The following is a 72,089-nucleotide window of genomic DNA, read 5'->3' as shown; positions in this document are numbered from 1 at the left end:
ACTATGTCAGCAAAAGGTTACTGGGGGCAGAATCGAGATACCCCTTAATGGATAAGTTGGCTCTCAGCCTAATCCACTCATCTCGAAAGCTCCGACCTTACTTCTAGGCGCACCCCATCCATGTACTGACCGATCAACCACTAAGGCAAGTCTTATCCAAGCCAGAAGCCTCAGGTCAATTACTAAAATGGACCATTGAACTCGAAAAATTCGAGATCACCTACCATCTGAGGACAACCATAAGAGGACAGGCCCTGGCAGACTTCATAGTGGAATGCACTGGAGTGACTAATGATGAAGTTATAACCCCAGCCCGCGAGCTGTGGAAACTTTATGTTGATGGGTCGTCCAATGAAAATGGGTCGGGGGCAGAAATAATACTGATCACCCCAGCAAGAAGTCGATTTCACTCCGCTTTGAGACTTAACTTCAAAGCATCGAATAACGAGGTTGAATACGAAGCTTTACTGGCAAGACTTCGAATAGCCAAGGAACTCAAGGCTAAGGTGATACATTGCTACAGTGACTCCTAGTTGGTGGTCAACCAAATCTTAGGGGAATACCAGGCTCGTGGGACGAGAATGGCTACATATTTAGAAAAAGCAACGGCAACACTCAAGCATTTCGAATTTTACACGATAGAACAAGTTCCCCGAGAGAAAAATTCGAATGCAGACGCCTTAGCCAAGCTCGCCACATCCACCGAGGTCAACGAGCTGAACGTCGTGCCAATCAAACATCTATCGACACCTAGTATAAGCGAGCCTGAACAGGAAGATGTCTGCATGATTAACTCCGAGCCAACCTGGATGACCCCCGATAATTGAGTACCTTGAAACTGGCATTCTCCCAGCAGAACGGACCAAAGCTCGAAAACTGATGTATCAGATTCCCAGGTACACCATTGTGGATGGAAGGCTATATCGAAGAGGATACTCCATGCCATTACTCCGATGTGTGACTCCACCCGAGACTAAGAAGATCATGGAAGAAATTCATGAAGGATTTTGTGGAGACCATACTAGGGGGCATAGCCTATCCAAGAAAATCATATGCCAAGGGTACTTTTGGCCTACCATCAAAGCAGATTCGTTTGATTTCGTCAAGAAATGCGATAAGTGTCAACGGTTCGCCACAATCCCTCGAGCTCCACCTTTCGAGCTAACTATGATGACCTCCCTATGGCCATTTGCAGTTTGGGGAATCTACCTCATAGGCTCGTTACCAACTGGCAAAGGCGGAGTCAAGTACGCAGTAGTCGTAGTAGACTACTTTACGAAGTGGACCGAGGCTGAGCCTCTGGCGACAATTACCTCGAAAAAATTCTTGGACTTCGTGGTAAAAAATATCATCTGCCGATATGGGATGCTAAGGAAGATAGTGTCCAATACGGTACTCAATTCGATAGTGACTTGTTTACCAGCTTTTGTGAGAAAAATGGGATAATAAAAAGCTTCTCCTCCGTGGCCCATCCTCAAGCGAATGGCCAAGTCAAGGCTGTAAATAAAACCCTGAAGAGTTCTATGAAGAAGAAGTTGGAAGAAGCTAAGGGGAAATGACCCGAAGAATTACCCCAAGTTTTGTGGGCATATCGAACCACAGCCCGTACTTCAACGGGACACACCCCCTTTTCTCTGGCATATGGATGCGAGGCTATGCTGCCAATTGAGGTCGAAATACCCACCATTCGAACCCACGCTTATGATCAAGCCTCGAACCAATCCCAGCTCAAAGTAAGTCTGGACCCGATTGAAGAAAGAAGGGACGAGGCACAGCTGAAAAATGATGCATACTAACAGTGACCTACCCGATATTTCAACAAAAGGGTTCAAGATAGAAAATTTGGAGTGGGAGATTTGGTGTTGAGGCGTGTGTTCTTGGCAACATGGGTGTAACACCCTACTTCCTTAGAGCCATTACTAAGTGAGTTTAAAAACGTGCATTCAACTCGCTAATCGAGGTTTTAAGTCAAACAATGTAGTTAAGCCATAAACAGAGGAAAAAACTTTAGAAATACCTCCATTTCATTGAAAATCATAAAAGTTTAACACTTGGGATCCCAAAATACATTTTAGAAACATGTACAACATATAAATTGAACCAAGTCGACTAAACGACAAAATCTAGGTGTATTTACAATCATCTCCCAAAATCCACTGGCTGTGGCAGCCAGGCTGGCCAAACATGTACACGCCGCTCATGCCTGTTACACTCATGGTTGGCTGGCTTTCTCCTTGCCCTTACCTGCACCACAGAGCATCTGTGAGCCGAAGCCCAGCAAGAAAATCACAAAACAGATAACATATGCAAAACATACACCAAGTATATAAACTGGCCATCAATAGGCTAAACACATACGACCTAGCCATCCCAGGCGCTTTACCAGGCCCTGGGTTCGCGGTCCACACCGTGAGGATATCCCAGGTATCCTTTTAGGGACTCACCCTGGAAACTCGCACTCCACGTGCTCAATGTTGCTCCCGGCCCCTTGTCGTACTCAGCCTTGCACTCAACGAGCCCAACGCCATTCCCGACCCTTTGCCGTTCCCGGCCCCTGCCGACCTCAGCCTACACCGTTCCCGGCTCTTGCCGATCGTTCACATAATTGCACTCAAAGCATAATAAACAAGTACAGAATACTAACAAATACAATCAAAGGGCTACGCCCTGCAATTCAAACACATTAGGCTCAGCCCTGCATACAAGCTCTATGGGAACAAGGGTTTTCTTACCTGAGTCCCGAGCTCTCCGAGCACCGCTATCCTGAGCACAGTCCTCTAACTTGGGCCTCGCCAAAACCCTAGTCACAACACATTAACAATATCCATCCATCAAGATCTAATCCATTAAACAACTTTGAGCCAAATCTCTAACCTCCGGGACCTTGAATTCTATCAATTTGGGTGATAAAATCCATCCCGAGCCTTAACAATTGAGTGCCCAAGCCTAAACACCCTTAAAAACACAAACTGGCACTAAGAGTTGCGACCCTAAGCACAAGCGTCGTGGATAGCCTTGAAACAGAGGCTAGCACCTCACTGAAACACACATAGGCCGCGGCGCACATCACCAAGCGCCGCGGCGCACCTCAAGCATCTCGACCTCCCATGGCCGTGCGCGCACACAGGCCGCGACCCTCACCTCCAACCCAGGAATCTTCATCATCTTCCTACATTTTCCTCAAGCCAATTCACCCAAAACTTAGCTAACAATCCCAGATAATCAACACAAACATTCCAACTCAATATCATCATCAAAACCCATTAAAACCTGCTCCAAAACTCAGTTAAAACTCCCAAGAACAAATCAGATTCTACCCACATGCATAACCTAAAAACACAACTGAAATTCAAGCATAATTCCCATAGTTAGAGCTTACTTATGCTAAGCTTAATCTCTGAGTTTGATCCTTAATCCTCAAGCTTTTAGCTCCTAAGATTTCTCAGCCCAATTCCTTGTTTTAACTAGCTTCCACCAGAATTTTCCTTGAGTTTGTCTTAGGGAGTGAAAGAGAGAAAAAGATAAGAACTATCTTCAGCTGGAAGGAAAGTAAGTGTCGGTTTCTTAAGCTTCTAAATGATTCTTCCTTTTTGTTTTATTTAACTTAATCCATGTGGTTACCTCAAGGCTCAGGGTACCAAAACGTCCCCGAGGGAAAAATGGTAAATTTCCCCAATATTCCCTCCTAGACATTCTATCCTCAAATATATCTCCAAATATTTATTTTCATAACCCGATAACCCCGTATAATAACTAATGACCAAATTACCCCTCGACTCGCCCCGAGTCGGATTCTCAACCTCGTTGTGACTTTCTGGCTAACCGCTCCCCAGGACTGTCTCAGATCGTGCTACACATATATATCACATATATATAGCATTTACCACATTTATACCCCTAATATCCAAACGGGGCCCACATACACATTTAACTCAACTAAACACACATCATTATCACATATTCACATTAATTCATATATTAACATAATAATTCATTTAAAGCCCTCCATGCACGCTATCAAGGCCCTAAGCCCTATTAGAAAATTCGGGTCGTTACAACGAGACCCAACTGCTGGCATGCTCGGGCCTAATTGGGAAGGACCATACCAGATCGAATCAGTTATCCGACCTGGCATCTACAAGTTGGCAAGATTGAATGGGAATTTGGTACCACGAGCATGGAATGGTGAACATCTGCGACCTTACTATTAATAGTAGAGGAACGATGACACCTGTAATCGTGATTGTTTATCTTTGCTATGTTTTTGTTAATAAATTATTCAATTTCGAATAAACCTCGTTTTCGTTTCATATGCTGTATTTTTTGCAAACTCTCTTGATTTAATAACCTATGGTCACACTCATAGGATATTAAGGGGGAATTAGTGGTATATATACCGTCAAGTTGAAAAAATAAAATAGCATATACGAAAAGCATAAAAGTGTTTGGATATAACCAAATACGCAAGCTAAGATAGTTTGGACATAGCCAAATTATTAAAAATAAAGTGTTTGGATATAACCAAATACGCGAGCTAAGATAGTTTGGACATAACCAAATTATTAAAAATAAAGTGTTTGGATATAACCAAATACTCGAGCCAAGATAGTTTGGACATGACCAAATTATTAAAAATAAAGTGTTTGGATATAACCAAATACGCGAGCTAAGATAGTTTGGACATAACCAAATTATTAAAAATAAAGTGTTTGGATATAACCAAATACGCGAGCCAAATTATTAAAAATAAAGTGTTTGGATAGCCAAGATGATTTGGATATAACAAAATACGCGAGCTAAGATAGTTTGGACATAACCAAATTATTAAAAATAAAGTGTTTGGATATAACCAAATACGCGAGCCAAATTATTAAAAATAAAGTGTTTGGATAGCCAAGATGATTTGGATATAACAAAATACGTGATCTAGATATAACTAGATCAAGAATATAAGTGTATGTATTACAAACTAAGCACGACCTGAATAGGTTTGGAACAAACTAGCTAAAACTAATCGGCAGTAAGTTGGAACATAACCTACTTCAAGCTAAGTCGAGATCGAGGCTGGAATATCTTGCAAAAAGATAGTTTCGACCTCATAACCTTGGGGAGCTACCCAAGGACGAGGAAAAGTGACTAAAAAAGCAAGATATAACTAAACCACCTACGTTACACGCCATATAAGTTCCTTCGGGTGCATGGTAAAAGTAGCTTTCGATCTTGACAAACAATGAGATCGGACACGGATATGTAAAGTAAACTATGCATGAATGCATCGAAACTTGAGCTTAAAAATCCACTACATGTTTGTATGAATAAACAGACATAAGGACTCTTTAATATAAATTGCTTGAAATATTTCATCTTAGGAAATGTAAAGCAATATTAAAGTAAAGTAAAAAACGGTATCATAAATATCGTAAACAAAAGAAAAAATAGCTCTTAAACGAGCTATAAATTGTCTTGGCCCCAGGGGCATAAAAAACAAAGTATAAAAGCTATTACAAAAGATTTAAAGGGACATAGCCCCAGGTAGAGACTTAGGAAGGAGGAGCATCCTCCTTAGCCTTCTCACCATCTTCCTTGGCTCTCTCTGCCTCCTCCCGAGCAGCATCCTCCGCATCGAGCTGAGCTTGCCACTTGGCCATGAGTTCTACCTCGAAAGAGCCTAAGAAGTTGGTATCGAGATCGGCATTACTGGCCCAGATCCTATACATGGCCAGGTCGACCGCCCGATCCTTCTTTACCTTAAACTCTGCAAGGAGACGAGCCTTTTCGCCCTCCATAATCTCGAAAGTGGCCGCCTTCTCCTCCTCAAGCTTGGCATTAATCTTCTCAAGCTCCATGAGCCGGGCATTCACCTTTTTGAGCTCAGCTATCTTGGCCTTTAATTGTTTAGCTTCAACCTCCATCTTTGCCTTTGCGGCCTTGAGCTTGTCACTAAGCTTGAGTTGGAGATCCTTCGACTCTTGGGCATAGGACTTTCTCGAATGGACCTCATTATTCAACTTATAATTAAGCTGAGCAGAGACAGCAAGAGCCTGACACACAAAGAAATCAAATTAGAACATACACTAAGTACAAGTACAACTAATAATAAGAAGAGGGAAGTTACCGCAGTAGTGAGCTCGATACTCTTGTCATGATGTGTATTGCAGTCTCGAGCGTTGTTCAAAAACTACCACTGAGGAGAAACCGCTAAAGCTCTGACCCACCCGGGATAGAATGTCCGAGCCTAGTAAAGCCTCGTGGGGCCCGGCAGCATTGTCGACTACATACTCATCAACGTGAGTAGAACTCGACAGCAGGTGTGGAGGCCGAGGGTTTTTCAGAGGTGGGCCGAGCGTGGAGTGAACCAGGATCGGAGGAGGCACGGGAGGAACGACCGTAATGGATGCTTCAACATGAGGAGTCAGATCCATGGCTAGGCTCGTGACAGTTGGAGCTGGTGGAGGAGGAGTCTTCTCAGTCCTCTTGAGGACCTTGGCGGGTCGGTCAGACTTTCGCGAGCCCCTCGGGCGCTTATTCCTCTGGACCCCCTCGCCACTAGTGAGCACAATGTCAAGGTTGGAGTCCATAGCACCTACACAGTTACACCACATTTTGAGATATTCCTAGACAAAAAAGTTAGCATGATGCAAACAAGGAAAGAATAAAAAGACAAGTAGAGGGAAACCTAACTGGAACTCTCCCCCGAGCTCGTGCTTGGCGACCACGTAATTCCCCCATCTTAATAGGAGGTGGGGGGAGTACCTTCCCTATAAGTGGTAGTCAACCTCGAAAGGTCTCTATAGTCGTTTGTCCCGTATTGGACGACTATTCCGTTCCATACCTCGTTCAGACTATACATAGTGTCATACTTCTGGAGCCAACTATTGAACCTATGAACCCTCTCATCTACCCAAGACCATACATAAAAATGGTCCCTACCATCCTTACACAACACTAATCTGTCAGGCTTATGCTTAAGTAGTGAGGGAGACCACAAGTCTGAGCTAAGGATGACCGTACCTTTGTCACTCGAGCTCGAGGCCTTGTCATTGGCTTCATTCCCCGATTGCGGACTCCTGCGGTATCGAGCTGGGGATGGCGGCTTAGCACTTCACCTCGGAGGAAGGCTGCCAGTTGGGAGAGGCACGAACTCCCACTTGGTATATTTTTTGTTGGACCGTTTGAATGTGGACTGATCCTTCTCCAGGAGGCCGCAGGCTCGAAGTATGTCTTCATGAAGAAGATAAGACAGGGAGCGCCTGTCGTAGGGAAGTTGGAGCAAAGTCTCCTTATGCTCTTTTATCTCCTTGGTGGGGGTGGGATGATAGTAGTTGGCTGGAAAAATGAACATATTATGACTAAGTACGAGCTTAAACAAAAGCTCGAACACAAAAAGAAGAAAATTTTTAAGTACTTACGAATTCGCCTGAACGAATAGTGTCTGGAAGGAGCCAAGCCATCGGTCCAAAAGAAAGTCTTCTTGAAATCTGGGGGATGGTTGGGTAGATCCTCAATGAGTTTCTTCTCCTTGGGATAGCTCAAAAGATAAAAGAAGTCATCTCCTCCCCGAGCTCGGGAGGGATTGCTTTTCAAACAGAAGAGATACAGAATCTCCTGTGGCGAAGGTCCTTCCCACTTTAGCTCGTGGTAAAGCGACCTTAGGGCAGAAAAAACCCTATACAAATTGGTGTTGAGCTAGAAAGGGGCGAGCCCAATGAAGTCCAGGAAGTTCTTAAAAAAAGGCTTTAAGGGCAGTAAAGCCCCTGCCCTCATGTGTTCCTGGCTCCAGGTCACGTACTTCAACTTGTTGTCTGGGTTCCCATCTCCCGGGGCACAACAACTTTGCTCGTGGGATGTCGGAGCTCGACACCTCAGGGAGCCCAATAATCCAATGTTCTGGAGGGCCAAGATGTTGGAGATCTGCCCTAATGAAGAAATCGAGCTCTAGTAGTGCTTGGCCTCGAAGAATTCTCTCTTCGAGGTGGGAATGGAGGTTGGCTGCGAGGTAGAAGGGGGGTTTGATGGTTCTTCCATTAGTGAAAATTTGAGCTAGCTCAGTTTGAATGCGACTATCACTTTAAGAGTAGGGTCGAGAGGGATCGGTCTGGGCTCGGGGTCCGAGTCTGGATAAATTGCGACCCTGAGTTTTTTCCTTTCTCTCTCCTCAACCTCGTCAATTTGGCGTCGAAAATGAGCTCAGGTGTCTTCTTGCTCGCGCCTAAGTTCATGCTCTTGTATCAAGCACTGATTCTGAGTAAAAGGTGACTCTGGGCTCGACGTTGCCAGTGAGTAAGGAATCGCAAATTTTGACCCCCGTCACTCTTCCGAGTTCTGCGGCATCTAGCAAGAGAACAAAAGGGTGAGGGCCAGACGAGCAAAATATTAAGAATGAAAATCAAGACGACCTAAGCTCGAATGATCGAAGTTATGGAATGAGCTCGATCAAAAGAACGAGACCAGGCTCGGAGTGTGTGCTCCACGTAAAGAGGGAAAGGTGGATTTATTTGTGAGAATCCTGGGTTTTTAGGGAAAAAAGTTGGCGGTTACTCAAAAAATGATATTTTTGGGAAACATGCAATTTGAAAACCCTAACTCTATACCCAGTTTCTTAGTCTACACGATATGATACTTAAATTAAGATAACCCAGTAAAAGAGCCGAATTTGCATCGTTCATGCAAATTCTGGGTTTGGAAAATTCATAACAACATAAGAGCTTAAAAAAACTACACGGTATTGATTAAAGCATTCTAGTGCGAAACTTATAAATGTTCCTAAGTGCAACAACGTAAGACATGCATGGAAAGAATAAAAAATATACACGGACATACAAGGCTAAGAACAGATACTTACACAATGTAGCTGGTGGATACAGAGAAATCGAAGACCGAAGGAGAGGTTGCAAGAACGATTTCACAGAGTTAAACAGACCAGCTATATTTTGCTTCCTTGGCTTAGAGAACATGCAAGGACCAAAGTTTTTGAGTTCTGGTTTTCTTTTCTCTGAAAACTTAAAACGTAATGTTAAAATGAAGAATATGATGGCACATTTATAGGCCCCAGAGGATACCAAACGGCGAGGTGATCTGGACCATTGGTCAATTTCAGTATTTGATCAAATGGCCAGGGACAAATTGAAGACCGACGCCATAAAGGTGGCAGGCGGATGGACGTGCGTGTGGTATCAAAAGCACTTAAGTACTCTGACCATCCAGTACTTGGTTGACGTGTGTCTACATTCGAGTATATTTGATGGTACAATTTCCAAGATGAACAGTTCAAAAGTTTCCTTCTCATAGGATTCGAAGTGATACTTTTTAGGGAGCAAAATGTTACACCCAGATTTTGAGACCAGAGGTTATGACCTCGAAAACTGAGCTCGTCAAGTGTGAGCTCGAAATATATGAAAAAATTGTATGGTCCAGTTGTAAAATCTCTAAAGTAAAACAACGACCTTGAAGATGTGTAACCTCGGGATACTTTCTGAGTTCAAAATGGCACGACATTGGAATACATCAGTTACCAATTGTCTTCAGATTAAACAGTCCGAGCTTGGGAAGTGCAAGCTCGAGTGTGATAGCTTCGACAGTGTCTATCTACTCTGAGCATGTCCTGAAGTAGAGTGGCAAGCTCGTAACAGTTCCATAAGTCTTGACAGTTATAATGTCGATTGATGATCTCGAAGATCTGATGAGTCACCTGGGATAGCCCGTGTCGTGTAAACATATTTATTGTTGTATGATCCCAATATTTAAGGGATACTATTTAGTCTGTTATTCGTTCTCGATTCTTATGGGATGTTTCCATATATATAGGAGATATTGCATTTAATTTCATTATTTAAATTGATATACAGAATATCTTCCCGAAATATGTGGGAATGAATTCTGTAACCTCCCCTATAAATAGAGGAGGAATGACCACTTATAGAGGATCGATTTCTAAAGGCTTGAGAGAGAAAGCTCTGGGTAATTCATCTCTGAAGAATTTCCAGAAAAATCAAAGTCTTAATAACACAGACTCATGAACTAGGCAGAGTTAACTGCTGAACTACGTAAAAACCCTCTTGTCTTTCTTCATTATTCATTCGCTTCATAGTTTACGTTGTTTGATTGCTCTGCGATTTAAGTTGACGAAAAACGACGTCAACACCATTCACGTTTTCATATTTTTATTAGTTTTCTTTCCAAATTTGGCGTTCTTATAAAGGTTACAGTAAAAAGAAAATGCTGAAAAAATTGATTTGAATTATTTTATATATAGTGAAAAAACTATAAAAAAAATTACAATAATAAAAGATAATAAATAAAAAAAAAAGTAGTAAAATAATTATGTAATGTTAAAATGTGTGTGAAAAAAAGAGAAAAAATGGAATGAGAAAAGAATAAATACAAAAAATGAAGAAAAAAGAAGGAAAAAAACATAGGAAAGAAAACTAAAAAAAATATGAAAAAAAACAAAACAAAATAAATGATGAAGGAAAAATAACAGATGAATGAATAAAAATGAAAAGAAGAAGAAGAAAAATAATGGAAAAATTAAAAGAAAAAAATATGAATGAAACAATTAAAAAAAAGAAAAAGAAAAAATGAAATAAGAAAAAAAAGAAAGAAAAAAAGCGTGAAAAAGAAAAAAAAAATGGAAGGAGAAAATAATAAATACAAAAATGAAGAAAAATAGAAGGAAAAAAATGAAAATAAAAGGAAAGAAAATTGAAAAAATATGAACAAAACAATACAAATGAAATAAAAAAATAGATAAATGAATAAAATTGAGAAGAAGAAGAAGAAGAATGAAAAAATGGAAATAAAAAAAAAGATGAAAAAAAATTGGTAGAAAAAAATGGACGAAAAAATAAGTAAGGAAAAAAAAGAAAAAATAATTAAAATTGAAGGAAAAAAATAAAAAATTGAAAAAGTTAAAATAAAATAAAATAACCTTCAAAATCAAATAAAACATAACTATGATAAAAAAATGTGGCATTGCCATATTTTAGTTAGCTACTAATTGTATTTCTCATACTTTAATTAATTCTTGGGATATTTGCGGCATAAGTACCCAATGTTTGAGTGTTGTACGCGGCATAGACCCAATGTTTATTTTTAGTGGCAAAAGTACCCAAAGTCAGTAAAACTGTAATTTCGTCAGTCTCCTCTGTTAGGTTTCGGTTTCGTGATGACTGGACCAACACGTGTCACTTCGTGACTGGTCCAACTCTATAATATTTTTAAAATAATTATGATTTGGACCAATAAAAACGTGACACGTGTCTGCCTAACGGAGGAGACTGACGGAATTACAGTTTTCCTGACTTTGGGTACTTTTGCCACTAAAAATAAACATTGGGTCTATGTCGCGTACAAAACCCAAACATTGGGTACTTATGCCGCAATTATCCCTTAATTTTTTAATAAATTTTCCCATACAAATTAAGAAAAGTATAATTCTTATATTTTGCACATTGATGTTATAAAAGTCATATTTTTGAAAAAATCATCTATATATGATATTATGGCCCGCCTCTTGACGGGCTACGACCCACGCTAGGCACCACCGGATTATGAGCTAGGGCTCATGCAGGACCACCTCTTCTTGGGCTTTAACGAGACATTCAGACTAACTGACTTAAGGCCTATTTGGTTAGGCTTTTTAATTGGACAAATTACAATTTTCACAGTAATGTTAAAAAAATATCATTTTTTTACAGTATACTAAAATAATTACACATTTACGGTAAAACTTGTTCTGGCTTGCTGTACAGCTCATTATTTCCACCTCAAAATTTATTTGTTGTCAAGACCAATCCTCAAATTAATATATTATGTAGATGTAAATAGATGTCCATATATATAAGGGAAATCTACAAAAATGCACGAAAAGTTAAAAAAATATATGAAAAATACATTGCATTATAAAAATACGGAATTTTTGGACAAAAATACAGAGTGGCAAAAATGTAAATATGGAGTGGCTTTTAAATCGTAAATAAAAGCGGTAAAATACAATTTTTTGTGATCAACGTTTACAAACTTATACATATCTGTTACAAAATTATAAATATCTATTACATGTTTGTAAATAATATTTACAGAAATCAGTTTTAGAATTGTATTTTTTTGTACATAAAACTTACGAACAAATTCGTAACTAATTTTTTATTTTTGTAACAATAGTTTACAAATCTAGTTTCATACCTAGGAAAGATATTTTTGTAACTGACATTTACAAAAATAATTTATAGTTAAGAAATCGTAACCAAAATTTACATAAAAATATTATACATTTCCATATGTTACAATATTGTACCAAAAAGTTATAGGAACCATCAAATTTATATTATACAACTTAAAAATATAAATTTAAGATATTCATTATTTATAAAATACTTTATTATATATATTTATATAAAAATGCAGTTATAGAGTAGTGAATTACAATAATTTTGTAAATAAGTTTTACATTTTTGTAACAATAGTTTGCAAAACTAATTTCACAATCAAGAAGTTTATTCTTGTAACTAACATTTACATAAATATTTATAAATTTATTTAACATGATTGTTACAAAAACTTACAAAACTAATTTTTTAACTTTAAAATATATTTTTGCAACAAAGCTTAAACTTTGACTAGATTAAGATTTGACTAGCTATGATTTTCAAAACAATATAGTATTTTTGATCACTATCTCTCCTACTACTATTAATATATGTTACAAAAATTTATGAATATATATATAATAAAATTGAAATATCATTTATATCAATTTAAATAAAAATACGACTATAAATAAATTAATTATAAAAAGTAATATTAATGGAGAGCAAAAAAAAAAAAGTGAAAAAGCTCATATTTAATTAGAATTTTTGTGTATGATACTGAGACAATAAAATAAGAAAAGTAGAAGAGAAAATTTATAGTGATAGTAGAAGAAATATATTAAGGTGGTGTAAATTCACTGTATTTTGGTAATTAGTTTATATTACCGTATAAATCAATTTTTTTTTTAATTACTGTGAAGGATGTAATTTTTCTTTTATATAAGGGGAAATAGCGGCAAAAATATCCAATATTTGTTTTTTGTGGGAAAAGTACCAAATGTCCACTTCTCTTGGTATCCGTTGATACCAAGCCCATTAAGTCCGTTAAAAGATGACTCTAGACCCATGTGTTAGCTCCAAATTAGCCAATTTAAAAATATTTTTTTAAATTAAATTTAAAATCGAAAATAATTATTAAAAAATAATTTAATCAGTAAACAAAATTAAAATTTATTTTTATAATAAGTTTTTAGAAAAATATTATTAAAGAAAATAAATTTCAAATCGTAAAAAATTATTTAATCAATAAAAAATTAAAATTTATTTTTATAATAAGTTTTTAGAAAAATATTATTAAAAAATGAATTTAAAATAGAAAAAATTTATTAAATCAATAAAAAAATTAAAATTTATTTTTATGATCAATTTTTTTTAAATATTATAAAAAAATTAAGAGTAAATACCATTTTAGACCCTGTGTTTTGTAAAAGTTATCGATCGGATCTTGTGTTTTGTTAAATGACAATTCAGACCATGCGCTTTGCAAAATGGAACAAATTAATACTCTGAGCCTGATTTTGGTCAAACTATTTTTCAATATGACCAAAATGCCCTCATATTTTATTAATTAGTTAATTTAATAATATAAAAAATAAATATAATAAAATTTAAAAACAATATTTTAATTATTAAATACATTTAAATGAATTAAAATATAAATATAATTTTAATGTATTAAAATCAAAATTAAAATATATATAACATAAGCACATTAAATTAAAAACAAACATAATCAAATTTAATTAAAAACAAAAAAATTAAATAAGATTTAATTAAAATAAAAAAAAATCAAATAGTTTATTCTTCTTCTTTGCAAGTTGTTCCCTTCAACCTAGATCTGGTGAAATGCACATAACCCAGCCCAGACCCGAGCTTCATATCATCTCCACAACCTCGTCGATAGTCACGGACCTAGCCAACCCCGACCTTGGCGTGATTAAAGCTTCAGATTTGACCGCGCCTAGCCTAGCCAAGGAGATAGAAGCTTTAGATCTTCTCAGCATAGCCTTGCATCGAATCGTCCAACACCTAGCCCATCCCCGTCGCAGACCCATTCTATCACCGTCCTCGCACACCACACATTTGAAGCTTTAAATTTGACCGCACCTAGCCCAGCCAAGGAGATCGAAGCTTCAAGTCTTCTCAGCCTAGCCTTGCATCGAATCGTCCAGCACCTAGCCCATCCCCGTCGCAGACCCATTCCGTCACCATCGTCGCACACCACACATTTGAAGCTTCAGATTTAACCGTGCCTAGCCCAGCCAAGGAGATCGAAGCTTCAGGTCTTCTTAGCCTAGCCTCGCATCGAATCGTCCAACACCTAGCCTATCCTCGTCGCAGGCCCATTCCGTCACCGTCTTCACACACCACACATTTCCTTTTCCAGCTGAAAGAGGCTGACGGGCTAGGAACGAGTTTTAGAAGAAAAAGAAGAAGGAAGCTTTCAAGGTTCCTCCGTGAATCTATTTTGTTAAATTAGAGTTAGATTAAGGAGATGATTTTTCTAGTTTAGGGATTGTTTTGGGGCTTGAATGGGTATTGAATTTGGGATTCTTAGTTGTCTTCTAGTAATCTCAAGATGTCGAATTTGAGGGAGCTGCATTTTTTAGATTTGATTTGTGCAAGTGAAATCAAAGTTTTTTGTTGATAGAATGTGTGTTTTATATTTTGATTTCTGATTTTTTAATTTAATTTTGATTTTGATGTTTTTACTGTGAAATATGAGTTTGAAATTTAGGTTTATTTTAATTTTAATTTTCTTACTCAGTTTATTTTAAAGTTTTAATTAATTTTAATATGTTTCAATAATTATTTTTATTATTAAAATTAATTTAATTTATTTTAAAATATATTTAAAATATATAATTAATTCTTAACTTAATAAAACTAGGGGTATTTTGGTCATTTTAAAAAATAGTTTGACCAAAATCAGGCTCAGGGTATTAATTTGTTCTATTTTGTAAAACACAAGATCTGAATTGTCATTTAACAAAACACATGGTCCAATCAGTAACTTTTGCAAAACACATGGTCCAAAATGGTATTTACCCTAATAAAATTATAAATTATAAATTATAATTTTGTTTATTAATTAAATAATTTTTTTTCTATTTTAAATTAATTTTTTAATAATTTTATTCTAAAACATTATTATAAAAATAAATTAAAATTTTTTTATTGATTAAATAATTTGTTGCGATTTTAAATCTATTTTTTAATAATATTTTTATAAAAATAAATTTTAATTTTTTTTACTAATTAAGTTATATTTTAATATATTTTTTTCTATTTTAAATGTGTCAATAAGGAGCTGGCACGTGGGTCCAGGATCAGCTTTTAACGAACTTAATAGGATGGGTACCGACATATACCAACGGAAGTAGACATTGGGTACTTTTCCCACCAAAAAAAAAGATTGGGTATTAATTCAAAAGTTTTTCAAAACATTAGGTACATTAGATAGTTCGCGATTGTAACACTTATTTAATCAATCAACATTATATTTAAAATATAACATTTTCCCCACTTGATTAAATAATAAATGTATCATATAGAAGTCATTGCATTGGTGCATAAAGTAAAGTGTTCGTCAACTTGAACTTTACTATAGTGTAATTATCACAAGGTTTGTTGAAAATTTGGTTGCATTAGGAATTGAACCAACTTTCCATAATAACAAATCGGTGATAACACACACCGTTGCTATGTTTACTTGAGACCTCTTTGTCTTGCTTTGCACCGTTAATGGCCATGTGCACTTTCCATTCATGGATTTTCTAGAGAATGCACCCAATTCTCATGAGAGGCGATCTTCCTCTAGGTCCATATATGTAGAACTCTTATAGTATTTTGTTACCATAAAATACTTGTCTTTTCAAAACTGAGTTCTATTAAAAAATCTCTCGGTTTTAACCCTTAAATTGGTAACTTCACAAGCACTCATGTAGCGTCCCAAATTTTCTAATAAGGCTTAGGGCCTTGATTTGTGTGCCTGGAGGGCAATAAGTGATTTATTATTATAATATGTGAATTTGATGTGTATGTGATTAGAAATGCATGTTTAGGTGAATTAAATATGCATGTGGGCCCTGTCTGGTAATTAGGGGCATGTTTGTAATTTTGGCCCGTTGAGGGCATAAATGTGATAATTGTGAATATTGTGACATTTAACACGTGTGAGTAGTGATATATTTGTGATGCACGATCTGAGACAGTCCTAGGGAGCAGTTTAGTTAGAAAGTCACAACGGGGTCAAATATCCGGCTCGGGAGGAGCCTAGGGGTATTTTGGGAACGTAAAATGTGTTCGGGAATTATGGAGTAGTGGGTAGTTGATTTTTGGGGTGCTGGGCCACGACCCAAAAGAGGATTTTTGGCAAAATGAGGGTTTTTCGCTCGGGAACTTGAACATTAAGGCTGGGGAAGGTTTCTATTACCCAGTTTGGTAGAAACCAAGGTTCCGGAGGTTAGAATTATGTCTCGAAACTATTTAATGGAGTAGAATATGGTGGTTGATTTTTATTCATGTGTTATGACTAGGATTTCTTCAAGGCTCGGGATAGAGGACTGTGCTCGTGATCGCGGTGCTTGGAAAGCTCATGACACAGGTTAGAAAACTACTGTACCCATAGAGCTTGTGTGCAGGGCACGACCCTATATGATTGTGTAGCAGGGCATAGTCCTTTGATTGAGTTTATTCATGTTAAGTATTTGCTTTATTATGCTATGTATGCATATGTGTGAATGATCGGCAAGGCCGAGAACGGCAAGGGGCCGGGAACGACGTTACGCACATGGAGTGCAAGGCCGAGTGCGGCAAGGGGACGGGAGTAGCGTTTAGCACGCGGAGTGCGAGTTGCTAGGGTGAGACCCTAAAGGATACCTGGGATATCGTTACGGTGTGGACAGCGAACCCAGGGCCTGGTAAAGCACTTGGGATGGCATAGCCGTATGTGCATAGCCTGTTGATAGATTGTTTATATGCTAAGTGCTGATATGCATATGTTATCTGCTTGTGAGGGTTTTCTTGCTGGGCTTCGGCTCACGGGCGCTCTGTGGTGTAGGTAAGGGCAAGGGAAAAGTCGACCAACCATGAGTACAGAGATCGTGAAGCGGCACGTACATGTTTGGCCTGCCTGGCTGCCACGGCCAGGGGTATTTTGGGAGATGGTTGTACTAAACCTAGATTTTTTCGTTTAGCCGACTTTAGTTATATTTTTGAGTTGTAAATATTTCTAAACAGTATTTTGGGATCCCAAATGTTAAATGCTTTATGTTATTCAATGAACGGAATTATTTTCAAAATATGAGACTCTGTTTATGGTTTAATTACTCATTTTCCATAAAACCTCGATTAGCAAGTTAATTGCATGTTTTAAACTCACATGGTAACGACTCTAAGGAAGTAGGGCGTTACAACTCATATCTTAGATGAGACTATTTTGAGTACAACTAATATTCACTTGATTGACTTGTTATTACCTATTAAACCTAACACTAGTTAAGTAACTAATATTCAGATAGGTTACCATCAATCATGAATCTCTTTAGGGAGTTAAGTCCTATCCCTCGAGAAGAGGTAGCCACTAAATCTCTCATTAGTGGCTTAGTGAAAGAGTTCGCCAAGTTTTCAATTGTTCTCACATTGGATATAAAGATGACTCCTCTTTGAATCAATTCTCTTACATATCCATGTCTTAGACTAATATGTATACACTTCCCATTATACATTCCATTATATGCTCTAGCCAATGTTGCTTGACTATCACAATGTATCAATATAGTAGATACATTCTCTTTGATTAGGGGTATCTCCATTAAAAGATCCCTTAACCATTCTGCCTCTTTGCCGGTAGCAACTAGAGCTATGTTCTCTGCTTCCATAGTAGAGTGAGATATACTGGTTTGTTTCTTGGAACCCCAAGAGATTGCACCTCCACCAAGTGTAAATACCCAATCAGTGGTAGACAATTTGTCCCCTAGATTGGATATCCAACTTACATCCGTATATCCGTCTAAGATTGAAGGAAATATGGAGTAGTGAAGGCTTAGTCCTTTGGTTTTTTTTAAGATAACCTAGGACTCTCCCAATAGCCTTATAGTGATCCACACTTGGATTACTTATAAACCTACTAAGTTTACTTACCACAAAAGCTATATCGGGTCTAGTACAATGAGCGGTGTACATAAGACTCCTTATAGCACTTGCATACTCCAATTGAGCCACCGCTCTTCCTTCATTCTTCTCTAGTTTTATACTATGGTCGAATGGAGTATTGGAATCTTTAACCTTGAGATAGTTAAATTTGTTCAATACTTTCTTAATATAGCTGGCTTGCCCCAATGCAAAACCCCCACTATTTTTCTTCACTTTGATACCAAGTATGGTATCAACTTCTCAAAGATCTTTCTTCTTGAAGGTTGATGATAGAAACATCTTTGTTTCTACTATCGCTTTCATGTTATCACTTAAGATAAGCATGTCATCCACATATAAACAAACAATGATCACATATCCCTTACAAGTTTTGGAATACAAACACTTGTATCCATTGTTATGCTAAACCCATTTGACATAATGGCTTGATCAAATTTCTCATGACATTACTTTAGAGCCTCTTTCAATTCATATATGGATTTTACAAGTCTACAAACTTTATGTTCGTACTTTGGTAGGACAAAACCTTTGGGTTGTTCCATATAGACCTCCTCATTGAGGTCACCATTAATGAATGTTGTCTTGACATTCATTTGAAGAACATACAAGTTGTGTATAGAAGCCAAGGCGAACAAAATTCTTATAGAAGTTGTTCTTGCAACAGGCGCATAAGTATCAAAATAATCAATACCCTCCTTTTGACTAAACCCTAAAGCTACTAATCTAGATTTAAAGGTTTGGATAGTGCCGTTAATGTGGTATTTTCTCCTAAATACCCATTTACACCCAATTTGCTTAGACCCCGGTGGGAGGTCTACCAATTCCCAAGTGTTATTAGAAAGAAGGGAATCCATCTCATCATTGATGGTCTTTCCAAAATGCACTATCTCTAGATTGCATGACTTCTCTATAAGTCTTAGGATCATCCTCAATGAGAAGTTGTAGAGTCCAAGAACTTTACTTAGCTAATTGTTCAGTAGTATTATAGTATGTTTAGTATTATCTTTGTTACTGTGGATTTTTGGTTCAGACCGGGAATTATTTGGACACTCATAGTAGTACTTATAGATTTTCTAAGTTTAACCTATAGTTTAAGAATATTTAGTATAACCTAAGGTTTGATTAATGTGACTTATATTAAGGATTATATTTATTATATTATAAGGTTTAGACATCAACCAATAGGATTTTAAGCACATGTTATGAATGGTGATTAAGGATTAAGTATTTTTGAGGATTAAATTTAATAAGGAGTAAAGTTTGAATGTTATAGGGTCAGTCAACAGCTTTGAATACGTTGAAGGCTTAGTCAAGGCTGTTTACTCCATTCAAACTTAGCTAAAAATGTGTAATTTCGTGTTTAAATATTCAGCGTATGCTGATATATCGCAGCTATAGGGGGCGATATATCGCAGCACGTAGATACGGAAAACACGAGACGATGCACGGTCGCCTCGGGCATACTGGCCCAGGCGATATATCGCCTACAGGGGGCGATATATCGCCTCCTCCAGCATGAATTCAAACTCTTTTGAATTCTTTTCCTTTCAGCCATTCAAACTTCTTCAAAAGTTCAGCATCTTTTGAACGAGTCTTTAGTCTCTGCTGAACGATTATTCAAATGATTTTCACCTAAAAAGCCATTATTTTTATTCAAGTAAAATCAAGATACTTTCATTCCCAAACTCTATAAATAGGACCTAGTACCCAGCCATTATTCACCTTTTGCTCTAAGTTCAGAAGCTGCTAGTGTTAAGTGAGTGTGAGAGTGTAAACACCTGGTTTGGGAAAATCATAAGCTTAAACATCATAAGCTTATCAAACACTTTGGGAAGTGAGGTTCTATAGTATTTCGGTTGAGGAGTAGATTGGTCTTTCAAGTCTTTGAGGTAACCAAAACTCTAGTTCATTCCTGTATTATGTTATTTTCTTTCTCATAGTCTTCTACTCAATCTCTAACCTTAATCTTCATTTTGGTTAGGGAATCTAAGTTCTTGAGCACATAAGTTTCGGTAAGCATGTTTCTCAAATGGCTTAGTCTTTCCATCCCTTTCATTTCATCTCCTTTCTTCTTTAGACTCACTCTTTCTAATGGTTATTAGGAGTGTTCCAAAAGGTCCCAACTCAGTCCCCATATCCCGGTAACTTTGGTAAGGAAAATAGGCTAGAATCAATATGTTATATGCTTATGTTATCTATATGTTTTATGTTATTAAATGTGTTATGATATGTATGCATGTATGTTTGTAGGCTTGGGCATATGACCCATATGACTAACAAGACCCCAAATGGGTTATGGGCATATGACCTACTTAGCTAGTAGGACCCCACTAACCCCATGGGCATATGACTTGTTTAGTCTATGGGACCCCAAGTAATAATGGCCATTATAATAAGTGTATGTTATATGTATTATGTTAAGTCTTTATGTTTCTTATAAAGTTATGCTTATGACTATGTGTTAGATTTTCTTTGCTGGGCATTAGGCTCATTCCTTTTTGTTTTATGTGCAGGAAAATAAGCTTTAGAGGCGGTAAGATTTGTGACGCTTAGAGGATGTGTATCAATGGTGAATGGAGTCAAGGGGCCGAGCGTTATTCGATTCGAGGATGTAGTTTCTGTTTTATGTCTTTTTACATGTATTTTCCAGACCATTTATGTAATGTCTTTTATTTTAAATCATGTTTTGTTTTTAAAGACAATGGCATCCCATATCCTTCTTAGTATTCTATTTATTTGTAAGTAACTCTTATTTTACAAGTTACTCAATAAAATTATGGTATTTTCGTAAAAATGTAAGTTTTATGTATAGTTTCGTTAATGGTCCAAATAGTCTAGATTAGTGGGTCATTACAGAAGTACAATTGGAATTTTCCTAATGACTTTTTCTCTATTTCCTTCTACCATGTAGAATGAAATTCGTTGAAAATCTATGTCATCCAATTCTAGAATTTTATCTTTTCTAACCCTTTGACTTCTTCTAAGTTCAATGGGTTGCTCTTCATTCCTTTGAGAGTTCTCCTCTTGAGAATTATTTTTTGAAGTAGATACTTAAAAATTGTTCTCATATAATGAATTCTCCTTTATAGAGTTTGAAGCTTGAGAATTTTTGTCACATAACATGTTCTCAAAGAATTCAACTTCCCTAGATTCTATCACAACATTAGACTCTAGGTCTAATAGCCTATAAGCTTTACTATTGTTGGCATTGTTGGGAAACTTAAATAGGATCTTTATTTATTTTCATGTAGATCTAATATTAAACAAGTTAATAAGAGACAACCTAGAATATGTTTCTAAAATTGAATTCAAATAGAAATAATGATAAGAATATTTACATTATACGCAATGGAATGAATGAGTCATTCCTTCAGTTTCTCTAACCCTTGTATCCTTTCTGTCGCAGAGTATTACCAAAAAACTGAACCGATCTTCAATTTTCTTCACAACCTTCCAAAGTATCCTTAGAATCACCTAGACTAGGGTGGGAAATTCTCAACATATGAGATAGATACAAATAGAAGAGAAAAGAGTAATGAGGCTTAGAAAATGACTTATGTTTAGAGATAATCTAAAACCTATCAGAAACTTGTGTTTCAGAAATCTGACTTGTGATTTCAACTCTCTCTTAGCATTTCTTTTATAGACTCAATTAGCCATTTAAGTTAATTAAAAAATCAATAAAATAATAGGAAATTAACAGCCCTAGGTCGAAATTATCATGGAATTTAGGCCCATGAAATTTCCCATTTGATTATAAGCCTGTTGAACTTAAAATCAAGGCCTGTATTATTTTCTATTGATTTAATTAATTAAATAATTATTTAAATCCTTTATCAAATTAATTATTTATAATTTGAACCTTGATTTAAAATTATTTATTAATTTAGATACCAATTTATCTTAATTTAATAAATTTTCCCTAATTTATCTTTTCTTCTCTAAATTGTATAACTCTGTGAAACTATCCAAAATTGACCTGGTCAACTTTGATAATTCTAATTGATAATTAAATCAATTAATTGAGACTATTTAGATGATTTTATCCAAGGTACAGTGGGGACCATGGGCCTATGAAATAAAGCTCCAATATGTTATCATAAATCTAACAAATAAATTTACTAACTTATTAATTCCTCGTGACTCCACTAAAGACTTGGAATTGCACTCTTGAATTCATAGAATGTTCTATAACAAATATAGATACGCTATTAATTATCCATTGTTACAACCATAATTGTCACTTAATTCTCTATAGACGGTCTACAATGAAATGGGACTAAAATACTGTTTTACCCCTCATTGTATTTTATCCTTAAAACACTTAGTTCCTTGTAAATGATATTTCAGTAAACTAATATTAATTACTGAAATGAGATCTCTATCATTTCACACCTCGAACCAAACTAAAAGGAAACCATCGTTTCACTTCTTCATCAGAAGCTATAGATGTTCATATCGATGATTAACACTCCCACTCAATTATACTACCAAGTTTCCAAGATGTAAGTATGGGCTAGTTCGTAGGGTAAGCTGGTAATGAACAAGTCAAAGAACTCAAATAATACAATCAGTTAGAATACTAACCAGTCAGAATTGAGATTGAATTGACTTATGGTCAACTATATGATATGAATAAAATAGATAATAATAGTGTGTTTACTTATCCTATCTTCTGTCAATATCAGTCCAATCCGATGTATCTTATCTACTTTTCTAGTGTTCTGGAAAGAGCATAACACTACGATGTGTAAGTATATCATATCGTAGATTGGCAAGTTAGTGTAAATCTTGTGCACTAACTAATCTTAGGACTAACTTATTTTGAACATATAATCATAATTATATTCCACAGTGATTACGTCACTATAAATACGATTAGCTATATGCTCGGGATTTAATAAAAGTTTATATTAAACAAATAATCATGAAAATAAAACATGTGAGCAAAGTGATTGACCAAGTTAAAAAATGATTTCTATTCTTTTATTGGTAATAAATGAGATTACAAAGAAATTGAGTTTTAATTAGGGCATAAAACCCCAACAGGCATAACCAAAAAAAGCATACTTTATGGCTCTTGAACCTAACTTTGTTCTATTAAGTTCATTTTTCTTGCAATGTGCAAGACACCCCCACACTTTGAAGTACCCAATATTGGGTTTTCTTCCTTTCCATAACTCATATGGAGAAATCTCATTTTTCTTCAATGGTATTCGATTAAGAACGTGACAAGCGGTTAATAACACTTCACCCCATAAGTTGAAGTTCAACTTAGAAACACCAACATAGAATTTATCATCTCTAGATAAGTTATATTTTCCTTCGGCAACATCATTATGTTGTGGTGTATAAGGTACGGTGCACTCATTAATTATGTCATTTTCTTCACAAAATGCATTGAATTCATTATAGAAGTACTCGCCTCCTCTATTCTTTCTTAGCATCTTAATCGTTTTATTAAGTTGATTTTCAACTTATAGTTTCTAAACTTTAAAAGCATCAATAGTCTCATATTTATGCTTTAAAATAAATACATAGGTATGTCTACTAAAATCATCTATAAAAGTAAGAAAATACATTTTAACACCACTATTTAAAACATCATTTAATTCACAAAGATCACTATGGATTATGTAACGCCCTGGTTACCCCAGAACAGTTACGGTGAACGGTGAACCGGAAATTTGACCCGCTACCTGAGTCCTTTGGTTAAAAACGTGCTCTAAATGTGATTAACAGGTTAAGGTGGAAAAACCAATAAAAAGAAAGGATATTTTGTATTATAAATTGCTCTGCAGAGCTAATCAAAACATTTACAAGTTGTTCTCAGTACAAAATGGTCATTACTGCTTCAAATTTACAATCCCGCCGACCTAAGCGGCAAAATAGGGTAAACCCCCTAGTTCCTCTGAGAATGCCTTGGCTGTGGTGGTCAAGCGGCCGCATATGTACACATCACCACCTAAGCTCTCCACTCAAGGCTGGGTGAGCTTTTCTTTCCCTTTACCTGCACCACATAGCACCCATGAGCCAAGACCCAGCAAGAAAACACAATATAGCATGATATAATATCAACAATGATCATAATAATCATTCAGGACCATCAGTCCAAAACAGATAGGTGACAGTCGCAAAAGTCACAAAAGTGGGTACAGCCCCCTTTAGCCTTGTGACGATAGGGTCACTCGGGCTTAATAGATAAGTGAACCTTTCATAAGTTTGAACAGGATAGGTGTATGGTGTCTAGTCACGAACATAACCTTCCTCATGACCATAGAGTCATAACCCTAGAACATCGTTCCCTAGCCATGTGACAGCAGTCACCGGGGCCTCATGCCCTGGCTCTGAATAACTAGTCTTAGACTAGCCAAGTGCTTATAAATTCATCGACCTTAGGGTCGGTCCAGCATTAATACCATAGAGCCATTCAATGCTGATATCGATTAGATCTAGTCTTCATTTGTGGCCTTGCGTTCATGATGCTATGCCATTTCTGACTCTTAGGTCAGTATTCCTGACTAGTCAGTACATATTCAAGTATACAACATTCACTAGCATATAATGTGCAATACATGTCCACATTTATCAACCAACATGCCTCAATAACAATCACGCATGTCATATACATATACATGGTGCAATTGTATTCATACACTGTTTTCTTACCTCAGATTCGAGCTAGAATGATAAAAAGAACGACCCTTGAGAATGATCAACCTTTAGTCCTTTAACGGTCACCTAATCATAACCAAACACAAGACATCATTAATAATAATGATCAACATAGGTTCCCAAACCAATATCTAGCCTCCGGAAGATCAATCCAAACTAATCCAAGTAGTAGGAACACTCCCGAGGCCTATAACTAAGTTCCCGGGGTCAAAACATGCAAACGGGGTGAAAACTGGGCAAGGGCTGTGGCCCTAGCACCTTGGGCCGCGGCCCCAAGAACTTCCTGAAGCAAGGGCCATGGCGCCCAGCAGGTTCAGAACTCCCACCTGCTTCTTCAAGGCAGGGCCGCGGCACCCCAAGAACAGGGCCCCCAACTCTAGGCCACTCCCAAACGTATTTTAAGCACTCCAAAGCCTCCAAAATCATCCCTAAACATTCCTCAATCATCAAAACAAATTTCCCAAGCTTCCCAAAGCTCCAAAACCCTCAAAACCCAAGGTTCAAACCAACCAAAAACTCAACAATTTACAAAATCTAATTCAAAGCTTAGAAACACGAAAAACTCAAACCTTAAACTTCGATTACCTTCAATTGGGTTGTTTTCCGTCAAATCCTTCGGTTAATAAGCTTCTAATATTTCCTAGGATCTCTATGCCTCGATCCTTGCTTGATTCTGACTCCTAAAACTCGAGATTTCTTCAAAAAGGCTCAAACGGTAAAACGAACTAACGAAAGGGAGAACGAGAGGTTTTCTAACGTACGTTCTATCTGATAAGCTACTTCATGCTTAAGTAACCTCAAATAAAACCTAGTGCTCGGGGTCCCGAAAACACCCCCGAGGACATTATAGTCAAAACCTCCGAAATTTTCTCCTGATCTCAAATATTCCCAATTTATCATCAAATAAACATTCCTATTACCCCAAAATTGACCCCGTTATGACAAAACTGCTAATCCATTATATATGACCGTCTCATGCCGAATAGCTCAAATATATCTCCATAATAATGGGATCTCATTCACAATTCACAATATGCACCCAAATATACAATTATACCCTTAAATGGCCAAATCATCAAAACAACATAATATTAAAATGTGGACCCACATGCACGCATATAACATCATATCATAATATAATTCACATATACATGCATATTATCATTTAATGGCTTAATTAAACAAGTATGGCCCTCCCGGCCTACTAATCCCGCCATTAAACCATATCGGAGAATTCGGGGCATTACTAATTAAATCAAGTAAATTAGATGATCTTTCTACACTAGAAAATGGTTTCTTTATAATTTTTGCTTTAACACATGTTTCACATTTTCCATAGTTTTTAATGTTGCATGCAATCATACCACATTTTACTACTCTTTTCATGGTTGAAAAACCTATATGAGATAGTCTAAGATGCCATAAAAATAAAGAATCATACTCAACAATATAAGTGGAATTAACATCTTTATTGATAACATTGAAAGTTACATCATTGGTGCACAACTTAACCATACCCTCACAAGAGTCCCTTTTCCCAAAAATACATTGGATTTGGTAAGAATAAGTTTACCAGACTCAAAAATAGCCTTAATGCCGAGGTTGCCAAGAAAATCTCCACTTACCGAATTTCTACTCATTTCAGGAACATAAAGCACATTCACTAATGTGACCTTCTTGCCGGATGTGAAAAAGACTTCAATGGTACCTTTGCCAAGTCCCTTGTATTTGCCCTCATTGCCCATTTGAATCGCATGGCTGCCCTTTGACTCTTCAAAGGTCTTAAACAATGATTTTTCATAGGTGACATGGACAGTGACACATGTGTCATACCACCACTCCTTCACCTTGCCTTGGACTGCATTCACCTCACTAAGGGTAGCAATTATATTCTCATTTTGAGTTGCATTCACCTTAGGTCCTTGTTGGTCTTTTCTATGCCTACATTCTCTAGCATAGTGACATTTTTTTCCCACGCACAAAGCAAGGACCTTTCTCGACCTTAAACTTGTTTGGGTTGGTTTTCAGATCCAAAGGTTTCTTATTACCTTTCTTGCCTTTCCTGTTATTTTTGGGATGTTTTGGTTATGACACCGCATTTGCTTTGGAAGTCTCTCCATTCGACCCCTCCACAAGTTTATCTCTACATATCAATTCCTCCTCGATTCGAATATTTTTCTGGATTTCCTCCAACGAATAATCCTCATTTTTATGAAGAATTCTTTTCCTATAGCTCCTCCAAGTTGGTGGTAATTTTGCCACTATTGCACCAACTTGACAAGCCTTGGGAAGCTCAATCTTCAAAATTTTCAATATGTTAATAATTATTTAAAGCTCATGAATTTGAGGAAGAATAGGTTTATCACCAAAAAATTGAAATCAAAGTATTGAGAAATCAAAATATTTTTGGTACCCTCCTCTTCCACCTTGAATTTTCTCTCAAGTGCATCCCAAATCTCTTTTGCTGACTTGGTCTCGACATAGAGGTTATCAGATAGGGCGTTGAGGATATGACCCCTACAAAGAAGATTGTCTCCTTTCTCTTCCTTCTTTTCTCCATTACCTCGGGAGTGTCTTTGTCGGATGGCGCTGAGAGAGGTTCATGGGTGGACTCTAGGACGTAGGCGATCTTGAGAGTGGTTAAGAGAAATCTCACCTTGTCTTGCCACCTAGTGAAATTGGATCCATCAAACCTATCCAACCTCACCATGTCTTGGTTCATGATCTTGATGATCTCACCTTCCATTGAAACAAATAAAGGGATAAGCTTTTGAATGTTAGAGACATATATATATATATTACCTCAATGGAAAATAGCAAGACTCTTACAACTCTAAGAAAAAATAATACAAAGACAAAATGATTGATTAAATAAGGTTACAACTCAATACCAAAAAATACAAGTAAATATAGAAAATGTAGATAAAGAGAATAATAGAAAATACAACTCTAAACAAAAGATACAAATAAACTAGAAGTAGTAGAGAAAAGATGTAGAGTACATTACAACTCTAGAAGAAAAAGATACAAGAAAAAATGTAAATGGAAAAATAAGAGAAGAAGATGAAAAGCGTAGTAGAAAAAAGAAGAACAATGACAAAACAAACACTCTCACTCACACAACCAAAGTGAAGAGCATTGGGGATCACCAACTTGAACAAGGTTTACAACCTTTGTCCAAAAGCTTATTTCTTCCTATTTCAAGCACTAAGGGAACTCTCACAATTGGAAATAACTTTATTGAATAAACAAGCCTCTAAGTGAATTTCTAGCCAAGTGCTCTAGTGGATAGAAATTGGTGTGTCTAACAAGTGAGAAATAGACTCCGCTTAATAGTATTTTGAGGCACTATTTGAATTTCAAATTCCATCAACCCCCATGGTGTTGGTATTAAATGATCATAAGAGAGGTACGCAGCAGAATATATGGACCCTTTTTAATAATTATTAATACCAGTCATAATCATACACATATATAAATATTAAATCACATATAACATAGATCAGGGATTACCTCTTGTAGCCTATTAAGTGTCCTTCAATTTTTTTGTATAAAATCAACGATCTTCATATCCAGTGTTCTGAAAGCTCACACCTTGATCTTCAAGACCAATCCTCAAACACACAAGGACATGTGTGGGCACGGAGGTTTCAAAAGGTTGATTTATGTGACTCTTTAGATGTACTCAACACATGAGATCTAGAGAGGTTTGACTGAGAGAAGAGGAGTAGAATAGTTTTCAGGTTTGAGAAAACTATTGCTTTTCTTAGAGAGAGAAAGTTTAATTTTTAATCGCTTAAAAAATCCTTAATGAATAACCCCTTATATGAAAGTATCGTACTATCGGATTTATAAAGATAATTAATATAATTAATTAATCTTTATTTTATTAAAAAATAATATTCAAATTAAAACTGATATGATATTTATATTTAATTATTTATTTAAATCATATTTAAAAGGAATAATTAAATAACTGATTAAACAAATAATTTAAAATTCAAAATTCAAATCCCAGGGATGGGGAATCCATGTGTGTGGCGCCACACACTCACTGTACAGTGAGTGTGTCGCCCACATCTGTTACACCCAAATTTCGAGGATGAGAATCTTGATCTCAAAATATAGGCTTATAAGGTGTAAGCTCGAGATAAGCACAGTCATCATGTGATCCACAAGTCAGAGATAGTTTCGCTGTAAGTGTCAGACCTCGTGAGCTTGAGTATTATTTAGCCTCGAAGGTTCTCCGAGCTTATAAGTTAGGCTCGCAACCCACAATATCAAGGGTTCAACACTTGTATAAACTTCTTGATTCATCTCTTGCCCTCAGACAAGATGGTTCGAGCTCGAGAGCTGTAAGCTCGAAGGGGACGACTTCGACAACAGTTACTTGTTGGGAGCATAAGCGAATCTATGACGAGCTCGTAACAGGCAAGCGGTATTGAAGGCACATGGATCTAATGTCTAAGCTCGTCATCTGTGTGTGAATGTATTTATTGTTATAAATTCCCTATGTTTAAGGGATTTGATGTAATTCATTATTAAATCCCATATTTTATGGGATATTACCGTGTACATAGTAACTAATGCATTTAATGGCATTATTTGATTTGATTTATAGAATATCTTCTCAAAATATGTGGGAAGCAATTCAGAAAACCCCTCTATAAATAGAATGGGCTAATTCATTTGTAAGGGACCGAAATATTGAGATTTGGAGAGAAAACTATGGGCAATTGCTTCTTGAAAGCTCCAGGGAATTCCAAAAGAGTTAATAGTATAGACTCGTGGACTAGACAAATTTTAACTGTTCAACCACGTAAAAGATCCTGTCTACATTCTTTTTATTTACTTCCTTTGGTATATTTTTGTTTAATTGCTTTTCTTTCTTAAGTTGACGAAAAACGGCGTCAACAGTTTGGTGCTTTCATTGAGAGCTATCAAACAAGACGTGAGCCTGTTTAGTTAAAGAGCCTCTCAGATCATCTATGGCCACTGCAAGCATTCCCAATATACCCAAGGAGGAAATTCCTTTTGATGAGGATTACCCACGACGGCCTGGAAAACAACCTATGGCGGATCTTGATCCTGAAGAAAGGAGTGACTCATCCAACTCTCGAGGACCGCCTGCCCCAGGCTTGACGAGGATATGTACTACAATCCTAAAATGTATGTTTCGATTGTGGAACTTGAAAATCGCCAACTGTGCAAATAGTTGGCAGAAGCAACGAAACGCAATGAAGAATTAACTAGACTGGCTGCTGGCACCCAGGCCCATCCTCGAAGGCCTAGGGGACGTCCTCGTAAGAACACGGCTGCCAGAAGGGCAGAGCAGGCTCTGCCACCAGCATCCCATCCTGTTCGGCCAAGATCTCAGAGGAGTAACCAGGCTGAGGGTACCGCCAACCTGACTGTAGAAGCAAAACAGGAACGGGGAATAACCGAGCCCCTTCAGTGACTCGGACCCCAAATCCAGGTGCTGCGCAAAACGTCCCAGAGCTTGACCAGGAAAATTCGGGACCATCTAGGCCCAACAACGGGAGACAGCCACCGTCTCCCATAAGACACCCACCATCACCAATAAGGCATCCTTCACCAATTCAGGAAGTTCCGCGACTTGCCCATCAAGATAGGAACCGACAGGCTAGGTACGGACAGGGAAATGGAGGAGAAGGTGCCTGAGATCATAGGGCTCCACGGCCTATGAGAAGCCAAATGTCACGATCATAAAATGTAGGGATAAGGAGGCTAACAGGGGATCAATCTCGTAATAACCAAGCAGCGAGCTATGTAAGTGAAAGCTCGAACTACACTAGGTCCGTGAGCATTCACAACATGGGACCAAGGAATGTCAGGAACCGAGGAGACCACCTTGATCTGCGGGCACACTTAAACCATAATCGGGGACGTGACAATCCCCCGGACCTAGATCTATGAGATCATCTAAATGGCCGCAAACAACTGATTTATGATCCTGCATCGAGACAGGGAGCTGGAGTTATTATCAATGATAACTAGCCCCCTCAGGTCCAGGCTAGGCTTCCCGTAGATCTAGTCCAAGAAAGTATTGGACAGTTGGAGAGAGCATTCAGGCTCTTACAGAACGAGCGTAGCCAAGAGTGGGATGAAGAGTTCGATGAGGAGCTCGAACCATTTGCCCCACATATCTCCAACACCCCGTTTCCTTAGGGGTTTAGAATTCCTCATGTCCTGCCATTTGACGAAAATTCAAATCCATATAGCCATCTGAGCACGTTCAACACCATTATGCGAGCCAGCAATGTGGGCTATGAGCTCAGATGTATGCTGTTTCCAGCCACTCTCAAAGGACCAGCAAAAAACTAGTTTGAAAAATTCAAAAGGCATTCAATCGCATCCTGGGATCAATTGTCAAGAGATTTCAAAAAATAATTTAAAGCCATGGTTGGCATTAGGCCCGAGGCCTCGACCCTGACCAATGTTCGACAACAGCCAAATGAGTCACTAAAAGGTTACCTTACAAGGTTTAACTTAGAAGTGGCTCAAGCTCGAGATGTCGACGATAGTGGTCACTTAATGGCAGTTCAAGCTGGTGTAATGCCAGGAAGTCCTCTCTGGGAAGACTTACAAAGGAACCCTGTTAGGTCGTTAACCGAATTCAATCGACGAGCCTAGAGGTTTGTCAATGTAGAAGAAGCGAGGTCAGCGTTGAACATGACCTCCAGCCCATAACTACAATGACAAACGCGAACTCTGCTTTGACCTCGGCAGACCCGTCAACTTCAAAATCCCCCAGGGACAACCCTTCCAAGAGGAAGAAAAACAAAGGGAATAACCCCGAGGCAGAGGGGGGAAAGAAGAAGAAAGGGGAAAGATACTTCTCTGTATACAAAGTGTATACCGAGCTCAATGAGTCTCAGGAGAACATTTACCTGGCTAATGAAAACCAGGTCCCATTCAAACGACCTGACTCAATGAGGAATCAAAAAGCAAAGATAGATTCTAGTAAGTACTACAGATTTCACCGGGATATCGGACATACAAGCGATGAGTGTCGATAGTTAAAAGACGAGATCGAAGGATTGATCTCGAGGGGTTATTTCGGACAATACGTAAGAAACCAAAAAATCCCAACCAGGCTTCCACCAGCCAAAGGGCAGCAGTTGCACAACTTGCCCAGAACAGTAACTCCCGACCTCGGGAGGATGAACGACCCCCTCCGATTGTTGGAGAAGATGTCGTAACCATCTCAGGGGGACCCCATATCGTAGTTACAGGTAGGAACACCCAAAAGAGATACGTAAATGAGCTCAAGACCAGTGACGGTTCTCCCTACCAACCTGAACCAAGAGCTCCAAAACAACAAAGAGTTGAAACTCAGCCTATAACCTTCACTGAAGAAGACGCATCTCATGTCCAATTTCCACATAACGACCCCCTGGTCATAACCCTCCAGCTCATGAACAAAAGGGTACACCGAGTCCTGATTGATAACGAAAGCTTGATGAATATCCTCTATAAAGCCACTCTATACAAAAGATGGGACTCACGCTTCGCAACCTAAAGGCTCGTGCAACCACGCTGTACAATTTTTTAGGAGAAGGGATTGCCTGTATGGGATCCATTGAACTCCCTGTGACCTTGGGAGACTATCCAGTCTCGGTAACCAAGATGATGGAGTTCGTCGTGGTGGATCTTCCATCTGCCTACAATGTACTACTCGGGAGACCCGCCCTAGTTGGGCTGGGGGCAGTATCATCTGTTAGACATTTGGCCATCAAGTTCCCGACTTCTAGTGGCATCGGGACTCTGAAAGGGGACCAACTTGCGGGGAGGGAGTACTATAGCATCTCCGTTAGAAGGAAGAAACAAACAAGTGCACAAGCACTTGTGGTAATACAGAACAAGGATGGGATAATTTTCGAGATTGATGAAGAGATCGACCCCAGAATAGAGGAAATGACTGACCTCGAACCTATAGAAGAGCTCGAGGAGGTTAAGCTCGAAGAAGTCGATCCCACGAAGACGGTGAAGGTGGGTAAGAATCTTTCTGAAAAAGTGAAATAGTAATTAATTCGCTTCTTAAAAGAGAAACAGGATGTATTCACATGGTCGCATTCAGACATGGTGGGAATAAGTTCAAATGTCATAAGTCATGCACTTAACATCGACAAGAGTTTCCCCCCAAAACAGCACAAACGAAGACTCCTAGACGACGATAGAAAGAAGGCCCTAAAGAAAGAAGTTGACATGTTAAAGGCAAATCGATTCATATGAGATGCCTTCTATCTTGATTGGATTTCCAATCCAGTGTTGGTTCCGAAACCCAATGGAACATGGCGAACCTGCATCGAATACTCCGACCTGAACAAGGCATGCCCCAAGGATTGTTTTCCCTTACCGCGGATCGATCAGCTCGTAGATGCCACAGCAGGTCACGACCTCATGTCATTCATGGATGCCTATTCTGGATATAACTAGATTGCCATGCACACATCGGACCAAGAGCATACGAGCTTTGTAACCGATAAAGGATTATACTGCTACAATGTCATGCCTTTCGGTCTTAAAATGCTGGAGCAACATATCAAAGACTTATGAACAGAATGTTCTTCGAACAGATAGGTAATAACATGGAAGTTTATGTTGATGACATGCTAGTCAAGTCTAAACATAACGATAACCATGTGGATGACCTCGAAGAATGCTTTGCCGTATTATGAAAATATAACATGAAACTCAACCCACAAAAATGCTATTTCGGAGTATCTTTAGGAAAGTTTCTAGGTTTTATAGTAAATGCGCAAGGGATAGATGTAACACCCCAAGTTGTTAATAAGGTTTAGGACCTTGATTAGCGTGCCTAGAGGGCAATAAGTGAATTAACATGTTAATATATGAATTTAAATGAATATGTGTGATTAGAATGCATGTTTAGGTGGAATAAATATGCGTGTGGGCCCCGTTTGTTTGTTAGGGGTAAATTGGTAATTTTAGCCCGCTGAGGGCATAAATGTGATAATTGTATTATATGATTAGTACCACGTGTGAGTGGTGATATTATTGCGATGCACGTGCCGAGACAGTCTTAGGGAGCTAATCAGTTTAATAGTCACAATGGGATTAGATACCTGGCTCGGGAGGAGCCTAGGGGTATTTTGGGAATCTTATAATGTGAGTTTGGGAGCTAATGGTTAATGGTTAATGGAGATTGAGTAACTTGAGTAACCATTGGTAACTGTCAAGAGTAACAATTTAAGATGAGAAAGTGGTAAAATTGTAGGAAAGGTGAAATGACAAGATGCCCTTGAGGTTTAGTTAGGAAAGGGTTTTTATGGAGGGGTAAAATGGTCATTAGGCAGAAGTCTAGATAACCTTCAACAGAGGGAAAAAAAGATTCACGTATTACACTTAGTCACAATTGGGTTTATGCTGAAATTTGAGGAAAAAGATAGAAGAGAAGAAGAAAGCTGAATTTGAAACCTAGGGGGAGAATCAAGAGGTTTGAGGCAACCAAAATCAAGATAAGACTGAGATTGTTCAAAGGTAAGAGTTATGCTCTGTTTTTGGTTTAAATTTAAGGTTGATTCTAGAGACTAAGTGTGGGAATTTAAAGAAAGTTATGGCTGGTTTGCATGGAATTCAGTTTGGATAAACTAAGGGGGAAGTGGCTTGAAGCTGAGATTGAAGAGAATTCAAGCTGAAGTATTGATTGAGGTAAGGGTTTTAAACATGTTTGAATTTCGTATCTGATGTAGTTTAAGATTTTGGAAGCACGGGTTATACTTTTCAAGCTCTGGTTTAAGTTTTAGAAGCTGTGGTTTAAGTTTTTGAAATCTAAAACTCAAGTGTGGATTTTGGGTGTAATTGTGTAATTGAGCTTGTTGTTGATGTTTATAGGTTGTTAAATGGTTTACTTGGGGTTTTAAATTGATATTGAGGTTTAGGTATGTGTTTGGGTTGAAGTCGAGGTGTTTTGGCTCGGGGAAAATGCAGGGGAAAACCCAGATTTCTGGGTTCGCGAAGGGGCACCGCGGCCCTGTTCTTTGGTGCCGCGGCGCGAGGCTGTATTAGAGCTGGGGAGCTCTTTGACTTTCTGGGAGCCGCGACCCTCACGGGTAGCGCTACGGCGCTAGGCTATTTTCAGGATAGGGTAATTTTTCATTTTTGGGCATTTGTTCTGGGGACTCGGGGAATGTTTCCGTTACGTTGTTTTGGGAAATTGGAGGTCCCGAGAGTACGGGATTGGTCCCGAGAAGTGATTTTGGATTGGTTAGTAGTAAAGGATGTTTCTTATGTGTTGTGACTAGGTTTCCAGAGAGGCTCGGGATAGAGGACCGTGCTCGTGACTTTGGTGCATTGTAAAGCTCGGGATACAGGTAAGAAAACTGTAGCACCCGTAGAGCAGGGCATGGGCCCATAGTGTTGTTGCAGGGCACAACCCTAGATTGTATTACTGTTAGGGTGTAGCTTTAATTGAATTATTATATGTTTGAATGCTGTTTGAGAATGCTATATGTGGTTATAAAAAAATGAACGACAAAGGAGTCGGGAACGGCGAAGGGCCGAGAACGGCAGTGGGGCCGGGAATAACACTTGGCACATGGAGTGCTTATGGTTACGGTTAGACCCCAATGGATACATGAGATATCCTTATGGTGAGAACTGAGATCCCAGGCTTTGGTAACGCTTCTGGGACGGCATGGCCGTACTTGTTTGGTCTGATGGACTATCTGTTTTATCCGTGGATTGTCTGATATGTTGGCTATATAATATGCGTATGTTATGTGCTGTGTGAGTTTTCTTGCTGGGCTTCGGCTCACGGGTGCTCTGTGTTGCAGGTAAGGGCAAGGAGAAAATCAACCAGCCATGAGTACGGAGAGCGTGGAGCGGCGCGTACATGTTTGGCCTGCCTGGCTGCTTTGGTTGGGGGCATTTTGAGAAATGGATGTATTAAACTACGTTTTTGATAATTAGTCACCTGCAAACCTATTCTGAGTTGTAAATACTTTATAAACTTTATTTTGGGATCCTAAATGTTAAACTCTTGGAATTTTCAATGAAATAGAGTACTTTTAAAGATTGCATCCTTGATTTCTGTTTAATCACACTTTTGTTCTAAAAACCTCATTTAGCGATTTAATTGCACATTTTAAACTCACTTAGTAACGGCTCTAAGGTAGTAGGGCATTACAATAGAGGTTAATCCTAACAAGATCAAGGCATTGATTGACATGGACTCGCCTCAAAAGCATAAAGATGTCCAAAGTTTAACTGGACGGATGGCGGTATTAGGTAGATTTGTTTCAAAATCTATAGACCATTGTCTTCCTTTTTTCAACATTTTGAGAGGGGGCAAAAAGTTTGAGTGGATAGAGGAATGCGAGCTCGCATTCTAGGATTTAAAGAAACATCTCGTCGAACCTCCGATCTTGTCAAAGCCTATCATAGGAGAAGTCTTATACTTGTATCACGCTACTATCGAGCATGCCATTAGTGCTGTGCTCATCCGAGAAGACAAGAAGATACAAAAACCAGTGTATTATGTCAGCAAAAGGTTATTGGGGGCAGAATCGAGATACCCTTTAATGGAAAAACTGGCTCTCAACCTGATCCACTCATCTCGAAAGCTCCGACCTTACTTCCAGGCACATCCTATCCATGTGTTAACTGACCAACCACTGCGTCAAGTTTTGTCTAAACCAAAAGCCTCGGGTAGATTGTTAAAGTGGGTAGTCGAACTCGGACAGTTCGAGATCACATATCACCCGAGGACGACCATAAAAGGACAAGCCTTGGCAGATTTCATCGTAGAATGTACTGGAGTGTCTGACGACGAGGCTATAACCCCAACTCGCAAGCTGTGGAAAATTTATGTCGACGGATCATCCAATGAAAATGGATCGGGGGCAGGAATCATTCTGATCACTCCAACAGGAGGTCGTTTTCATTCCGCCCTAAGGTTCAACTTCGAAGTGTCTAATAACGAGGTTGAATATGAAGCATTACTGGCATGACTTTGAGTAGCCAAGGAACTCAAAGCAAAGGCTATACATTGCTACAGTGATTCACAATTAGTGGTCAACAAAATTTTAGGGGAATATCAAGCTTGTGGCATAAGGATGGCTGCGTATTTAGAAAATGCCAAGGTTGCACTCGAACAATTCGAGTTCTACGCCATAGAGTAGGTTCCCCGAGAGCAAAATTCAAATGTAGACGGCAAGCTACCTTTTTATTTTTTCTTAGTTTTTGTTTTTCTTGAGTTTACTGTGGTTGTTTTCTCCACTCACTTGTATTATATATTCTTTTATTAATACTAGTTGTTTTGTTTTAAAATAAAAAAAACTATTTCAGCTAAATTTTACCAGATTGTGAGAGCACCTTTCATAAATGAAGATAAATCAAATTCCATAGCATACACTAAAGACAATATTATTTATATATTTTCTACTAAACTCATATTAAAAATAAAAATCATCTTTTTAAAATCTTAACATGCATTGCCATCTAATATTAAAGTAGATTCATAAACTAGATACCATTGGAAAAAACTCATAAAAGGTGCAGCTGAAAAAATAAAAGTGAAAACTTACTAGGAAAACCAGCATAGACTGCTGCCATTCTGCACTCTGTTGCTCTTTGTGAACCAGGTGGCAAAACAGTACCAACAACTATATCCCCAAATTCACTTAGGTCCAGATTTGTTTTCTCTATCATGGCCTAAATTGTATATTAATTACATATAAGAAAGAAAGAAAATCAATAATCCTTTGTATATAAGCCAAATCAGAACAAAATCATATACAGTAATGGTATTACAAGCCAAAATCAATGGGTTGTTTACCTTTAAAACAACTACAAGTAAATCATCAGCTGGACTATCCTTATACCCTCCTCGCTTAGCTTTGGAAATTGGAGTCTGGTAAGCCCTGTTTGAGAAAATTTTCAAAGGAAAAAAAACTACATAAAAATATTAACAAACGCTTAAAACAAACCAAACGTTCATTTTGTTGAAGCAAGAAATTTACGCCACAATCACTATATCGTCTCCAAGAAATTTTACCTGATTGAACCTGCTACCACATCAAGGGTTGTCTTCATCTAAAGGAAAATTAAAATTAAACTTCATGAAAATTTAATGACTGACAGCATTTAGCTACATTAGTCTCACTGTTTAGTAAGATTTCTAATGTCTTAAAATAAGGTGTCAAAAAAACAATTAATAAGATTCTTACTGTTGATTTTCTCCTCTAACTCCAAGTTCAAAGAGTAAATTTAAGTAGAAGATGAAAGGAAACTACAAACAAAGAATAAATATTTTTCTGAAACAGAATGAACCACAGTTCAATATAAAAGGCATCATATTGCAACTTCAGTCAGTAAATCAGCTGTTAAAAAAACATCAACCAATGAAGAAAATATTGAATTCAACAAAAACATTGTCTAATCTTAAAGCATAAATGATGATTGTTAGAATGATTTAGAGGGATTGAAAACCAAATAATTAAAAAGAAACTAAGATATACCCAATTACATTTGATCAAAATGGAAAGTAATCAAGATATAATATAGAATTTGTAAATAATTTTGACTGAACTCACCTCACCTGACCAAGAGAAGAGATAACGATTTCAGTCTAGTCCACCACCATGAGCAGAATAGAGAAGGTCCCAATTTCTTGTGGTCTGAGCAAATCAAAACTCGAACCTGTACAATAGCCATTTTTTACAACACAACTTTAGAGATTAAAAAAAAAGACTACATCTGCCATTTTTTACTCTAGAAATTTAGCGACTCCAAAACCAAAAAAAAAAAGAACATTTACAGTAGGCCTTTGTAAATTCGCAAACCAAATAAAGGAGACAAACTCAATATCGTAAAAGATTTATGCCTTTAATGAAAAAAATCATATCTATAGAATCATATAGGTATACTACATCCGAAATTAAATAGAGAGATTCATATTTTACCAAAATTTCAAGAAGAAAGAAGAGGGGGCTCGGATCCCTCTGTGAGACCATCAGTGAGAAGTAATAGACCCTAAATTCCTACAAAACGAAGTAAACTTCCATTTATTGAGTCTTATAATAGTCCTTCTTGGAGACTTTTCCAAGATCTAATTTACCCTTTTCTTCAATAATCCTAACTGAGACACCAATCAAGATTCCAAAACCCAATTTCAAGTAGCTAAAGAAATAGTACAGACCTCAAATTTTCAGAAATGGCAACATCGCCCTCCTCAATGACCCTGGGACTTAAACTCAGCCCTCCATCTTCACCATTTATACGAGCTCTACCCGCAACTGGACAACTGGAGACCGCTCCCATCTCCGTCTCTGTCCCCACCTCCGCAATCTGGTTGGGAGAGAATGAGCCCTGAACGCTGCCGCTACCACCATTCCCAGCAAAAAATAGAAGATCGTGCCTCCTAGGGATGGTAGAGATGCTTACAGGGAAGTTGCTTGGCCTCAATGCCAAGCTCGAACTGGTCCTTGCAAACGGCGCAGAGCATAAAAGGGTCATCATTCAGAAGGGACTAGTCGATTCTAATGGTGGGTATTGCGTCAATGGAAGATTTCTAAGCAGGGAGAGGCATAGATGGGTTAGAGGAGGACTGACTGGAAACGGAGAGAATGAGAGATAGAGAAAGACGAGAGAGAGAGAGAGAGAGGAGATTTGAGGGATGCAGGAGATTTGAAGCCGAACCACTGGGATTGACTTTGGGGACACTGTAGTCGAAGAAGAAAATGAGGGAGTTATATTCGGGCTAGGAAAAAATGAATTTGCTGGAAAAAAAAAACATAACTTTTATTATAGGCGGGCTCCCAAATAAATTACCGCCATTTTTTCCTTTTACCATATATATATAAGTATATCATAATACTTTTTCATCAGTATTATATTTTTATGTTGTAAAAAGGGGTATTTGGTGCAGTGCTAAAAAAAGCAAAGAAAAACACTCAGTAAAATTAAAGCTTTACAAAGTTATGTCGTTTAATTTGAGTTATTGTTATTTATTGGGAAATGATTAATAAGAAATAAATAAATTGATAATTAGAATTTATCAAGATTTGAAGGTTTATAATTTTTAAAATTGTGAAATTGAAAATAAAAGAATTTGGACCACTTAATTACTATATTATTCATGAAAATAAATAATAAGATATTTTTAATCTCAATAAAAAAATTTATGAGAATTGGAGTAAAATATGATTTAAAAGTTAATTTATAATTTTGGGACTCAAATTTAATATGGTAAGATTATTAATTTAATTAGAAAGTTAAAATAAAATTGAATTCAAATTTTAACATTAGAAAAATCATATTTATTACTTAATTAACTAATAAGCAAATCAAATTAAATAAATAAAACTTTATTAATAATTTAAGTAGGAAATGAAAAAAAAAAGAAGAAAAGAAAAACACGCAAACCCTCTTTCTCTCTCACTCTCAGATCTATCTCTTCCCCACCCGACCTCACTTTCCTCTCTCTCGTGTCCGATCTGCTAGACTCGAACGATCGCTTTCCAGTTGCCGGAAAGCTACACGTGTCGTACAGGCGTGTTCCCCGGCCTCCGAAATTTCGACCCCCACGAACCCACCGCCGTACACGCCCCTTAAGGTCCCCCATTGGGCCTTCAAAGTTCGAACGATTGGGAGTGCTACGAAGCTTTCCGAGTACTTTTTGGCCACTCTAAGCTACCACTAGACGAGCCACCACCACCATACTCATGTTTTGGGCTTCAAAACCCACTGAAGGATCGGACTCAACTGAGGTCGGAATTGGAATCAACGTTTTGGCTGGCTTAAATCTGAAATGGATATGAGATTATCAACTTATTTGGTTCATGTATTTTTGCATTTTTCTTTAGTTGAAGAGTGAATGATTGCTTTTGTGAATCTTTTAGGTCTGTTATTATTAGATCATATATATATAAATATATGTTTGAGATATTAGTTGTAATGTTCTTTTCCCACTAATACACACTATCTGTTTGTATATTTGCGAAAAGGATTTTTTTTTCTTTCAAAATTCTTACGTATTTTTTTTATAGTATTGGATTTTGGGATAGATCTTTTGGCTGCCAATGTCTTTGTGTGATATAGTGTGTCTTAGGCTTAGCTTTTCATGATAGGATTAATGCGTGTCTTCATATGTTAATGTACTCATATGAATATATATATGTATGTATATTTATAATTAATATGTTGTCTAGTTTAGCTTTTTCTCGTATTATTCATATATCATATTACTATGCTCATGAAACTTGACAACTCATTTAGGTAGACGACTTTTCTTTCTTGGATAATAGTTTTCAACATGACAATCAACTTTGTTTAAAATTGTACTGCTACATGGCAATAAAAATCTCAAATGAAAAGATTTAAATCATGTTACCATTATTTCAAGAGAATAATTCTCTAATATGCATGGCATATTATTCAACTACTAAAAATTTGTTTAAATGTAATGACAGTCATGTACCCCTGGATGATATTGCTGCACTTGATCTCTCCTTTTGTTTTCCTTCTTGTTCACCGTCTATTTGTAGCTGTGGTGGTTTTTTTGGTTTTGGAGTCTCTAAATTTCTCAGTAAAAAATGGTACTTGTATTTTTTTTTGTTGAATCCCTGAAATGGTGTTTTCGAAAATGTCTACTGATCAATCATGATTGATTTAGTTTCCCTTTGTTTGGTAATATTACAGTTGTCTTTGGGTTTTAAGAAATCAATAGTACAGAAGAAAATGGTGTTGGTTTATGTGGTTGTGAAATATTATGTCTTTTTTCATTGTCTTAACATACCTACTCTTTTGTTAATCTTGGTGTATCTTCATTACTAGCAAAATAGATGCCATCTTAATGGACTCATCATTCAATTGCTCTTAATATTTCTCAGGCTGACCTTATCATCAACAAGGTATATTATCATATTATAATCTCATTTTCATTCTATCCATATATGTACTTACCCTGTGTTGTATGCACAAGTAGTAAGCCGCATGTTTCTTCATTCCTGGATTGTGTGCAAGAGCAGTTGTTTTGTCTTTCTACTGCTTGCTGAGAAATTATTATATATGATGTGTGTTTTAGTTACCTATAACCATTGATGTTCAACTGAGTTGTTGTTCAATTGTGCCTTTGTGACACCTTTTTTGTATATTGTTTAGAGCAGATTTTAGACAAGCAATGATTGTTTTCTTTGGATTCTAGATTAAATAAAAATTATGGATCATATCATTATTTTGTGGAGAATCGTTTTTTAGTTTATTTTGGTCTGAGATGGCTAGAGAATCTTTTTTTAGTTTAATTTTGTCTGAGATGGCTAAGAGCAGAGACCTTTATATTGCATTGAGTTAGATAATCTGATGTTTTTGCACTCATTTAAAATTACAGTTGAAAATGGAAAGCCCTCAATTATTAATCTGCTATTCAAACAAAGTAGATTTTAATTATTGTAAACAACAATTTCAGGTGCCAAGTCTATAAAGGGTACTCTATATTGGATGGCTCCTGAAGTCATTATCCATAGTGCTCATCCCGAGTCATTGCTTTGACCAAGGGCTTCTAAATTTCCCAAAGGATTGTGCAACTAAGAAGGTACTTTTAAAAGCTTTGTTTTTAGTATATACATTGTTGCTTTGTAACTTACAAATGATTTTTGTCTCTTCTTTTGCTAAGTTATTAATTAAACCTCTGCCACAATACTCTCTTAGATCATGCATAAGGCATATGATATGAATATATATAATTTTTTTTCATTTTGTGATTTTTTTTGCATGTACTGGAAGTATAAAAGTTTCTAGGAGCACTCTCTGTCCTGCTTTGCTCTATGTAATAATTACAAAAAAATGAATATTTCTATAGTGTATTCTCTCCTTAGTTCTGATTTCTGGGATCTTGAGTGTATACTGTAAATATGAATGTTATATTGGCAGATTTTTTATTTTTTTATTTATGGTTTCCTTTTTCTACATTGATTAGGCTTTGAATGTGTGTATTTTAACTCTGTACTGGGTTTGGTTGTCCTAATTAATATTTTAAGAAGTCTTTGACCTTACTGTTCTTAAGCTTGCTTAGTAGATTTAATTGTTTTTCATGTATTTATTGGGTTTTTTTCTTGTAATGCAAATCAAGTGTCAGTGAAAATGCCTCAATGGACTAATATTGTTATGGTGTCCACGCCACGCCTCAATGTATTCATCTTTTTTATTTGCAAGGAAGCTAAGGATACATTTGTTCGGATTGATCATACTTTGGGCTATATTGTTAATTAATTTAGGAATATTTGTTTCTTTCTTGGTATTGATTAAATGTATAATAAATCTTGGATACTATATGACATCTCATTGAGTATAAATTTTGTAACTATCTCATTGAATTTATAAGTTTTGTTATTTTAATCTATAAGTTTTCAAATTTTTATAAAAATAAATGTTTCATTTAAATCATAATTTAAGGCTCTAAAACACCTTGGTTTTTAAGGCTCTCAAATAGAGGACTCGCGCCCCGTGAGGTCTAAAAATATTCCTAAAAAACATTTTTTTGTAGTAGTGGCCCTCTAGTGTGGAAATTTTGCGACAATTAAAAACTGTCACTATAGATAGCCAATCACGACACTTAATAACTGTTGGCGTTGCCACTAACGGCGACAACTATTAGTTGCTGACGTTGCTAGCAACGATGACACTTAATAACTATAGGCTTTGTCAGCAACAGCGACACCTAATAACTGTTGGCGTAGCCAGCAACGGCGACACTTAATAACTGTCGGCGTAGCAAGCAATGACGACACCTAATAGCTGTCGGCGTAGCTATTCCTGCGCCGGCATAGGAAAATACGACAGTTAGTCGACTGTCGTCGTTGCTCAATAGCGACAGTTAAAAATTGTCAGGAAATCTCATTTTTGTAGTAGTGTGGCAGCATACAAACATGCAAACAATTCACTAAGATCACAACATGCTAAGTTACTCTTGGTGTATACTTCCTTATCTCATGTCCTTAGCTTTCTTGAATTATGTCCTCATGAGTATTTCCGATCGCGTTTAGACCCTATAATCATATTGAGACAATTATAACTTAGTTTATGCTTACTAAGATTTTAAATATATATAAGGGAATTTAAAATAAAAAGCTGTAATTCCCGACCTTGGCCCAAACTTGAGACCTTGGTGTAAAATGACCATGATACCCCTCTCAAAATCCCGAACTTAAATTAGAAAATTATTATTTCCAATAATAATTGGGAAATTTTAGACAGTATGTGTAATAAAATACTTAATTTTTTTTAAATGCCACCATAAAATAATCTCTCATTTATATGCCATTTTAAAATTTTGGACAAAAATACCCATATCAATCGAGACCCCTCACCTTCTCTCTTCCCAACCAAACCAAACTCTTTCCTCTTCCCAGCCAAACCAAATTCTTCCCTCTTCCCAGCCAAACTCTTTCATTTCTATCTCATTATTTTCTCTCGGGTCACATTCTCACCATCTCAGGCGAAGCTCTCTCTCTCCCCACAGTCGCCGTTGCCACCGTCTTCTCCATCTCTGGCCACGGTAAGGTAAGACATTCGGTTTTCATGTGTTTTTTAAAAAAAAAAAATTGAATCGTAATGTATAAATCGATGAAATGGGTTTGATTGTTAATCTTTATTTTGCAAAAAATGTAGCTTAAAATGAGTTTGATTCTATGTGCATTCTGCAAATTCTGCAAAAATTTTGTGGGTCGATGTTCTTTTGATTCCACATCGATGCTCCATCGATGCTCCATCGATGACATACAGTGAGTAATCGATGCTCCATCGATGGTATATCGATGCCATGTCGATTCTTTCATAATCGATGGTTTATCGATACCACATCGATGCATAATCGATACTGAAGTATAATCGATGCCACATCGAGTCCATATCGATGCTGAACATATATGGCATCGATTCGACATCGATACACCATCGAAAATAACATCTCAATTAGATGTTCGCATCAGCATCGACATGGCATCGATGGAGCATCGATGTGGACTCGAAAGGCTGCATCGATGTACCATCGAAAGGCCATCGATGGTATATCGATGCTACATCGATGCCATGTCGATACTGATGCATAATCGATGGCAAACGATGGTTTATCGATGCCACATCGATGCCATATTGATGCTGAACATATATGGCATCGATTCCATGCTCCATCGATGCTATTTCGATGGTACATCGATCCCATTTCGATGACAACAACAAATTGAGTATTTTTTATAAATTCAACTAATTTTTTTTTTTTTTGGATATTTTGCAGATGCCACCCAAACGTATCCCACCACTTGAGATCCCTATGGAGGATCATTATGTCGGTCGTATGACCTATAGGGGTTCCGGGAGGTTAACAAAATTGAAGAAAAGATTTGAGGAGCATGGATTGTTGGGGAGGGTGAATGAGTCTGTTTTTGGACCATTCTTCACAGCCCCTCCCTTTTCGTTCTCTGGGGCATTGGTTCACACACTACTTTTGCGGAAGGTCAAGTCTCCGCGTGGCGATGAGGTGCACTTCTTGATGGGCCCAAACTTATGTAAGTTTGGGGTGCACGAGTTTGTCATTATCACCGGCCTGAGCTGCTCCTGTCCACCACTTGCCATTGACATTGAACCTCACATTACTTCCTCCCGCCTAGTTGATACATATTTCAGTGTGGAACCCGAAAAAGACATTCAGTTCAGTATCTTGGAACGAGCTTTTAGTATGTGCGATGTACCTGATGATTTGTACAAGCTCGGTTTGGTTTACTTTGTGGAGGGGATACTATTGGGCGCTGAGAACGACAATGCTATTTGGCGAGATTCATTGTCGATGGTCGAGGATTTAGATTATTTTGAGAAGTATCCATGGGGATCCCTTTCATTCGATACAACTGTGAAACAATTCAATAGAGATATGAAAGTGATTGGTGGTACAATACCAGGTAAGAAGGCGAAGAAGATCATTGAGGTGGAGTCTTCTAAGGGTTTTAAGGTGGAGGCAAAGTACACTTGCAAGGGGTATCCACCAGCCTTGCAATATTGGGCGTACGAGACGATTCTTGATTTACAGAAGGAACACGCCAAGCCCTGTGGATTCAAGTTCCCTAGGATGCTACAGTGGGAGAGCATAGGCCAGCCGAAGCATTTGCATTTGAAGGATGTACTTGCGAGGAGACATGTAAGTTACAATACATTTAAATAATTCAAGAAATTTTGAATTATACTAATCAACTTATGTCATTTCTAATTTGGTTGTTGTGTTTCCGTTACAGTTGTCATGCATTTCTATCCTAAGACCTCGACCGAATGAGCGAGACTTCTTTGATGCCGTATATCAGAGGACAGAGGGGGATGCTCCTAGGTATGTGATACTGCAGAATATGATCCAGCCTGCACCAGAGGATGGAAGACCTTACGATCCTGAGGCAGAGGCTGTTGCGGTGGCTGAGATAGCCGTTGAGGCTGGCATATTTGTGGAGGATGCCCCAACAGAGTCTGCTCCAGATACTAGTACAGAACCTACTTCTGCTCCTGCTCCTGCTCCTGGGGCTTATGAGGAGGTGTTGGGTGAGATAGCCAGACTATCAGGTGCAGTGGACGATGTTAATGCCACTCTAGGTATCGTCCTTAAAAATCAAGAAGTCATATTAGAGAAGCTGGCAACACTAGGTGGTATACCTACTCCTGCACCTACTCCTGCACATACTCATGCACCCACTCCAACTGATGATGTAGAGTACGATATTCTCCCCTCATGTTACGAGCCTTCTGTTGGAGAAGCCACACCTTCTCAGCCAGTGCAGACGGTCTTAGGTACGACTAATCCATGAGTTTTTTTTTGTTTTAAAAAGATTAGATACTAATTGCTCCTTTACAGGTAAGCGTACTAGACAGAGACCAGTAAGGTACGAGGACTATACTCCAGCAGCCAAGAAACCAAAGTTCAAGGACCCAGTTACGATCCTTCCTTTAAAGGTGTTGGATCAAGATATGTTGACAACTTTTAACCGATGGGTACTCGGTGAGATTGATAACAGCAGACCGAGGAAGTTGGAATGTTGTGATGGGACCCCTGTTTGGTTCTTGAAGTTGAAGGTGGCAAAAGAATGGTTGGCAGAAACTGTAAGTCTCTTATGTTTGTTAGAACATTTATCTCATTTTAACAATCCACTCTTCCTTAACGTTACTCTATTTATTTGCAGCATCTCGACGCTGCGAATTATCTTATACGGAGACGTCTTTTTGAGTTGCCGAAGACGTACCCCATGAAAGCCACCGTACTTGATTCATCATTTGCACAATATATTCCTGCCAGATACGAGGAATTCAAGAAAAATGGCAGGACTTACCAATGGGACTCGGACATTCTTGATTTCCTGAAAGGAGATGCCAAAAAGTACAAGAAGCCTTGGGGTGATTGCAACGAGGTCTACTTCCACTGGTGCATGGAAAATCAGCACTGGGTCCTTTGCGAAATAAATTTCGCTGATTGGATGATCACTGTATTTGACTCAGATCATTCTAACTTTAGCCATAATAAGTTGTCTGAGTTGATGGAGCCTTGGACTAGGATGCTTCCATCTTTACTCAACGCTTCTGGTATGTTTAAAGGACACCCCAAGTTGAAAATAGCTAGACCGAAGATCACCGTTCCAAACTTTGATTGGCGGCGCATGTCCACTGATATTGTCCCACAGTCTAGAACCATGTAGACGTACTAAATTCAGATTTTCAATAATGCTCTCCTTTAATTTTCAATACACTCACAATAAAGATTTCTTGGTTTCAGCGGAGATTGCGGTGTATTCGCCATCAAACACTTGGAGTTCATTCTTGGAGACATTCCCTTATCATATGCCATCGAGGACAACATTCAGTACTTCAGGGATAAATTATGCATCGACATTTTTTATGAGAATGTGTACCCTTGATGTTAGAACATTTATTTTGATTTCGATGACACACAATAGTATATTTCTCCTTAGTATTGTATATAAAAAATGTCGTTTCGATTAACAAAGTCCATTAATACACAAATATAAAGAGTAACAAAGTCCATTAATACACAAATAAAAAGAGTAACAAAGTCCATCAATACACAAATAAAAAGAGTAACAAAGACCATTAGTACCCAAATAAAAAGTTTAACATTGATGCCATAAATTTCAAACACGAACTTTACAAGTTGCCCTATTATGGCCTAGACCTCCACAAGTGCTGCACTTGCGTGGAACAACCAATTTATCTCCATTGGAAGGATGGCGTTTCATCTTAGGCCTACCTTGTTTCTTCTTTGGACGACCAACCGGGTTTTTCTGCGCAGGTGTTCTCACTGTTATTGTCATAATGTCATGTGGAACAATCCACTCTTCCTCGTTACCAGTAGGATATATAGATTCTGTGTAAGAGGACCTCCATGTCTCAATTTTATAGTAATCTGAACACAACGAATAAAAGTTCACCCCTCGCTTAAGGGATCCAGATAGTGCATGAACACATGGGATACCAATAATCTGAAACACGCCGCATGTGCATGTCTTATTCAGGAGGTCGACTTCACCATTCAGCTCACCATCTAACACATGGACTCATGCCTCCCTATTGCATAAGGAATCAAGAATCGAGCTTTCTCAGCCATATCCACCAAATTTTTCTCATAGGTCGGTGCAAGAGTGGTAGTTGTCTTCTCGCTAGTTTCTCTCCTATTACAGAACCAGGACTGTAGTGTGAAGCGAATAAATTCGACGAATGTAGTTATCGGAAAGCTCCTAGCGTCCCGGGTCTTATTGTTGAAACTTTCAGCGTAATTGCTTGTCATTATATTATACCTAGTATCCAGGAAAACTAAAATTTAATAGTAACATACATTTAGAAGATTTCATAAATTAAAATACAATTGACAATGACATACCTATTTCCAGGAAAGTAAGCACGGGACCACTTATCAAAACCCATTCCTTCTAGGTATTGAGCAATGGCTGAGTCTTTTGATTTGATTTTTTCGAAGTTAGCGTGGAACTCGAATTTCCTAAAAGCATATTCCGCATTATACATCAACACATGACAATGATCAGTCTTGAATTTAGCAACCACATTCATACTAATGTGGTGGTAGCAAGCACCGTGATAGGCATCGGGGAAAATAGTTTCCAAGGCATGTGTAATACTTGCATGCCTGTCAGATACAAACGCCAGGTCCTCGACTTCCCCAATCGCTTCTTTTAGCTTTGACATGAAATACTTCCAAGAATCATGATTCTCACTATCCACAATACCAAATGCAACTGGATATAGATGGTTATTTGCATCCAGCGCGACTGCACATAACATCTGCCCACCGTATTTTGTCTTTAAAAAGGTACCGTCCACACATAACACAGGACGACATGTACGAAACCCTCTTCTACTAACTCCGAGTGAGAAAAAGCAATATTTGAATCGATCTTCCTCAGTGACAAAATCTGTCAACGTCCCGGGATTTTTCTGTTGAAGCATGAACAGGTACGATGGTAACTTCTGGTAGGATGCTTCCAGTGTCCCTCTGACATAAGAAAGAGCCTTCTCTCGGCATCTCCAAGCTTTTCCATATGACAACTTAATGCCATAATCATTCTTAATGTCCTCTCTTATGTTGTTTGCCATGTACGCATTCGATCCAGTCTGATATTTTTTCTTTATGCAATGACCAATAACCCAATGTGCAGCTTGGCGATGGCCTTTATGTCGGAGGTCAAGTGAGCAAGTGTGTTTGTTGGTGAAACGAGTTATCTCGAACATATCAGATTTAGGAATTCTCTTCCCCCTCAATCTCCACCCACAATCAGGATCCTTGCAAGTGATATACCAAACTTCAGTACCTGACTTCTTCACCACAAACTCGAAGTTCTGCTTCATTGCATACAAGTGTGCCTTCGTCTTCAACTCTAACTTGTTCTCAAAAACTTTCCCAACTTCTATTACTCCACAACTCACCCCAGATAACGTGGGGATAACATAAGAGGGGCATGGGATATCTTCAGCAGTATACGCTGGAGAACTCCATTTATTTCCATCATCTTGTGTAGTTGGACGACTGCTCTCTGATCCAACAGTCCTCCGTCCTTGGCTTTCTTGATGACTTGGCAATGGTCGTACATTTAAATTATCTACTTGAACCACATGTAGCATCGACAACTGATCCTCTGAGTTATCATCAGAACTACTGCACCCCTCAACTCTTTCATCATCATCACCAAAAAGGGCAACTGGATCGTCATTGACATAAGGCTCATACTCATACCCATCATCATGCGGGAGATTTGTTGGGGGAAAAAAAGTTTCATTATGACTAGGACCTCCCATGCATACACTTGGCCCAGTAGCTGTTTGTGGAATAGCCGTGCATGATTGATTATGATTTTCCATATTAACACTCGCTCTAGGAGATGGATCAATAAGAGCAATGTTCTTTGCAATCGAACTAACGCATAAAGGAACCCAATGTTTTAAGGACTTTGAATTTTCAAGAATAAGAGCACTAACTCCTTCATCATCTGTGATTTCAATGGGATCTACATTAAAATCATTGCATGTAAACGACACTTCCAACTTTAAGTCAAACAATGACCTATCCACTTTCAACTTTGAATACAACTTCTCCAATAATTCTATGTAACCAACATCAATTGGTACATGTATTATAGTGTTCGAACCAGCTTCGAAATTCCATTTTTCTCCTTTCTGTTCCCAAACACCGTTGTAAGAAACAATTATATTAACTCTGTAACCTGCAAATTTACAAAAAAAAAACATAAGAAAATTATAAAATTAAAGTGTAATCTATGAAGAATCGATGGTAAATCGATGCCTATGAAAATCTGTATTGTAGTTCAAAATCGATGCCACATCGATGGCATTTCGATGCATCATCGATGCTGATGGTTGCCATTTCGATGCGATACCATTTCGATGCCACATCGATGCCTTACCGACGCTGAACCAAATAAACATATATGGCATCGATTCAACATCGATACATCATCGATACCACCATCGATACATCATTGATACCAACATCGAAATTATATATTTGCCTCAGTATCGAAATAGCATCGATGGTGTATCGAAATGTCATCGATGCCATATATGTTTATTTGGTTCAGCGTCGATGTTACATCGATGCTACATCGACGCTGAACCAAATAAACATATATGGCATCGATGACATTTCGATACACCATCGATATTACATCGACACTAACGTCGAAATTCGCCTCAGTATCGATATGGCATCGATGTAGAATCGATGTGGCATCGATGGTGATGGTTGCCCTATGTATGCGATTCAATTTCGATATAATATCGATGCCATATCGACGCTGAACCAAATCAACATATATGACATCGATTCAACATCGATACACCATCGATATTACATCGAAAATATCATCTAATTTAGATGTTCGCATTAGCATCGACATGGAATCGATGGAGCATCGATGTACTATCGATTTTGGAAATCTCAGATCCGAAGAACAGTTCAAAAGTTGCAGAAAAAAATACAAACTCAACTGCGGAACAGTTCGAATCTAATATCTAACTATGGCATTTCATATTCATAAGTAAATTAATGAAATGATACTTACCCATGATTTTTTCTCTTAAAAACGCCAAGAAACTTCCAATCCGTTCCACCTCCGAGCTGTGAAAAAATGGCTGTAAATGAGGGATGAGAGAAAGAAATAGAGAGAGTGAAGTGTTAAATTTGAGTGAGGAGGGGAGGAGGGTATTTGTGTCCAAAATATAAGAGGGGGCATAATATGGGGAGAATTTTTATGTTGTCATTTAAAAAAAATTAAATATATTATGATGCATAAAGGGTAAAATTTCCCTAATAATTTTATCCTAGACTATGTCCGAAATTTCAAGTCAAAACTCTAATTATTTATTAAAATTCAATTTTCTAATGCTAGAGTCCAATTCACGAGCCCCGCGCCCACTTCTTGATCTTAAGACTTAAAAGGGTAAAATTGTACTTCATAAAATATTTTCTAAATCCTTGAAAATATTTTGTAGGTTTTAAATCATCCAATCTAAACTTTGGAACTATTTCCCGAACCTAGAACTTTTCTTGAAGCTTAAATAATAATTCCCGAGCCTAGCTCGAAAATTATTAATCTTAGATATTACTTAGAGAATTTTCTAACCTCGATCCTCAAATATCAAGTTGTAGACTTTGGGGTACCTAATCCCGAACCTCACGACAAAATTTCCAAATTTTGGAACCAACTACCATTTTTGATCCCTTTAATTACTAATCAGTAACCATTAGTAACTAGTTGAACACATGCACTTTCATGCACGTGACCACCCCATTATCTTCATCCTTATGAGCCATCATTCTCCCTTGCCTTGCTCGACTCCACGGCTCCTCACATAGGCAGTCACGGTTTCACTCTTAACCACCATGACCACCATTCGGCCACCACAACCACCACCCTCACCTTCATCGGCCTCCATCCGTGACCACCCAAATAGTAACCCTCGTACTCACGGCCAGCCATCACTACCAACCTTAACCACCACCAAAACATCCCAACCCTCAAGATCACACATATTAAACTATCCCCAAACCATTAATGTATGTTTTGTAGTCCCAACATATTGATTTAAACTATACAAAACAGCTCAGAATTTTTAACCAAGTCTAAGAAACGAAAAGACAAATCGGCACCGTAAAACTACGAAGGAAATGTACGGGTTTGTACCTCTTACTGTGGTTGGTTCCTAGTGGTTTCTTCTCCTACCCAATTTAGTCCAAAACGCTATGAACACAACCAAATCATTTCTCATGAGTTTCGCACTCAAAATCTAAGAGAACAATCACCACAAAATAAGTTCGTACTTACGTTTTTCCTTCGGACTATTCTTGTACCGAAACCTTCAAGAATACTCTCCTTTCCTTTGCTTTCTTCTACAGTGGATTAAGAGGTTCTATGAACGTGTTGAGGGTCTGTAACTTCAATGAAAAACCCAAAGAAAATAACTCACCTTGCTCTTATCCCCTTGGACCAGAACGTACAACAAGCACCGTGCACTTCTTCTTCCTCCTCTCTCTCGGTCCTTCTTTCCAATATTGCAAATGGCTGATGCAAATGAGGGATAATGTTTCTAACTCCCTCTTAACCTCTAATAACCACCCTTAGTTATTAAAAAAAAATTCCCTCCCATTTAGTGTGCTTGGCCGAAACTTAACGAAGAGTCACTACAAAAAACAGGGCCTATACCGAGAACAAATGTCCTCGGTATAAGCTCGAATGTCATCGGTATAACCTATACCGAGACAATGTTGTCGGTATAAAGTTATCAGTACAGCCGCGTCGGTAAAACAAAAATTATACCGACGACATTAAAAATGTTCTCGGTATTAGTTTTACCGAGGATAATGTCCTCGGTAGAAAGTGGAAAATGTCCTCGGTACAACAAACCCCAATTTCTCATCGTACTGGTATATACCGACATCTTGGTGGTATATACCGAGGACAATGTCCTCGGTATAGACTTGTCCCCAATTTTTTTTTTTTTATATTTGTTATTCCCTTATTTATTTATTTATTTATTTTGAATTAAATATAAGAAAATAGAATAAAATTAAAACACTTATATTAAAGATATAAATAAAAACATAAGAGTGTATTCATTGAATTAAAATAAAGACTTGTCTTAAACATGATAATGTAATAGTCAATTGTAATAAAATTCATACATAAGTCCTACTGAGTCGGTGCTCCAACATCAGGATCATCGGGTGGTGGTGGTGGGGCAGATTGAGATCCCGGGGTGATACAATGAGTCCGGACATGCTCCTCTAACTGTCGAAGACGCTCTCTCATCTCAGACAACTCTTCATCTCTAGTTTGTGAAGGACGAAAATCAAATGGAGTTCGGTCCCTTATGTTAAGGATACGTCCATATCCTTTCTGGTGGCCCCGTCGTTTTCCGAAGACATTTTGTACCAAAGATATGTCTTCATCTTCAGGCGCACTCGAAACTGGTGTGGAACTCTCAGTATCAGTTGCCTGTGTCTGCTGTGTGTCGCGGTATGCACGCAATTCTTCCTGTGATACAATGTATAATGTAATTAAAATTTTGAAACAATTAAAAATTTGAAAAATGTTTAAAAAAACTTAACGTACCCAAGTATTTTTTGCTGTCTCTGTCACCCACCCTGTGCCTGATTTATGGTGAGTATCCATCCAGCTATCCGGGATGGACTCAAGTTGCCCAGTCTCTAAATTGCGCTGTCACGTACATATATTTTTATAAAATTAATAATTAAACGTAAATAAGAAAAATAAACTAAAAAATAATTAATTAACTAACCTTTTTATAGCGTAAGGCTGGGATTGACTGAGAACCTCCATAGCTAAGCTCTTTCAGTTTCTTTCTATTTTCCTTGTTGACCACAGAACGTTTCTGCAAAAAGTTATCGTTAGTAATATATTTAATTAAGATAGTTAAGTTTAGCAAGAAATTAATACCGTAATTTCTGGGCGACGGAAAAAATCAATTGCTTTTTGCCACTGCGTATCCGTGCAACCACCATAACGATTTTGTGGCCCATTAATCGTTAAGTGCTCTTTAATATCGTACTTCCAGTCAGAATACTTTTTAGCACACGAAGTATCAATGCCTCTCAAGATCCCAGGCATATGCCCTTCTCCATATCTAGTACGCCCAATATCAAACAAATCATCCTAATTTACAAACATTTATTAGTAAATATCATATATAACATAAAATGAGAATTAACATAAAAATACATAAACTACTTACTTCCAAATGTGCAAGTATTCTTTCTTTCGAGGCATTTGGTACTTTTGACCATTGAGGACAGTCCGGATCTGTGTACTGTCGAACAAGTAATCCGAGCTCTCTTGAGAAATTTGAGCTGTACTCTCCGATCTCTTTATATGTTCTCCCCCGCACATCCCACTCGAGAGGGAGAGGACGCCCCAACTGTTCCCTCTTTTCCCGCGTGTTCAATCCCTTATGGCGTCCACGTTTACTTGGAGGCGCTATTGTATGCAAATTCAATATTTTAAAATTAATATGGATTAATTGTTAAATTTTAAGGAGTATATCAATGTGTAAAATATTACCTCGTTCACAATCAGCTGGGATATCTGCCGGTCCACGTGGAGGATCACATCCTCCACCATCACCCCCGTGAGATTGAGCAATAACATCAGCCATATCTGTCAAATTAATCGATATTAAAATTACATTTATCAGTTAAAAATGACAATATAAAATTATTTATTGTTAAAAATAATTACTTCAACATATTATAAAATTACCACTTAATTATCACTATAATAATCTTCACTATCATCATCGGTTTCTATGTGTTCATCTTCCTCTTCATCATCTTCATATTCAACCTCCTCCTCCACTTCCTCTTCCTCCTCCTCCTCTTCTTCTTCCATTTCCTCCTCCCTCTCCTCCTCAATTGCAACATTATCTATCTCAACAAATTGTAATGGAGCCCCCGTACGTTCAAAGCTGATTTGTGGCAACGGTCCAAGATCAACGAATAATTGGAAATTAGAGGAACTAGTGTCGTGCATAACATCTACTTCTACATCCTCCGCTTGTTCTTCAACTAGTGGGATGTCCCACACATTTCTGTGATGCACTTCTTGGATGACTTTCCAATGAGATTTATTTTTAAGGTCTTCAATGTAGAAAACTTGGTTAGCCTGAGTTGCTAAGATAAATTTATCATCTTTGAAGGCCTCCGAACTGGTTTTGATACTCGTTATGTTTTGCTCAAACTTTAATCCTGAAGACCGATTAGTGTCAAACCATTTGCACTTAAATAATACAACAGAACAACCAGAAAGATAAGACATCACTAAAACTTCTTCCAACTGGCCGTAATAAGTACTATTTTCGACACCCGCTACAGAGACTCCACTATTTTGAGTTTTGCGATTCTTGTCCCTGTCATAACACAAAAATCTTACTCCATTTACAACACACCCAGGGTACGACGCAACACGAGTTGAAGAACCGTTTGCTAAAGAGATTAATTCTTCATCTACTTCCAAGGATCCTGTTTGTCGAAGATGATAAATCTTATTATAAAACCAATTAGGAAATTCCTCTCTATGTAATTGGTCTAGGTTTTCAACACCTCTAGTCTGTAGAATTTCCCTATGCTCTCTGCAAAAAACAAAAACAACTACTTTAAGAGCTACTAATAAGTGTTATAATAAACATGCAATGAAATGATGAACTACTTTAATTACTTACCGAAGATATGGCAAGATCTCATTGCAGTTGTTTAGAATATACCAATCTGCTATTTTCTTCACTTCATCTTCCAAAATTGTCAATGATTTCTTACCAATTGGACGACCCTGAGATCGAAAGACCGACATCTTTTTAAGTGATGGACCAACATCTACATTTCGGTCTGGACGATTGAACTTTGTCTCAACACCTTTCAAGTACATGGAGCAAAATGTTAATGCCTCATCAACCACATATCCTTCTGCTATTGACCCCTCTGGACGTGCTTTGTTACGGACATAATTCTTCAATTTTTTCATATACCTTTCAAAAGGATACATCCACCTCATGTGAACCGGTCCTCCAAGTATTGCTTCTTCCGGTAAATGTATTAGTAGATGGACCATGATATCGAAAAAAGCAGGTGGGAAAATATTCTCTAACTTGCAAACAATCTCAACAATTGAAGTTTGGACTTTTTCTAAATCTGAGACTTTTAGAGTTCTCGCACAAATGAGCTTGAAGAAAGTGCATAACTCAATAATAGTTGTACTCATTGATTTCTCTAGGAATGCATGCACACCAACTGGCAAAAGGCGTTGCATAATGATGTGACAATCATGCGATTTCAAACCAGTTATCTTATTGTCATTATCAATCACATTTTTCCTTAGGTTAGATCCAAAACCATCTGGAAACTTCACTGATTTAAGAAATCGACAAAACTTTTGGCGATCTTCAACAGTGAAAGTGAATTTGGCCGCAGGCTTTTGTATCCGACCATTCAACTTCCTCAGCTGTAACTCTGGTCTCATCTTCATCTTCTCCAAGTCTACTCTGGCACTAACTGTGTCTTTGGTCTTATTCTCCAGCCCAACTATTGTGCCTACTAAACTGTCACACATTTTTCTCAACATGCATAACATCTAGATTGTGTCGCAACATTATGTTGGCCCAATATGGGAGCTCAAAAAATATACTTTTTTTCCGCCAACCAACTTGCTCTTTTGTACGCTTTCTTTTTTGGCCGCCATAACTGACATGCTTACCAGGAAGAGAATCAGGTATAAAACTCATCTGTGTGAACATTTCTTGCATGGTTAATGGCTGTGGTGGTAATCTCTTTTCAACGACACCATATGTCTTCTTGTCCCTTCTAATGGCATGTTTGATTGGTAAAAAATGTCTATGACCATAAAAAGCAACCTTCTTTTGTAAACGAATAGATGGTGTTGCCACATTGCAAGTAGAGCAAGCATGATAACCTTGAGCAGTCCATCCAGAAAGGCTACTCCTTGCTGGGTAATCGTTTATAGTCCACATCAAAGCTGCCCGAAGAGTGAAGAAACTGCCATCGACTGCATCTCGAGTCTGTACACCAGTCACCCATAATTCTTTTAACTCATCAATCAATGGTCTTAAGAAAACATCAAAATCTTTTCCTGGCGAATGAGGTCCTGGAATTAATAAACTCAACATGAAATTAGTTTCTCTCATGCACAACCATGGTGGCAAGTTATATGTCGTCAACACTACTGGCCACATACTATAAGACAGACTCATATTACCAAAGGGATTGAATCCATCTGCAGCCAATCTAAGCCGCACATTCCTAGGTTCCATTGCAAATGTTGGATTATTTCGGTCAAAGTCCTTCCAAGCTTTCCCATCAGCAGGATGACGCAATACACCATCTTCTTTTATACGTTGCTCGTGATGCCATCTCATATGTTGAGCAATGTGCCTCGATGCATATTTTCGCATTAACCTAGGGGTTAAAGGAAAATAACGCATCACTTTATGAGGCACTTTCTTTCCCTTGGTGTTCTTGTCCACCCATCGATCCTCTCCACAAACAGGACATTTGCTTTTTCCAGCATGTTCTTTCCAAAACAGTGCGCAATCATGCTTGCAGACATGGATTGACTCGTAGCCCAATCCAAGTTTCCGCAACAACCTTTTCGCTGCATAGTGCGATTTTGGAAGCTTATTTGGGGCTGTAAATGCATCATGTAACAACTCTAGCATTCCATCAAATATTTTGTTGGGAATTTTTCCCAACACTTTGAAATGCATTAACTTCACTAGGAAATTCAATGAAGTGTAATTTTGACACCCGGGGAATAATGGAGCCTCGATCTCAGCAAACAAATCGTTATAATGTTGCCCACTCCTGTAGTCAGTTGTAGGTATCTCTTGACCGCGCTCATTCTCCGCTTGTTCGTCATTGTCATTTTGCATAAGATCAGTGAGAACATCCATCATTTCATCTTCATCATTTTGATCTATCCGAGCTCTCATTGGTATTATTTCATCCTCTCCATGCCAATGCCAATTGGTATATTTCCGTAGAAAACCATTTACAAAAAGATGATTTTCTAATACATCAATCGTCTGAAATTCAACGTTGACACACCTCCTACACGGACATTTCACCAATCCCCTTGAGTCAACGCACTGCCGGGCTCTCTGGAGAAAATCCATCACACCAGCCTCATACTCATCGGATAATCGATCTGTCAAATTAATCCAACTCTTGTCGATCGACATTGTATGAATGTAGCACTGCACAGAACACTAATCATCAAACTTACAATCAATTTGTGTGTGTCCTAATTCAGAGAGAGGCAAATGTAAGGGTCTTCAATGACTCACCCTCTCTAAACGGGTCTAAGGCTTCTTGTGATGAACACTAAAAAAAAATAATATTATCACTATGTGATAATAACACTATTATATCTTTGGTAATAATTTCTTATTACCAAAGAAAAAAGCAAATATAATTAAATATGTTTTTTTTAATGTCTTATGCTTTTTGAAGTTAATTATGTTGTTTTATGATATCTAACTATAATATATTTCAGTGTAAATATTATTAAACTTATTTAAATTTGACATATTAATTTAGTATTTATTAAATTACATATTTTACTTATGCTTTATTGAATAGTTTGATTAATTTAAACAAAAATTCTAAAATTTGTTTAAAATTTATTTAACTACTTTAGGATTAATTTTTATTTTTATTAAAATTTAGTTGCATAATGTTAATGTTAATTTTTTTTAATCTTAATTTTAAAATATATTATTTATATAAAAAAAATAAATTATTCAAAAATTGAAAAAAAATATTAAAAAAAATACAGAAAAATTAAAAACAACTAACAAATAATATTAAAAACATATTTTTTAATTTTAATTTTAATAATGATTAAAACTAACAAATATTAAATTTAATTTTTTTAATTTTAATTTTAATTTTAATAATGGTTTTCTAATAATATATTTGTTAATTTTATTTAATCAGAACTAACACATATTATTTTTTTACATATTAATTTAGTATTTATTAAATTACATATTTTACTTATGCTTTATTGAATAGTTTGATTAATTTAAACAAAATTTCTAAGATTTGTTTAAAATTTATTTAACTACTTTAGGATTTAATTATTACTTAAATTATTTAATTAATGTTTATTTTTATTAAAATTTAGTTGCATAATGTTAATGTTAATTTTTTTAATGTTAATTTTAAAATATATTATTTTACTTATCAATTCACTATTTATTAAATTAGAAATTTTATTGAGTACTTCTACTAATATTCACAATATCTCTAAATTTTACAATTCTAAAAAAATATTAAATATGTTTACTAATATGTTTAATACACATAAAATTCACCAAAACAACATAGAATTTATTTTTAAAAAAATACTAATCAATCATATAACAATTTTCCAATTCCTAATATCATTTTTACTAATACATATTTTGAAAACCTAAAAATAAATACATTCTATCTAATATAATAATTTCATATTTTTATTAAAATTAATATTATATTATTTATATAAAAAAACATAAATTATTCAAAAATTGAAAAAAAAATTAAAAAAATACAGAAAAATTAAAAAAAACTTACCAATGCCTTCAATATCTTGCTAGCAATCTCTTTAGTCCAACAAAAACCGAATACCCAACATTCAAACAAAAATTACAAAATATCATTATACAATTTCATAAATATATATATAAAATGAATAAATCGTTAGAATTACTTTAAGATTTATTACTTATTTAAATAAAATTTCAGGATTAATGTTTATTTTTATTAAAATTTGGTTGCATAATGTTATTGTTAATTTGATTTAATCATGATTAAAAATATATTATACAACTTATCAATTCACTATTTCTTAAATTATAAATTTTATTGAGTATTTTTAATTCTAAAAAAAATTGGGCAGCATAACGACTGTATTTTTATATATCCCAAAATTTAAAAACCTGCAAATAATACATAAAAAAATATCCAGTCGCAGAACATACACAAAGCAATACAAATACATTGTAAATGACTATATAATTTATAATTATTACTCTAAATTTTATTAATTATTCAATTTTCTATTTAAAATATCATAATTCTACTAAAAATTAACAACAAAAACAAAGCATCAATATTCATCAACACTAAGAATAAAAAAATTAACAACAACAACAAAATTCAAATTAAATAAACAAAACTCACTCTAATAATCAAAATTTATTAACCAAATCTAATAATCTAAAACTAAAATTATTTAACTCAATCTAAAAAACAAACAATCAAATATTAAATTTTCATATAAACATATATTTATAACTAAAAGTCAAATTATATACCTAAAAAATAAATTATTAAATTAATAAATTTTCATACTAATAAATTAATTATTTATCATAGGATTAAACTAACTAAATCTTAAAACTATATATGTATTTTACAAAAATACTACACAATATATTATTTCCTCTAAATTGGATATCACTAAATTTTTAACTAATTTTCATCACAAATTATTATTTTTACCTATTTTAATTACATAATCAGAAATTATATATATAATATAACAAATAACAATATATTAACAATATTAAACAAATTATAAATAAAACCCTAAATATATTTATGCAAAAAATATAAATAAAACCAAAAAATTACAAAGAAAATGTGAAATACCTCTAAAACCGCTGGTATACAATGCAAAACCTGAAAAAAATACCACGAAAAACTCATTATAAAAAATCAAAACTGAAAAAAAATTTAACAATTTATACAAAAAAGAAAAACTGAAATATTTGTAAATAATTACCTCAATAAGCCTTATAGCCACTTAAATCGCCTTTGGAAGGAAAACTTTGACCAAAAACAAAGTTTGTGGGGGCCGAAATCCAGGAAAACAGAAATGGGGGGCGGAGAAAACGGGGTTTGGTGTTTTTCCGTTTCAGAGAAATGAGCTCTCTGTTTGGGGAAGATGAAGATTATAAAGACCCTATACCGAGAACATGTTCTCGGTATAGGGTCCTCGGTACACAAACTAAAATGAAATAACCGCGTAAAAAAGGCGGGAGTCTGAATTAACTATACCGACTACACGTTCTCGGTAAAGACCTCGGTAAAGACCCTATACCGAGAATATGTTCTCGGTATAGGGTCATCGGTACACAAACTAGAAAAAAAAAACCGCGTAAAGGAGGCGGGTGTGGAAAATATCTATACCGAGAACTTGTACTCGGTACGATGTTCTCGGTATAGGACGTTTTTTTTGTAGTGAGTTGCATATATTTATGTGCTGAGAGTTACATATATTTATCCAAAATAATGCATTAAACCATAGCTTAAAATAATTAAAAATAAACTATGGTCTAAGTACTAAATAATGCAACTTTGGTTAAAACATATGAATTTTATGTGAGGCTTTTCAACACAAAATCATAACTTTTATCTCATGAAATTCCACTTAAATTATTCATAGAATCTTAGTCGATTATGTGGACCCCAAACACATAAAATCATATACTAAAATTCTTTTGAAAAAAAATGTCCAACATTCTCATGTGAAACTAATTAAAATTCTAAGATTATATTAGGGTCTTAAGTAAAATTAATATTTCACACTTTATATTTATTTTACATCTAAGTCCTCAAACACTATGGTCTAAAGCCATCATCTCACACTCTTAATTAAAATAATATTCAAGTTGATGTGTTTAGAATTTCTCTACATTTACATCAAAGCCCATTTCTCTGGATGCATACGAACATGAACATAGCTAAAAAGCCAAATTTGGATAACCATAGAAATAATAGCTTATTAGAGTTTGGATAAACTTTAAAACAAAAATTGTTCTTATACTACTAATTATAGTTTTTCATTGGGGATAAATGAGTAGTTGTATATATTTATTATTTTCCCTATTATAAAACAGAAATAGAGCTATGCGTGCATGATTCTTTAAAAATACATGAAACATCACTCATTCATTATAGCAAATGTAGAAGATAATATGAAAAACCAATGGTTATTTTTGAATGTCTGTTTTCTATTCTGTCCTTATTGCCCCCATGAATATTGGAGGAGAAATGAAAGGTAAAAAAAGTCCTAAAACAAAGGATCTCACAAAGCCATTCAAACAAGAGATGTTTCCTAATTATGGAAAACCCAAATCCACAACCTCAAGAAACAAAGCAGGGATTCCTATAGTACATGTTTTTTCTTTTTGGGTTGCCTTTTGGGTATAGTATTGCCCACCACCTTTTGTTTTTCTTCCAAATTTAACTTAATCTTATAAAAAAAATGAAAAAAAAATTCATGCCCAGTTCAAATCCTTAGCTAAGCAACATTCTCTAGCTGATTTTTTTTTTTAGAACTTTGATGTTAGTACAAAATGGCTATTGATGCAGAAGATGTACTAGTTTGCATATGGAGATTCCTTCGTTTTTTCATGCACACTAGTTGCGTATGTGTACAAAAACACCCATTATTTTCATGCATTTTGTTAGTAATCATCCTTGTGTACATATTTTTCGATCTTCTGCTATACCACTCCCCATTTCTCATCTGCATTGCCATTCTCATTCGATGTTTCTGGAGTTCCGAACGACCACCCACAACCACTATCGAAGCAACTGTCAAAGAGAGAGAAAAAATGACATCACCGACGAGCACTGTGAAAGAAGAAGATTATGTCGTTGTTAATAGAGATAGCGTTAGCGAGGGCTTCTCCCCCATACGACGACAAAAAAGTAAACGAACGATAGTCGGCAGGAACAGAGAATGGAAAGTCCAAGCTAGAAGAAAAGGAAGCGACATGTTTCCCTTGACGACTGACAAAAGCGCAAAAATATTCGTGAAAGAAAGAGAGGGTTTTGCTTGTGGGGAAAGCTCATCTACATATTCTGGTAATAATCTCCATTTTTTTAGATCTGAAACGTCAAAGCCAAAGACCCTTTTGCCACATGATGTTTCGGATCAAAAGTTGGTGAAATCTGACAGCTACAGTGTTGTTTCGGAGGCTGACAACGTTGAAGATTCTGAAGACGACGTCGACGAAGAGGAGGAAGAAGAGGCTATAAAGAATGGTGGGAATAAGGCTATGGAATGGACTGAAGATGATCAAAAGAACCTTATGGATCTTGGGCTTTCTGAGATTGAAAGGAACAGGAGGCTTGAGAGTTTAATAGCCAAAAGAAGAGCGAGAACTTTGTTCAAAATACAGGCCGAGAAAGGCCTAATGGATTTGGACGGTGTTGTTCCATCTTGTACAATAGCCCCTGTTTTCGTTTCAAGGAACAACCCTTTTGAGGTCCCAATTGGGGCTAATGGGAATGAGTCATTACAAGTTCCGGGTTCGGCACCGTCGATCCTTTTACCTACGCAAAACCCATTTGATCTTCCCTATGACCCACTTGAGGAGAAGCCCAATTTAATGGCTGACAGTTTTCAACAGGAGTTCACAGCAGTCAATCAGAAGGAAATGTTGTATTGCAGGCATGAGAGCTTTAGTTTGGGACCTTTCCAATTTGAACCTGATCATCATCATCATCCTCATCAAGACCGACGTGATCATAAGTTCGGTAACTACTTCAATATTGAAAAGAGAGCTTTTGAAGGATATGGATTACCCAGATACAGAAGGAAGTCAGGTCTAACCCAAAATCTTTTGCTCTTTTGTTTCTTATTGTCTGCGTTATAATGATTTACATAAGAATTTTACACTATGAAATTGTTACTGGAGTTAAAAGTAAGGTAAACAAAGTACTATTATTTTATTGACATCCTATAACTAAAGCATATCATATGCAACCAATAATTTGGAAAAAGATAAAGCAATTGTGTAAGATTAACTTAAAGTTAATAGCGTGTAGAAGACTAGAAATAGAGTTATCCATTTGTGCTCTTTAAACTACATGAACAAGGGGAGATGGACTAAGCCCCACATCTCTTTTAGTTTGTTCCAAGAACTAATATTGCCAATGGATATAATTTAATGTCTAATTAGTATGGAGTCGTGCTTTTGAAGGTTATTGTAACTTTTCATACTTCATTATTGATAAGCTGTTTTCACTAAAATTATTTTGAGATCAATTAAGAGAAATGAGTTATGAAATTATGACGTATACAAGGTGTCGTCTCACTGTGAGAAAGACAATGAACTTATGAAATTCGATCTCCAATTGTATATGTTATTCTTATGGATTAATTCAACAAGCTGAAGATTTCTTATCATCATATAAAATTCCTATTCATATAAGATATGAAGCAAGATATGCATTATTCTATTATATCAGTGTCATGTATCTTGAAAAATTTACTTTCATATCAACATAACACATTTGAATCTAAGTTGAAAGTTAAATATAAGTGAAAAATTCCAATAACCATAAAAACTAATTATTTGTTAATAGTACAAGAATTAACCTCTTTATATATATATATATATACCATAGCAGGAAATCAAGATACTCTAATGGAACAGTTTTTGTCAGAAGTAGGTGTCGGCAAGCCTCGCAATGAACTCCTTCTTGAGAGTCAACCTCGTGTATCAAACTCAGGAACATCCAAAATGGACATGGAACTGACTGAAGAAAGTAACAATGAATCAACCTCGTCATCTTCCTCAGAAATGACCAATGAAGCTGAAGTTTCAAGCAATATAGAACCAACTCAGGAAAACGCTGAAACTAGTATGTTAACTAGTCCAATGTCTAAAACACAAGAACCCCATTATGATTCTAGTCCTACTTCAAACGATAAGAACAGAATGGAGAACACCATGTTTTTTCCTGAGCCTGGTGGACATATTCACACTCCTACATTCTCCATAGCTTCAGATATGCAGGTAGAGGTTTCAGAAGCTGGTTCACCTTCTATGACAGTTGGAAACATGTCACCCAATGATAGAGATTCTTTGTCTGATGATGTTGAGGTGGAGCTGTCCAATTCGACAAATTTTGATTGTAAGTCCTATGATGATGTCCGTCAAGTGATGGAAGATGTGGAAAAGTTAAGGAATATTGTTGGTTCTTCAGAAACAATGGCCTTTGAGAACCAAGATACAACACAATTGGCTGCACGCTTATCATTTGAAGTTCTCTCTGAAGGAACAGAGGTGAGCCATTTTCATAAACCAATACTTAAAAAGAAATTCAGTGAAATACTTAAATTTAATATATCGGAAAACTGTGATCAGTTCTTCCATTTCGTCACTAAGTAAATCACTCCTTAATCTGTTTACTACACGCGCAATGTGATCATATGCATATAACCAGTTTCTTTTATTTTCAAAAAGAACTTGCAATATATTTTGTCATGTTTGGATAGGGAGATTAGATAAGGTTAGATTAAATTAAAAAATATTTGAGAAGAAACATAAAAAAATTAAATGAGTTGATTATTTGCGAGTAATAATTTAGAAGAAAAAAAAGTTGGAGTGCAAAGTAGTAATTCTTTTTTCTTACCATGAAATTATATGAAAATGGGGAACAGATAGGATAATATGGGGAATAGATGGGGATTAGATTAAGTTATCCCATACTAGAGGGATTATTTAAGATAGATTAAATTTTTCAGCATCCATTAATTTGATAACAAAATTGCATTATAAAAATTATCCTTTCTTATTCAATCCAATTTTACTCTCTAAATGTGACCTTATACATAGTGTTAGTAAATGAGCAACTTATTATTATTTTTTTATGTTTTTTTCTTATATCTTTTAATCAAATAATTTACAATTCAATTCAATCGTTCTTTCTAATCGTGACCCTAGTAAAAAAAATGCACTATTCCTTATTTGAACCATTTTGACCATAAACAGAATTACATTATAAAATGAATCCATTCTTATTCAATCCAATTCTACTCTCTAAATGTGACCTTATACATAGTGTTAGTAAATGAGCAACTTATTATTATTATTATTATTTATTTTTTTTCTTATATCTTTTAATCAAATGATTTACAATTCAATTCATTCGTTCTTTCTAAACGTGACCCTAGTAAAGAAATGCACTATCCCTTATTTGAACCATTTTGACCATAAACAGAAGTCATGGAGTCTTCCAGATGAGTCTGTGAAGGAGGGGAGTGTTATCTATGATGAAGGAGATTCAGTAACCGAGATTATTGAAGACATAGAAGACCAAGAAAAAGAGGAAAATGAAGGTGAAGATGAAGATGGATCACAAATATTGACTAGACGAGCAATAGAAGAAAGTCAACAAAAACCAGCTGAAATGAGAGAATTAGAACCTACTTTGCATAATGAGGGAAGTTCAGAAAACCGTGATGGACATCGAGCTAAGGACTCTGCCCAGCCATCACTAAAGGGCGATCTAGATTTGAAAGTTACCGAAGATAGTGAGAAACAAACTGAACAAGAGGGCATTACTGACATGTCAAAGTCAACTGAGACTGAAGACAACTTAATAGAAGATAGAAACTTGAATAGAAAGGATGAAGTTTTCTCATCAAATCTTAATCAGGAGATGGACATGGATGTCCCACGATCTGATCTAGAAGAATTGGCAAAAAGTAGCTCACCGGATGAACAGTTACCTGATGATACAAATTTGATTATGACTCAAAATGGAAAGCACTTGATGGGGGTTTCATCAACTCACATTTCAAATACCAGTGATTTTGAAACGTTAGAGGTTGGTATACAATCTGCGATTGTGGAATAGAGAAATGAATCAGTTATGTTCATGTGTATTCCTCATTCTATATTATTCTAATTTTCTTGATTCTGCTGGTGAATAAAACTAAACAAAAGTTTGTATTTAACGATTGAATTTTTGTTTGCATTGAAATTTGAACAGGAACCATCTGCTTCAGAAAAGTTCACAGATGAAACCAACATCTTATCCAATACAAATGAACCTGTCCTAGTAGTCATTGACAAGGCAGCTAATGAAGAGTCAGAAACACTTCTTAGTACTAATGTTTCTACAGAATTTTCCAAAATACCTGCAGAAACCAACTTCGAACCGAATGAAGGTTTCAAAAATGGAACAGGATAACTAGCTGAGGTATACAATAACTTGATAACATCTAACTATATATATGGCTTTTACAGTTATCATATCATGCAGCTAATTTCAATTGCTAATATAACATGATGATATGATAATATTTTAATTGTTTTCATATACGTACACATTTTGCTAAAATGACCAAACAGGAATCCTCACATCCCAATTACATAGCGCTGGAAGAAGCTGCTTGCATACCAAATGATCCACCAGTGAGTGAAAATGATTTAGACAATGAGAAAATGAAGTCTATTGAAGAAAGTATAGATGAATACGAGGATTTGAAACAGTACTTGTCTGATTCGACTAATGTTGCAAATGAAAATCTAAAAATCCCAAAGTGTGTTGGAATTGAATCTAATGATCTAATGGAGAACAACCCTGATACCGACCAAGACCATTCGAGCACAATAGGGAGTAGTATAAATATTTCTAATTCTTTGAATACTAGTACTACAGTAGAAGAATAGACGATAAAGTAGTAAAGATATTCGATCAAATTACCATTATATTCCTTAAGTATTTGTAATATGTTAAATGTGTTATTGTATAAATATATTATATTTTCCAAATATTTCATTAGCTAACTTAATTAACATGACATGCTTATGATAAGCCTTTTTGCATGGTTTTCTAATTATTTGTTGCAACGCATGACATACATATGTTCAATGTACGTGTTGAAATCACTTGGTTTTATTGAAATCACATGTTCAATGTAGGCTAGTTATAGTCATTCTTTTTTATAATTATAATTTTCCTAAACTAATAATTAACCCTATAATTTATTTCTACGTCCAAATAAATTATCAGAAGGGCATTTCAAACGTTTGAGACAGTTCAGGGATTTTTGCCGCACACAAATATTCAGTTAGCAAAAGTAGATAATGCAATAGTTAAGGGATAAATATGCATTTGGTCTTATTGGTACATATTGTTGCCTCGTCACCTGGGTAACTTGGTTCAATTTTTTGAAATGACATTTTTATATTCTTTTTCTTGTAATTTTTTTTCTTTCAATTTTTGCCTTTTAATTAAGTCTCAACGGCTACTTAAACTTAGATATTTATTTGGGCTTATATTAATATTTTAATGTTTTATAAAACATTAGATGATAAATAGTTCTTTGTTGATCTAACCCATTTAATTTTAGTGATCTCTTGTTTATGGGCTTAGCGTCTATAGTAGTCTAATTGAAGCAAAAGTGTGAGCTTTTTAGTTAACTGAACCATTTGACGAGGATGCTCAATCCCCTCCCTAACTTTATATATACGAATAGTCTCATCGCTATAGTGTAATCTGATAATCTGCTTCAGAAATAGAGGTCCTAGGGAGGAAGGCTTAGTTGGTTAGTATTGCACTAACAATTCACGTTTTCTCCCTGGTTAAATCAGATATATTTTCTATATTCTTTAATAGTTTATTGTGTTTTAAGTTATATGCAAAATTATTGATAAGAAGTTGTATAAATTTTTAACACATAATTGTTGGATTATTCAATAAGCACTCTTCTTTATGAGTATATCTAATCTCACATCATGAAATGAATTTATAGTTTGTGTAGCTTATTAATGCCTATTTTATTTTCAAACTTGTATAGCATTATTTAAATTCTCTTTTATAAAATTTTAATCATACTAGATTAGAATAATATCAAATTATTCACATAAAGTTTGCACATAGTGATTAGGGACAAAAAATGATGTAATTCTTAACAGGTAAAACAAAGATAAGTGTTTAGCTTGTAGAAAATGAGTGCTCAAAAAATGGTGCAACCATTAATGTCGCATGCAATGCACCTTTGGTGAGTAGGAAAAGAGGTGCTCATAGAATTGTGAAATGTGGCAATCGAGCAAATGTTAAGAGAAGAGCTGGATTAGCATAGATCATAATCTAGATTTAATTTAATTAGCATTTAATTAAACAACTAATGTAAATTTTGTCAATTCTGCCTACAAAATAAAATGTTTCATTTAAATATACTCAAATTGTAAATTTGTAACAGATATGGATATCCGACTTTGAAATATATTTTTTTAACAAATCGAGTAATAAAATCATCTATCTTAGGAGAATTCAGTGTTTTGGCCACCTTTAAATCAATTTTTTTTTGGATTGAACCACTATAATAGTGGAGTTTTTTTTTATATTTTTTTAATGTTCATTTTTCTAAAATTAATAACAGTTCTCTTGTGATTCTGGTTCACAAAATTTCAAGTCGACATATTGATGCTTTTTCAAAAGAGTTGTAAACCTTTTGGCACCTTTTACTGCAAGTTTGAACTAGAGTATGTAGAGCAAACTAGAGATGTTCGAGAAGGTTCAACCACATCGATGGTTGTTCTTGCACCTGAGAACCCTGAATATTCCAAGCAGCCTGGGAATCTGTGGTGGATAACAATGTTGTTCCTATCGAGTCTGACAAGCATTTAGCTAGCTAGCCGCTTGTCTCAATAGGGTGATGTACATAGGTCAGTTTGTAGTAGTGTAGACAAAAAATTTAATCCAAAATACTATTATATAAGGGAAATTTCACTTTTTATCTCTAATAATACCTAATATTACCAAAAAATCCCAACATTAATAATATTTTCAAATTAATGCTAAGCTTTTCCCTCCTACCGAAAATACCCTTCCCATTCAATCTCAGCCTTCTCTCTCTCAGTCTCGGTTTCTCTCTCTTTCAGTCTCACAAAAATCCCCCAAAAACCATCGAACCCCCACCTCCGTCGAGCCGCCATCTCCGTCGAGCCGTCGAGCCCGCATCTCCGTCGAGCTCCCACCTTCTCCGTCGAGCCCCCACCTTCTCCCATTTCTCCGGCGATCTCGAGCCCACTGCAAACTCCCATTTTTCTGTCAAACCCGAGACCCACGGAGCATATTTCCTTCAAAGTTTAAAAAACTAAGGTAAAATCTTGAACCCAAGTCCATATTTGCTTTATATCGTTGTTGAATCTGTGATTTGTGGAATGGGTTGTCCGATTTTGTGGGAAATTTTTTCTGGGTTTGAACCAGTGGCTCGATAGGTTCGATAGTAGGCTCGATAAGGTAGTTTGAACAGTTCGATGATGGATCGATTATGGCTCGATATGAGCTCGACATGGAGCTCGACATGAGCTCGATAGGAGCTCGATAAGAGCTCGGTAGGATATGTTGTATTATATTACAAGGGCTCGATAGGTTCGATAATGGTTCGATATGAGACTAGACTGTAGCTCGATGGTTATTTATCTAGACAGACAGATTTTTCCTAGCTCGATAGGTTCGATAATGGTTCGATATGAGACTAGACTGTAGCTCGATGGTTATTTATCTAGACAGACAGATTTTTCTTAGCTCGATAGGCTCGATGCTGGCTCGATAGGCTCGATAAATTTAGGTTGTTGATATTTCTCGATGGAACTCGATAGTTTTTCGATAGTGCTTGATAGGGTATGTTGCAGCTCGATGATAGCTCGATAGAGATCGATAGAGCTCGATGACAACTTATTTCAGTGTTTTTTTGAAATTTTTTTTATTCTGTTTTCTTACAAATTTTTTTTCATGTGTTGTTACAGATGCCTAAGTTGCTTGTTCCGTTCAGTGATCACTTTCCTGGTCGAGTGACATATCGGGGTAGTAGTACTTTAAATCACATCAAGACCAGGTTTTTGGAGCTCGGGCTGCTTGAAAGGGCTAAGGAATCCCCTTTTAAGCAATTCTTTTTGGCTTCGGAGTTTAATTTCTCCGGAGTCTTGGTGCATCAACTGTTGCTGAGGAAAATCGCCAGCAACAACGAAGATGAGGTGCATTTTTTCTTGGGGTCGAAGTCTTGTAGATTCGGCATGGGAGAGTTTGCCCTGGTGACGGGGTTGGATTTCAGTGCCTTCCCGTCACCAGAAGAGTTGGAAGGGCGTAATCTCAGCGATCGGTTGATAAAGGAGTATTTCAACGATGCTGAGAAAGTAAAGCTATCATAGGTGGACCATGCTTTCAAGACTTGTACGGTTGTGGAAGATGTGTACAAGCTTGGTCTATGTCTGTTTGTTGAGGGGGTTCTGAATGCCATTGAGGGAAAACTGCACATTTGGCGAGATATTCTAAAAATTGTTGAGAATGTAGAGTACTTCTTCAGCTATCCATGGGGGAAGTACTCTTATAGGAGGCTATTGCATTCTTGTAAGAAGGACATGGTGAAGCAAAAGGCCAACTATGATGCCAAGAAGGATGCCAAGGTGCAACAAGAGTCCAAATACAGTATGTATGGTTATGCCCCCGCCTTACAGTACTGGGCATATGAGGCTATCCAACAGCTTGCGGTGGAGCTTGTTGTGAGCTCGGGAAACATGTTCCCGAGGATGCTTAGCTGGTCGCATCGGAGGAACAAGGATTTCACCAAGTCCGTCATCGCACCGATATTATTGAAGAAGAATGTAAGTTATGTTGTTTTTTTTTTATCTATATGCTTATCTTTTATCATTATTTGAGTTAACCAAATGTTTTATGTTGTTTGCAGTTAATTGTTCTTCCGATGTTGAAGCCTCGGCCAGCAG

The 72,089-nt window shown here is 36.5% G+C and overlaps 3 protein-coding genes and 2 long non-coding RNA genes across 6 annotated transcripts; 3 read left to right on the top strand and 2 right to left on the bottom strand.

Annotated features, from left to right (window-relative positions):
• Positions 1-40,137: 40,137 nt before the first annotated feature.
• LOC133791224 (uncharacterized) lies at positions 40,138-43,301 on the top strand. Its single transcript, XR_009874145.1, has 2 exons — positions 40,138-41,818; positions 42,373-43,301. It is a non-coding gene; the product is annotated as an uncharacterized LOC133791224 (long non-coding RNA).
• A 938-nt stretch (positions 43,302-44,239) lies between these two features.
• LOC133791223 (uncharacterized) lies at positions 44,240-47,937 on the top strand. The gene is made up of 6 exons (XM_062229151.1): positions 44,240-44,465; positions 45,199-46,095; positions 46,190-46,730; positions 46,795-47,039; positions 47,120-47,625; positions 47,707-47,937. Exons 2-6 carry the CDS (start codon positions 45,199-45,201, stop codon positions 47,846-47,848), a joined length of 2,331 nt encoding a protein of 776 aa, XP_062085135.1. The 5' UTR covers positions 44,240-44,465; the 3' UTR covers positions 47,849-47,937.
• A 145-nt stretch (positions 47,938-48,082) lies between these two features.
• Positions 48,083-50,084, bottom strand: LOC133791622 (uncharacterized). The gene is made up of 4 exons (XM_062229541.1): positions 49,775-50,084; positions 48,829-49,234; positions 48,498-48,745; positions 48,083-48,354 (listed from the first exon to the last, which is right to left on the bottom strand). The coding sequence occupies exons 1-4, from the start codon at positions 50,082-50,084 to the stop codon at positions 48,083-48,085; spliced, it is 1,236 nt and encodes a 411-aa protein (XP_062085525.1).
• Positions 50,085-54,283: 4,199 nt separating this feature from the next.
• Positions 54,284-57,629, bottom strand: LOC133789552 (uncharacterized). The gene is made up of 3 exons (XR_009873607.1): positions 57,458-57,629; positions 54,437-54,973; positions 54,284-54,371 (listed from the first exon to the last, which is right to left on the bottom strand). It is a non-coding gene; the product is annotated as an uncharacterized LOC133789552 (long non-coding RNA).
• A 5,026-nt stretch (positions 57,630-62,655) lies between these two features.
• LOC133791222 (uncharacterized) lies at positions 62,656-68,149 on the top strand. 2 transcript variants are annotated; one of them, XM_062229150.1, is made up of 5 exons: positions 62,656-64,167; positions 64,975-65,633; positions 66,571-67,179; positions 67,345-67,554; positions 67,707-68,149. In XM_062229150.1, the coding sequence occupies exons 1-4, from the start codon at positions 62,910-62,912 to the stop codon at positions 67,543-67,545; spliced, it is 2,727 nt and encodes a 908-aa protein (XP_062085134.1). In that variant the 5' UTR covers positions 62,656-62,909; the 3' UTR covers positions 67,546-67,554; positions 67,707-68,149. The 2 variants fall into 2 exon arrangements, with proteins under 2 accessions (XP_062085134.1, XP_062085133.1); XM_062229149.1 differs by having other exon boundaries at positions 64,972-65,633.
• The last annotated feature ends 3,940 nt before the right edge of the window (positions 68,150-72,089 follow it).

Source organism: Humulus lupulus, chromosome 7 (assembly GCF_963169125.1).
Source record: "Humulus lupulus chromosome 7, drHumLupu1.1, whole genome shotgun sequence".
NCBI classification, from domain to species: Eukaryota; Viridiplantae; Streptophyta; class Magnoliopsida; order Rosales; family Cannabaceae; genus Humulus; species Humulus lupulus.
Note: the sequence above shows the minus strand (reverse complement) of the source record. Positions and strands in the feature narration are given on the sequence as shown.

What these genes read in the sequence shown, in the direction of transcription:
- LOC133791223 (XM_062229151.1), top strand. Translation starts at nt 45,199, where the DNA reads ATGCCACCCAAACGTATCCCACCACTTGAGATCCCTATGGAGGATCAT. An exon ending in ATGTACTTGCGAGGAGACAT is followed by an intron (nt 46,096 to 46,189) that starts GTAAGTTACAAT and finishes TTTCCGTTACAG; the next exon opens with TTGTCATGCATTTCTATCCT. An exon ending in AAGAATGGTTGGCAGAAACT is followed by an intron (nt 47,040 to 47,119) that starts GTAAGTCTCTTA and finishes ATTTATTTGCAG; the next exon opens with CATCTCGACGCTGCGAATTA.
- LOC133791622 (XM_062229541.1), bottom strand. Translation starts at nt 50,084, where the DNA reads ATGCTACATGTGGTTCAAGTAGATAATTTAAATGTACGACCATTGCCA. An exon ending in GTTTGTGGTGAAGAAGTCAG is followed by an intron (nt 49,235 to 49,774) that starts GTACTGAAGTTT and finishes TGTTATGTGCAG; the next exon opens with TCGCGCTGGATGCAAATAAC. An exon ending in AGGGAGGCATGAGTCCATGT is followed by an intron (nt 48,355 to 48,497) that starts GTTAGATGGTGA and finishes CGTTGTGTTCAG; the next exon opens with ATTACTATAAAATTGAGACA.
- LOC133791222 (XM_062229149.1), top strand. Translation starts at nt 62,910, where the DNA reads ATGGCTATTGATGCAGAAGATGTACTAGTTTGCATATGGAGATTCCTT. An exon ending in CAGATACAGAAGGAAGTCAG is followed by an intron (nt 64,168 to 64,971) that starts GTCTAACCCAAA and finishes TATATACCATAG; the next exon opens with CAGGAAATCAAGATACTCTA. An exon ending in TTCTCTCTGAAGGAACAGAG is followed by an intron (nt 65,634 to 66,570) that starts GTGAGCCATTTT and finishes GACCATAAACAG; the next exon opens with AAGTCATGGAGTCTTCCAGA.